This window comes from Medicago sativa, chromosome 5 (assembly GCF_051527215.1).
Source record: "Medicago sativa cultivar Bolivia chromosome 5, Bolivia_mono, whole genome shotgun sequence".
Lineage (NCBI taxonomy): Eukaryota > Viridiplantae > Streptophyta > Magnoliopsida > Fabales > Fabaceae > Medicago > Medicago sativa.
Window position 1 is genome coordinate 64,999,969 of NC_140753.1, and position 67,201 is coordinate 65,067,169.

The window sequence follows — 67,201 nt, forward strand, 5'->3', positions numbered from 1 at the left end:
TAAGGAAACAAAAGCCTTAGAGATGATCAATTTCAGATTGCAGAAGCTTCAAACAAAACCAAGTTGTTTTCTTGTATGCTTTGCAATGGTGCAAGTTTTGCTGAGCCTTAGATCTGTATTTATAGATCTGTATTTATAGAGCCGTTGGCTCAAATAGCTTCTCCATATGCATCAAAAGTTGCTGGAAAAGTAGGATAAAGCTTGATTCAAATCTGCCTTGGATATTGTGCTGGAGAGAGGGGGTAGTGGATCTGCAATTTCAGGCCCATGCTTCCAGGAAATCTTCTTGATTCAGTTCAGAGAATATGTTATCTCTGATGCAAGATCTCCTTTTGCTACCTTTTTCTTCTTTCCACCAACTACACTGTTCATGGCTGGAAGCATGTGCAGGAGTGAACATTCTGACCATCAGAATGTTTCATTTGTTCTTACTTTAGGATGATTTGTAAGACTACTTTTGATGTAATCAATCCTAATAGTAGATACACGACTGAAGTGAAGTGAATGCAACATCTAGGATAATATTCTCATTGGAATAATCCTAGTACTTTAATGTTCATAGTCTTAGATGAACATTAAAGACCTTTTTGACATAGTTCCTTGTCCATGCCTTTATTGTTGATAGATCCATGCAGATGTACTTTTTTGGACCTTTTATTCATGTCAAGTGTGCTTGCATGTTCTTCACGTTCTTGATGATTCTGGGTTTGGTTATGAACAACCTTCTAAACTATCATCAGAATGTTCTGATCAACTCGCTGATCAACATTCTGAACAACATTCTGAACTAACTTTCTGAACTCAGAGTTAGTTCATGAATGCAAATGTTCTTTGATTTCTTGTATCTAGGTATGTTTTAACTTTGTTTGTGTCTTGGTTAATTACTCAAGAACGCACAAATACCAAGAACTATCAAATTCCATTAATCCTTTAATCACCATAGATGTCTTTAATGATTTTTTGATCCAAAGTCAAAATCATTGTCTGCATAAGATATGTTCATGTCACATCTGTTCTTGCATGTTCTTGGTGTGGACATTGATTTATGGTTTTGCTCTAATGAACCTTCTGAGAAACCTTCTGAACAACCTTCTGAACTCCTTCTGGGTTCAAACATATGAACTTCAGAATGTTTCTTCTGGGTTCCTTCCTTTTTGATGGTTGTACTCTGTGCTGAACATTCTGATGTTCTTCAACACTTTGAACCTTAAGAAGGTTGTTTATTTATTTCCTTCAAGAACTACTTGAAGCATATAAATGAGAGATCATTTGTTTTGACAAACAAGATGATTCTTTCTTTGAAGTCCAAAAGAATATTTCTTTGCATCTAGTTCATCATTGCATGCAACTGATGACTTTAAATATTCTTGTTTATCCATGAAGTAATCCTTTATTATTTCTGGATATATTCAGGGTTAATGTTCATGATGATTATGAACTCCATTCATATGAACATTCTGATCTCTGTTCAAATGAACATTCTGAACTCAGAACTTCTTATCTTCAGAAGCTTTGGAAGTGTGATACTTTGAGGAGGTTCTGAGAATCTTCCTAACTTGTATGCATATTTCCTTTTATCTTCTTTACCCATGATGGATCTTCAAATCATATAACATAAAACTCAATGTGATTTTTGTCACATAACTTCAAGCACATTCTTGTGCAGCTTGTGATGTAAGTTCTTCCAGCATGATTCAAGTTCTTCCATTATGATACTTGAGCTATGAATCTTCATGGAGATATGATCTTGTTGTTTCAACTGATGGTATACTCATTCTTTCATTGTTGAGTAGATTATGATGCCACTTATGTGATTCCTGTTCCTTTAACAAAAACTCAAGTGCAACCATCAGTAGATCACCATTCATAAAACTTATTATTTATTCCACGAGGTTTGTTATCATTAAAACATTCATCAAAAAGATTTTTGCTTCAACAATTCTAATTCTATATCATTTTTTGCCTTTGCCTCCACTTTTTCTTTGGCTTCTGTTCTTGATTACTCTTATGGCTCATCAACGAATAATGTTCTTCCACATCTCTAATGTAACCAGCATCTGAGACTTTGCTTCTCCTCAAATTTCAAAGTTGTCTGCTCTAGGCCAATCGTTGCAGACTCGCAGCACCCCAATTCATCCTTCCACAACACTTCAAACTGTATCAGAAATTTTTGCACCATATACTCTCTCTATCTCTCTCTCTCTCTCTCTCTCACCCTCCCTCTCTCTCTCTCTCTCTCTCTCTCTCTCTCTCTCTCCTCTCCCTCCCCCCCCCTCTCAAATGACAAGATACTTCTCATTCTCGACCCTCTTTTTATATATAGGTAACATACCTTATTTATTTAATCATCCAAGCCCCCAACTACGAACTAAGTAGTTTGAACTCCCTCAACTATCAAACCTTTCAAAACCTTACTAAAAGACAAACTAGGAATCTACTAAAGCATAAGTATATAAGCAACAAAGTTTCTATTGAAAGAGATCCACCTCTTCAGGACTACCCTCACGTAATCCTAATCCTAAAGCTGATGCCAAAGCAAAGTGCGGTGACTTTTCTCCATTTGTACAGTTTTTGACATTGAAATTTTCATGGAACTGCATGTGTTACACACAAGGAATCAAACAAGATATAACAAGTGATACAACTTGAATTGAAGCCATCCAAGACTGCCCAGTAAATGAAACAACATATAATAGTTAAATTATCATTTGGAAAGCCCAAATTTATCAAACGATTTCAGAAACAATATGAAAGAAAGAAGATTAAAAATTGAGCTATTGATTATCACAAAAATACGGATGTTAGGAAAACAGCGGAATGATGAAAACATGATATGACACATAAAAGTAAGGCAATGCTGATTTTTTTTATTTTAGTCACACTAAAAATTTTCTTCAACTTTTGATCTTTTAAAATGTTTTTCGTTCACACCTTTGTTGTCTGCTTTTAAGAGTCTGCTCATGTATATCATTCAAATATTATAAAAGTTTTTTCAGTAAAATTTAGAATTTTTAACAAATCATGAATTCCTGAGCCATTTAACAAAAGATGAATTAAAATCTAATTCAAATATTATAAAAGTCTCTAATTGATGACATTTATTAAAATGTTAAGGCTTTTCAAAAGTGATGATGTGGTTTTGCCGGATGAGATGATGATGTAGGGGCCTCATTCGCCACTTTCGGCTGATTTGAGGTTTTGGTACTTTTAATTAGGGGGGACTTAAAATCTAAATGATGATATGTATGTAATCTAATTCTAATGATTCAATAATTTACCATTAGGATTACTTGTTGAATTTGATGTTATACCGAAAATGCTTGATAGCATATGAACGTGTTTAATTTTTATTTTTATTTTTGAATCGGCAAATATTATTAAGCTCGGAAAGCGCAAGACACACAAAACCGGCAAGAGGAGGAAAAAGAGTACAAAGGCCAAAAAACAAGGGGCCCCTCAACACCAATAGACTCAATAAAAAAACCCCTACAAGTCCTACTTCCGAAAAAGAAGAGGAAAAAACAGCAAAAGCAACCAAAATGCACAAAAGAGACATGCGCAACCAAACACCAATCACGAAGCCAGGAAGCAAAACCCCACCGCACACTAAGCTGCACCAGCCAACAAACCTGTAGCCCCACAGCAGGAAAAAACTGTCTGCAACTGAATAGAGAGAAGACCTGCCGCACCACAACTCAGCAGGAACACAACAGCCACTGTTGTTTTTGGATTTCCAAACTGTTGAATTTGGATTTCCAAATTCTATTATCTACCGAAGTTGTTACTAGGTTGAGTCACGACCAGGTCGCTCTCTTTAAGACGTTTCGTGGCACTACCCAAAATTGTGCAAGGTAGACTATCAACCACGCCGCCTCCAGGATAAAACAAGCCCAGCTACAACTGTGCGGTTAACTACTGCACCGTAGAAAACCGTTCGAGAATTACACCTTCAAATATGGTACTAAGACCACTCTTTAATACTGAAACCACTTTAATATGGTATTATTACCATTCTATTATGGTGCTAAGACCACTCAAATATGGTGTTTCCACCATTCTAACTTTTAAGTTCTCTAAACTATCAATATGGTACTATGACCACTCAAATATGGTGTTACCACCATTTCTCCTCAAATAGAAAAATATTTAAATAATTTATATACTGTTAAGATCATTCATAATTCCGACGGGACATTATTATTACGAAAGGGACTATGATCTTAATAGTACTCTTTATTCCGAATGGACATATATTATCGAAAGGGACTATGAACTTAAGACCACTCTTAATTCCGAAGGAACATTAAACCGAAAAAGGGACTATGGTCTTAAGAACATTCTTAAAATATGGTTCAATCGATTGATCAAAGCCACTCGATACGGTACATAACCGCTCTATTTGAAACCGAAAGGGACAGAAAGGAGTAGAAGCGGAAGAAACTTGTTAACACAAGTCGGAGGGAGAAGAGAAGAAAAGAATTCCCGACAACTCAATGAAATTCTTTTCGGTGTGTGGAATGCACTATGTGAGTTCTCTATTTATAGGGAAAATTCACAACTAATAAGTGAGAAACTTTGGGAACAAGTAATATGAGAAACTTTGGGAACAAGTAACATATTACTTTGCGATTAAGTAATTCACATATTAGATCTAGTACAAAAATATATTAATTGAGTACTAAAATATATTAAATTTAGTACAAAAATATATCATATTATGTACCAAAATATTTTAGCAAAACTTGGGGACTAAGAAAGCATTTTCTAATAATGATTAAATTAATTATTTAATTTATCATTTCCAAATAATAAAATATATATCAATATATATTTTTTTCTCTAGTGCTTATGTACCCCCATTAATTAGAGGTACACCCCCACTATATAAACACTACTAATGTGTGTGTTCTATCCGATGTGGGACTTCCACTTTTTTCAATTCACACAACACTAGTTCTACCCAACATGGGAATTTGTGTTTAGTCTTTTTAACTCAATTTCCACACATGTTCCAACAGCCACCACTGCTTGCAACCGAAGAAAACAAGGGCAGCACCTCCACTCCTCTTATCTTCTACACAAACAACTTTTTGGATTCCAAATCCACTCATAGAGCAAACAAGTCGACATCTTTGATCTCGCTAAACTCCACCTCCAGGATATAACTTTTATCTCCTCAACTATATCATCCATTCTAATCTCAACATTATTAAAAATGGTGTTATTTCTTGCTTTCCAAATCGCCCAAATGGATGTGTGCCAAATTAATCTCATTCCCCTTCTAACCTCTTTCTGATGAGTTGCCACTCCATTCCAACATTCCCAAAGTGAAACACAAAGAAGATGATTTGTCGACTTCCAAGTCATTGTTGTAGATGTAGCCAAATCTTCAAGTCTTCCGGCAATGCACAAGAAGATGATTTGTCGACTCAACCATCTCATTGCAAAAAACACAAAGCAAGTCTATGTTATTTGGAATAGCATTCCGCCGAACTAAATTCAATCTCGTTGGAATCCGATTAAGCAAAGCTTTCCAGAGAGAGCCACCATTTTTGACGGCGCCGCACACTTCCACACTTGAGTAAACACCCGCGTCTCTTCTCCCGACACCTCATCAAGAGCCGTTAGAGCCTCTAATTTCTTATAAATTGATCTTACCGAAAACATCCCGTTCTCCTCTATCTTCCAACACCACTCATCCACCCCTTGGGACAACTCCACACTGTGTTTAATTATTGTTGTATAATAACAATCGGATTTTATTTTGGAATAAGTGTGCATCTCTCTTAAAGTCATGATTATATATTCAATTCATTATTGGACCCAAATGTGGTATGGCTAAACAACGTTGAATACCCCTTAAGGTGTGAGATAATCTATCTATCTATCTATATATCTATATATCTTTGAATTTGAAACTTGAACTATTCTTATGCAAGAGTTTTGATGATGTGGCATGTCTAAATGAGCTCTAATTTTTCATTTTCTATTGATACTTTGTCACCCTCTTTTAACTATTACTCTAATAATTCATTCATTATTTAACCCCACTAAATCAATTTAATGTTTAGTGAATAGGCCTATTATGAGAGATTGTATATGCAGGATGATACCCTCCACTAATTCAATGTTTTTCTATTCATTTTACAACAGTTTCAAACTACCCAGTAGCTGAAATATTTTTCTTGAAATCAATCGGTTACATTGTCATTCTATTAATTTTTCCTAAAAAAACAAAAAAAACTCTATGCAACATTTCTTACGGGAGCAATTTATTTGTATATTTATGACACTATATTATCATGCTATCAAAGAGAGAATTCCCTCTCCAAGTTATGCATCTTCTCCCTCACATTCTTTTTTTATTTTCAGTTATGAAAATTCTATTGAACCATAACTGTTCTTGCATAGTGAATTGCTTTAGTTGCGGATATTGAATCATCACTCTCAAAAACTATCCCTGATTTTTTCATCATCATTTTCTCTAAGAAACTATGATACCTCTTCAATTTTATCTTATGGTTCACCCCATCCACCATCACCACTTTTGTTACTCTTCAATCTCTTGATTATTCATTGATTTCTAATCTATGATCATTTTCGCTTTTCTCTTTTTTTGGTGAGGTGGTTCTCCCTTTTCCTTCCTTTCTTTTTATTTTTGTTCTTGGTATCTTTGTAATCTAAGTTTGCATAGTTCTTATGCAAGTATTGTGCATATGTGACACCTCTAAAAAGCTTTCTCACACTATTAACAACTTGACACTATATCTTAAATTCTTAGTCCATTAATATCCATATTGTTGTTGTTCAACTTCGTAACAACCCCACCATACTAATTATTGTTATCAAAATTAACTATTTAATTTTTCATATCATCAATATTATAATATAAATCATTTTGGTTTTCTCATATTTGTCTAAGTCATCAGGTAAAATATGACAGATTACTCATGAATATCTATAGAAATATACTTATGTGTGTGTCAAAATAACAACGCATCTCTAATATGCAATATACTTGGATTTCATGAGAATGGTAGAAACAAAATCTAAGTCAGACATAAAGATTTTGAAGTTGTCATATAAAAAGAATATTGATGTAACAAAATCTAAACATGGTTGGTATAGTAGAGTTTATATACCGGCATCAATGATTGTCGAACAATTTTATCTAATATAAAATACTACTTACACATAACAAAGTTCATTCAAAAAGCTCTTTGAACATTTAATCTATTTTGCTTATTGAAAAAGTTTGGATGTTGATGTCATATATTTACTTTTACATTTTACTTATTTCAAACTTTAATTTTAACTAACTCTTTTATTTGACAATGACAAAAGTTTAAAAATGTTTCAATTGTAATTTTATTTAAAATAAAATGATTCATTGGAGCTACCGAAATGGTCATTTCCATTAAATTTATAAAAAAATCCATTGAAACCCGTGCAACGCACGGGTTAAATACCTAGTTTCATTTATTATATCAAAATTGCAAACTAGTCATCAAATGTCTTTTTATTTAACCATTTTGATCCTTGAAGTGTCTTTTGATAATTACTTTAATACTCAAATGAGTTTTTTTGTTTGTATATTTTATCCATAAAATTACAAGTAAAAAGACACTTATGAATTATGTCCAATTTTGATACAACGCCTCCCACGTTAAGAGACAAAATGGTTGTTTACTCATGCCGTACCTATACCATCAATGATTTGAAGTGAGTTGATTACTTTTTGTTTCCATGTGATGTGAAGCTTTTTATTACTTCATGATCCGTTAATTCAATTTAACGATCCCTACTTAAGTGATAAGGAGAGGATGATATTATGCTTATGACGAAGGGTGTATGTTTTACTCATCACATATGATGGCTGTTATTTTTTAATAAAACTATGTTTCAATTTTTACGAAGTTGTTGTGCATTGACTGTGATGACATTTTGCATGATAATAATGATAATAATAATAATAATAATAATAATAATAATAATAATAATAATAATAATAATAATAAGGGTTAAATATGTTTTTAGTTCTTATAAATATATCAACTTTTTCGTTTGTCCGTTTTAATCGAACTGTTTTAGTCTTTCTAAAAAATTTCTTCAACTTTTTTCGTTTTAGTCTTTCTAAAAAATTTCTTCAATTTTTAGTCCCTATCGACGAACTATGTCCTAATATTATTATTTATGCAGGGATAATTATGTAGAATTTGGTGTTTACTTTTTTAGGATTAATAATTTATTAACATTCTTTTTCATGAGATTTATGTGGAAAACTTGTAAGCCGAATTAGGACGTACATGTTCATGATAATAGTTGTGCTCCCATGATATACTTCAACCAAGTCGCTCTTTCTTTAGGCATGTGACTACTGACTAAATGGGAATTGAGGAGGAGGGAGGAGAGCTGGTGTGGGAAGTGGAGGGAAATGGTCCTGCTTCCTCCTAGGCAAGGACGAATCTGGACTTTCAATACTAGTGTGACAATTTTTTTTTGTCAAATAATTAAATAATATTAAATTTAATAAAAAGTTATATTAAAAATAGTTGTAGAAATTCTTAAAAAAAAAGTTGTAGCAACCAAAATTATAAAGAAAATAATATATTTTTCACTTATTGAAAATGAACTAAAATTATATCATTACTAATTATCCTAAGAACATCTCTTTCTATTCTTTCCATATAGGTTATAAGAGATGTCAAATGTTCTAGCAGGATACCCGTGCATACGAACGGGTGAGCGCATTGAGCTCTTTTTTTGGAAGCAAGTCGCAATTGCATAGAAATTATAAGAAAAAAGCCTATGTATTGATATATGAATAAAAATATAGACATATGTACAAATTGTACAAAAAATTATTTTCGTATTAACTATGAATAAAAATATAGACATGTGGTCCCGTGAGCATATCTCAGTTGGTAGGACAATGCATTATTATATGCAGGGGCCGGGATTCGAACCCCGGACACCCCACTTATTCACCTTATAAGGTGAATTCTAGTCACTAGGCTACCTGACCAAAATAAATAAATAAATATAAGGGTTAATTAAGTTTTTAGGCCCTATAAATATTCACAGTTTTGTTTTTAATCCCTACAAAATAAAATCACACTTTTTAGTCCCTGTGACATTTTTCTTAAGCATTTAAGGGACTAAAAATGCTGATGGAAAAATTTATAGGGACTAAAAATGTTGTTTGAAAATTTTATAGGGACTAAAAATGTTGATGAAAAATTTTATAGGGACTAAAAAGTGTGATTTTATTTTGTAGGGACTAAAAACAAAATTCTGAATATTTATAGGGACCATTTACTTAATTAACCCAAAATATAAATATGTGTATAAATTAAAAAAAATTCGCTCCCTGTATTAATATACAAGTTAAAATATAAACACATATTAATATAGACACGTGTATAAATTACAAAAACAATATGTCCTCGTATTAATATATGAGTAAAAATATAGATAAATGTATAAACATAAAAAAAAAATTTAACATCTATATTAATATATGAGTAAAAATATACAGTGAATCGATAAAAAAATATTATAAAAAAAAAAAATAAATTGGACCTGAACTGGCGTGGCACTTGCCACACCATATGCCTTCTTCAGGTCCGTCCCTGCTCCTAGGTCATAACTAGTATAAATATAGGAGTCAGGCTCCTCCAAAATATCTTCACACTCACAAATGAGAAAACACTCCGACCCTTGTTAAGCAAATTGTTGGTTGGGTAGATTCTATTGTGCTTACCACTAGTACAATTGAATGGATATTAAACAAGGATGATGATGGAAAATGTGACCGAAATCATAGGAGATGAGTATGCTTTCGAACAAAAGAAAAATATAAATAGGAATTAAGAAATTTCGATTATAACACACTCTACATTTATGTCAGAAAATCAATGATAGGGATTTGTTTGACTGTTGGTGGTTAATGTTCATGATTCCATCAGCCAAAAGGGAAGTTGGAATTCGATCAGGACCGTTAGATCCCCACTTTGAAAGGGTCGTTGATTAATGGACCATTTGATGTACCACGTTACAATATGGTACATAGGAGCATTTTAATGAAAGCCCTCGAGCGTGACGAGACATATCGCCACGACGACCGAATCAAAAGAGAGCAGACTGGCCGCATGTATAAGGCTTATGGTGAAATTAGTTTCCAAAATAGACTTGGCTCATTGAGGACAAGCCCGAAAAAAGAAAGAAAAAAGAAAGAGAGTCTTGTTTGGACTTGAGGTGGAGTTGAAAATTAAGAAATCGATCTCACATACGAGGGAACAAGAAAACCTTTAATTAATGGAAAGTTTGAGTCCATTTGTTGAAGCTTTAAAATTTGTGCCTCCAACACCCTAACACAAACTAACTCTCATTATATTTCTACACTCCAATTGAACTTGTGCGATAATGATAATCCAACAGTTAATCTCCAAAAATTTAAAAGAAAATAAATCAAGTCGTTAAGCACACAAAAATTAGGAGAAGCATAAAAATAACCTAAGTACCGAAGAACATGTTCAATAGTCCACATGCCTGATTTTGGCAGCAGTATTATCCTAGATTTATCCATAGAAAATATTACAACCCTAGATTATGAAAGAAAGCAATATTTTCGATATTATGAAAGAAAGCAATATTTTCGACATCCATAGAAAATCATATAACCCTAGATTTATCCTTCCAAGAAGTTTCTTGATAAGAATGATTGAGAAAAAGATCAAGTTAGCTTTGAAATTTTTGAGCTTGCAAACTATCTGAGATGCCATAAGAATACAATTGTTCCTGAGTTCTCTAAACCGATAAAGCTGCATCCACTTGCATGTGAACATCTCCACGAAAAATCTTTTATTCCAAGTCTCACATTTTACTTAAGATACAATTACATAGGAAACCCAAACCCAATATTAGGCACACTTCGATAATATCCGGAGTTCTGGATGATTAAACAACATTTTAAAATAAAATTAGTCAGTTTCAATGCCTTCTTATAAAGCACTTTGTATTAGTTGAAGAAAAATTCTTTGACAAAGAACTTGTAAAAACATTTTAGCTGAACCTTTAGCTTTAAAATGATTTCAAGTCTTTTCTTAGAACTTTTATTAGTGATCTTTGTTAAAGTGAATATATGTGTAATTTTGTTGGTGTGGTACTAGGATTACATGCATTCTTATATGCCTTATTTTTAATTCCATATGCAAAGAGTTTCATAGAGTTACCGTGTAGGTATTTGATTGCAAGTATGCAACCGATGCCAATGCCTACCACACATGTAGCAGAAGTCATAACCACACCTGAAAAAGAAAAAGCATCGAGTCGTTATAAATAATTTTTCATACATAATAGAATTAATTAAACCTAAAATTAGTGAAATTAATTATTAGGGATAAGCTAGAGAAAGTATGATATCATATAACAATACAATACAACCTGCAGCGCACACTCATACATCCACCAGCTTTCTGGACATGCATAGAGCATGTTGGACATCTCTGCCACCTTTTTCTTTTAGCCAACTCCAAAAAATTCTTATCCAACTTGTTTTCACGCTTGGACTTCTGAAATTGCCGACAATTCATATCTGCGTGCCATGGAACTTTACATTGTGCACAAAATAACCTATGACAAGAAGGGCATTCATAACTTGTAACAGCGCATGCCGTGTCATTCACCATCAAAAGAGAACAATTCTCATAAGGACAGTAAATTTTTTCCTTCAAAGCAATAGAAGACTCACAGTTTGCAGATTCCCAATCAACAATTATTTTTTTAGGTAAAATGGATTGCAAATGTTCTGGTTTCAGTTCAACAGAACATTCTGGATCAGGACAATTCAATTTCACCGCTTTTTCTTTTATTTGATTCTTCACATACTTGGATATGCATTTAACACAAAAGGGATGATTGCATGAACCATTTGAAAACATATTAGAGTCTGTTACAGAATCAAAACATATACCACAAAATACTTTCGAGAATTGACCTTGTTCGATAACTGTCTTTGTTTTCCTCTTCATAAAAAAAAGTGTCTTTATTTTGTTTTTATTTTTTTCTGGTTTAATCTGTATCTTTTTGTTGTTCCTTCCAGTTGCTTTCTTATTCTCCTTGTCTTCATCGTCAAGGTATTGGGAAAGAGAGTTTCTCTTCACTGTGTTTTGAGATCCATTTGCTGAAAGAGGTTGACGTTGACGATTAGTGGTTGCTTTCATAGGCTTCTTCTTTTCATCAACATGGTCTTCTGCAAGAGATTGTCTCTTCACTGGAATCTTCTTTCCATTTGTTGTAAGGGAAATCGAAGGAAACACGTGAGGACTGCGTTTGATTTTCAACATGAATTTGTGTGGAGGCTTCTTCTTTATATCAGCATAGTCTTCTGCAAGAGATTCTCTCTTCATTGAGATATGTGTTCCATTTGCTGAAAGAGAAATAGTTGACATGGTGGGAGGTCACGTTAGGGTTTTTTCTTCAGGAACTGCGTTAGGTTTTCAGTTGTGCTGGGTATTGTTGTTTCTTTTATAGGGTTACTAGGTAAACTAACATTATTTTATATTAAAGTTATAAATATAATTATAAATTTCCCTAAAAAAAATATATAAATTGAATTTAACATAAAAAAGGTTATCATAGTAATTTTGTTTAGTTGTTGAAATAACTATATATTGTATATAAGGATTAAAATATTTGGGTTTGAAAGTATAAAGTATATACGTAGCATAAAATATTCTTATTGTTAAACTTTTTTTTGTTTTTTTTACAAGTCTTATTGTTAAACTTATTGTGTTTAATTTAACAATAAAATTCTGTCAACCTGTGGTATATTAATATTTGCAACAAAAATATATTATACTATCATAAAAAACTAAAATATTTGTAATTTTTTTATAAATTAGTTGTATGTTGTTTAAACAGTATTTGGAGAAGGTATCCCGCGAACGACAACCGATGTTAGCATTTTATTGGGTGTATGTGCTACTGTTTTTTTTTTTTGGGTGTATGCGCTACTTGACTGCTGATTGTTTTATATTTTTTTAAAAATTTAGTGGTCTAATGTAACTATATTTTAAGGGTAATAGTGGACTATTCTAACTATTTTTAAATGATCTACTAAATTTATTAATTATGAGTCATCATCAATTTGTTTTTTGAAGAAAGTCATCGTCAATTTATAAGCAACCAAATAATAAAGAATTTAAACCCAATATTTTATTTTCTTTTAGAAAAACAATTATTCATTTATAAAATATATCCAATAATAACAAAGATTTTTGTCAAAAAAAAGTTACAAATATTCGTTTATTTTTTTATAAATCATATATAATAACAAATATTAATTTATAAAATAGATCTAATAGAAACAAAGATTCATTTACAAAATATGTATCTGTATCTGTATTATATATAAAGAAAATTACCTCTTTCAGCATTTTTAGGTTGACTTTTTCCTTTCAAAAAATACCCTCAATTTTCAATACAAATAACACATGTATCAAATATATAAGAATAAATTTAAATATTAAAACAAATGTAACAAACACGAAATGAATCTATGTATATGTTTGGTTTTTTTTTCCTTTACAAAAAGTGTAACAAAATAGATGATTATATTTATACTTACTTTTTCATTATTTCAATTATACCCTTAAACAACATTTTCTATAATATAGATTGTTGTTGGTGTCATTAAAAAAAAGAATTTAGATTATATTTTTTTGTTTTTTTTTAAGGAAGATTATATATTTTTTTTGTTATAGTGTTGATGTCATTGAAATAAATAATAATGGTTAGTTTGATTTGTTATAACTTTTATTTTGACAAATGATTTGTTATAACTTGAAAGCAACAAACATTTATGTTTTTAGTTTTAATTAAAATCAAAATTTCATTAAAAAAACAACGTTCATAATTTTTAAACGTTAACACAATAAAAAGAGCAGAAAGACAGACACATTTTTGCGCTAGTAACTAAATAAAATAAAATAAAACTAAATAATAATCAGATTTCCTTTGCAAAAAGCCACAAAAAAATTACAAATTTAACAAAACCAACTATTCATTTATAAATTATATCTAATAGCTGAATTAAAAGCAATGAAAGACATCATAAGACGTCAAAACATCCCAACTAGGTTGACACCCCAAGACCACCTCCATCCTCTGCCTCAACGCTCATAAAATTTTATTAATAAAAAAAAAATTGTACAAGAAGGGGACCAAACATGAACCCGCAAAATATATCTAATAGTAACAACAATTTTTTATTTTCAAAAAAAAAGTAACAACAATTTTTTTTTTTTTAAAAAGTCACAAAGATTCATTTATTTTTTATGAATCATGTCTAATATGTCAAAACGAATATTCAATTATAAAATATCTAAGAAAAACAAAGATTCATTTGTAAAATAAGTACAACTAAATAAATTTTTTAAATAATAATCAGATTTCTTATGGAAAAAGCCAAAAATAATAATAATAAATCTAATAAAACCAATAGGTAATAATATTTGAAGCTACATGTTGGAATCTCCCATAAATATTTTAATTTTTTATTTTAGTCCTACTAAGAAATCTCTTCAACTTTTAGTCCTTTAATATTTTTTTTCGTCCACACTTTTGTTATCTGTTTTCAAGTCAGATCATGTATTCCATTCAAATATTATAAAAGTCTCTCTTTGTAAAAATTAGAATTTTTTAGCAAAAACATAAATTAAATATTGTTCTGGACCGGTCAAAAGGACTCTTGGCCCATTAACTTAGGCCCAACATCTTTCAAAGCCCAAACTTCACGTTTGGCATTATTGCTCGCAACATACCCCCTCTCCTGGAGGGGGGTGGACGAAGCAAAGAGACCGGTTCAAACGAACCCCAACGTCTCTTTGCACATTCTTCACGTTCCCGCAATAAACTCTCTGGCGGTTACACTTCCTACGATTTCGTAACCGCTGGAGCCAGGTGTGCCTCCTCAACGGCTTTGCAGCCCTCCACCTCTATAAATAGGGGACTCACTGCAGTCCACAAGGTAGAACTCTTCTTCCCTCTAAAACCCTCACTCTCTGATCTCTACTGACTTGAGCGTCGGAGTGCCTGCAGGTACACACCCCCCATCCGCTCCAAGAAGCATTCTGACGTATTCCACCACCGTCACAACCATCTCATTCAAAGCACCGACAGTCACCTTCTGATCAGGTACGATCAGTGGCGCCGTCTGTGGGAAAATATAAGCTCCCCCGTTTTTATAATCCTAAAAACCAAAGCTTTCCATAAAATACCATGGCTGCCAACGGTGCCAAATCCCAGTTACGAAGTGAAGTGCGCATTCCTCAACGGGATGGCATGACATCTTCTCCGTCATCTGTGGATACACCCAGGGAGGAACCAACTCAAATAGTTCCTCTCCAGCAAAGGCCTTTGTAATAAATTAGAGATAATCAGTCCTACATATCCTTCATACTCAATCAGAAATTTAGGGATTGTAATAAATTAGGTCAGGTGCCTTACAGAGACAAACTGACCCCACCTCTGAATTTCTGATCTTGCCCGCGTCTCTTTTAGACTTTGGCCTTGAATATGTGCCACTGCTACTTGTTTAACCTCTGTCATGTGAGCAGTGTCGCCAATGGAACCTGCAACACAACTATGCAGTTCAAGTGGAAAAAATTTAACATCCCCAATTTTGTTGTCGCTGGGTGTGACAATCCCCTCAGTGGAAAACCAAATTCTGGTAGCGTATGTCCCTTCCAGACCGTTTCTGGTTCTTCCATTTTTGAAGCCTTCAACAATATCATCCACATGATGCCCATTGACACTTCAGTTGTCTCCTAGAAAAGGGGTTCCCCTACCCCTTCACCCTGACATCATGAACTATGGTAAACACTTATGTTCCTCGCTCTACTTCTCTGATTTCATTTTCTCTTGGTTTCTCCTCATTTACGGGTTAATCAACATCTTTCTCCTTCATTTTGTTATCCATTTTACTTTCTTCCCTAATGTCATGTACCAAGTCTTCAATCTTCATTGTTCTTCCAAATTTCATGATTCCACATATACTAAAAAAACCTCTTCGCTCTCGTGCTTTGAGACTGCTAGTTCTGATTTCTTGCTCTCGTCTTGAAATGGCCCATATTCTTGAAGTGGATAAAATAGTCACAAGAAAGGGGGGGTTTGAATTGTGACCCTTTAAAAATTAACCTGCACCTGTAAAAGTGATTCTCAAGTAGTTTACTTGGAATGGTTAAGTTAGTGACAGACTTCAGAACGTTCTGATGTCTGAGTGCAGAAACAGATTAACAAGTTAAATGCGTATGTGTGTGTTTGTGTTTGCAATAAATAAAGAGTATAAGGAAGAGAGAATAAACACACAGAGATTTATAGTAGTTCACCCAATGTGGGCTAGTCTACTCCTCACAGTTTACGTGAGATTTTTCCACTATGATGCTTGAGATAACCTCTCAAATCCTGCACCTTACAATCTGTGTTCACCTGAACACTTTCAGCTCTGTATTCTCTAAGCCTCAGCAGGCTTGCACCTTGTTGCTAAGTTAACCACTTAGACTTTTACAACCTTTGCTCAAACTAACACTTTAGTACCCCTAAAGCTAGATGAGACTTTGTTACAATTTGTATGAAGTTTTGAATGTTTGTGAATCAAACAGACAAGAAGAAAAGAGGAAGGAAAAAAAGTTATCTGTGAAGAAGATAACAGAGAGGGAGAAAGAAAATTGATTTACACTATAAAGAAGGTAAGAAGAAAGCCTTCAGTGATGATCAATTGAAGTTTGCAAAAGCTTCAAACAAACTTTTTTGTTTTCTTGTATGCTTTGCAATTTGTGTGGAGTTTGAATGTTTGAGAATCAAACAGAGGAGGGGGAAGAGAAAGTTATCTTGGCACGAGATAACAGAGAGTATTGATGTGCACTAAGGAAACAAAATCCTTAGAGATGATCAATTTCAGATTGCAGAAGCTTCAAACAAAACCAAGTTGTTTTCTTGTATGCTTTGCAATGGTGCAAGTTTTGCTGAGCCTTAGATCTGTATTTATAGATCTGTATTTATAGAGCCGTTGGCTCAAATAGCTTCTCCATATGCATCAAAAGTTGCTGGAAAAGTAGGATAAAGCTTGATTCAAATCTGCCTTAGATATTGTGCTGGAGAGAGAGGGTAGTGGATCTGCAATTTCAGGCCCATGCTTCCAGGAAATCTTCTTGATTCAGTTCAGAGAATATGTTATCTCTGATGCAAGATCTCCTTTTGCTACCTTTTTCTTCTTTCCACCAACTACACTGTTCATGGCTGGAAGCATGTGCAGGAGTGAACATTCTGACCATCAGAATGTTTCATTTGTTCTTACTTTAGGATGATTTGTAAGACTAGGATACACGACTGAAGTGCAGTGAATGCAACATCTAGTAGTAGATACACGACTGAAGTAGATACACGACTGAAGTGCAGTGAATGCAACATCTAGGATAATATTCTCATTGGAATAATCCTAGTACTTTAATGTTCATAGTCTTAGATGAACATTAAAGACCTTTTTGACATAGTTCCTTGTCCATGCCTTTATTGTTGATAGATCCATGCAGATGTACTTTTTTGGACCTTTTATTCATGTCAAGTGTGCTTGCATGTTCTTCACGTTCTTGATGATTCTGGGTTTGGTTATGAACAACCTTCTAAACTATCATCAGAATGTTCTGATCAACTCGCTGATCAACATTCTGAACAACATTCTGAACTAACTTTCTGAACTCAGAGTTAGTTCATGAATGCAAATGTTCTTTGATTTCTTGTATCTAGGTATGTTTTAACTTTGTTTGTGTCTTGGTTAATTACACAAGAACGCACAAATACCAAGAACTATCAAATTCCATTAATCCTTTAATCACCATAGATGTCTTTAATGATTTTTTGATCCAAAGTCAAAATCATTGTCTGCATAAGATATGTTCATGTCACATCTGTTCTTGCATGTTCTTGGTGTGGACATTGATTTATGGTTTTGCTCTAATGAACCTTCTGAGAAACCTTCTGAACAACCTTCTGAACTCCTTCTGGATTCAAACATATGAACTTCAGAATGTTTCTTCTGGGTTCCTTCCTTTTTGATGGTTGTACTCTGTGCTGAACATTCTGATGTTCTTCAACACTTTGAACCTTAAGAAGGTTGTTTATTTATTTCCTTCAAGAACTACTTGAAGCATATAAATGAGAGATCATTTGTTTTGACAAACAAGATGATTCTTTCTTTGAAGTCCAAAAGAATATTTCTTTGCATCTAGTTCATCATTGCATGCAACTGATGACTTTAAATATTCTTGTTTATCCATGAAGTAATCCTTTATTATTTCTGGATATATTCAGGGTTAATGTTCATGATGATTATGAACTCCATTCATATGAACATTCTGATCTCTGTTCAAATGAACATTCTGAACTCAGAACTTCTTATCTTCAGAAGCTTTGGAAGTGTGATACTTTGAGGAGGTTCTGAGAATCTTCCTAACTTGTATGCATATTTCCTTTTATCTTCTTTACCCATGATGGATCTTCAAATCATATAACATAAAACTCAATGTGATTTTTGTCACATAACTTCAAGCACATTCTTGTGCAGCTTGTGATGTAAGTTCTTCCAACATGATTCAAGTTCTTCCATTATGATACTTGAGCTATGAATCTTCATGGAGATATGATCTTGTTGTTTCAACTGATGGTATACTCATTCTTTCATTGTTGAGTAGATTATGATGCACTTATCAATGTGGGTGGCTTCTAGCTTATCCACTTATGTGATTCCTGTTCTTTTAACAAAAACTCAAGTGCAACCATCAGTAGATCACCATTCATAAAACTTATTATTTATTCCACGAGGTTTGTTATCATTAAAACACTCATCAAAAAGATTTTTGCTTCAACAATTCTAATTCTATATCATTTTTTGCCTTTGCCTCCACTTTTTCTTTGGCTTCTGTTCTTGATTACTCTTATGGCTCATCAACGAATAATGTTCTTCCACATCTCTAATGTAACCAGCATCTGAGGCTTTGCTTCTCCTCAAATTTCAAAGTTGTCTGCTCTAGGCCAATCGTTGCAGACTCGCAGCACCCCAATTCATCCTTCCACAACACTTCAAACTGTATCAGAAATTTTTGCACCATATACTCTCTCTATCTCTCTCTCTCACTCTCCCTCTCTCTCTCTCTCTCTCTCTCTCTCTCTCTCTCTCCCTCTCCCTCCCCCCCCTCTCAAATGACAAGATACTTCTCATTCTCGACCCTCTTTTTATATATAGGTAACATACCTTATTTATTTAATCATCCAAGCCCCCAACTACGAACTAAGTAGTTTGAACTCCCTCAACTATCAAACCTTTCAAAACCTTACTAAAAGACAAACTAGGAATCTACTAAAGCATAAGTATATAAGCAACAAAGTTTCTATTGAAAGAGATCCACCTCTTCAGGACTACCCTCACGTAATCCTAATCCTAAAGCTGATGCCAAAGCAAAGTGCGGTGACTTTTCTCCATTTGTACAGTTTTTGACATTGAAATTTTCATGGAACTGCATGTGTTACACACAAGGAATCAAACAAGATATAACAAGTGATACAACTTGAATTGAAGCCATCCAAGACTGCCCAGTAAATGAAACAACATATAATAGTTAAATTATCATTTGGAAAGCCCAAATTTATCAAACGATTTCAGAAACAATATGAAAGAAAGAAGATTAAAAATTGAGCTATTGATTATCACAAAAATACGGATGTTAGGAAAACAGCGGAATGATGAAAACATGATATGACACATAAAAGTAAGGCAATGCTGATTTTTTTTATTTTAGTCACACTAAAAATTTTCTTCAACTTTTGATCTTTTAAAATGTTTTTCGTTCACACCTTTGTTGTCTGCTTTTAAGAGTCTGCTCATGTATATCATTCAAATATTATAAAAGTTTTTTCAGTAAAATTTAGAATTTTTAACAAAACATGAATTCCTGAGCCATTTAACAAAAGATGAATTAAAATCTAATTCAAATATTATAAAAGTCTCTAATTGATGACATTTATTAAAATGTTAAGGCTTTTCAAAAGTGATGATGTGGTTTTGCCGGATGAGATGATGATGTAGGGGCCTCATTCGCCACTTTCGGCTGATTTGAGGTTTTGGTACTTTTAATTAGGGGGGACTTAAAATCTAAATGATGATATGTATGTAATCTAATTCTAATGATTCAATAATTTACCATTAGGATTACTTGTTGAATTTGATGTTATACCGAAAATGCTTGATAGCATATGAACGTGTTTAATTTTTATTTTTATTTTTGAATCGGCAAATATTATTAAGCTCGGAAAGCGCAAGACATACAAAACCGGCAAGAGGAGGAAAAAGAGTACAAAGGCCAAAAAACAAGGGGCCCCTCAACACCAATAGACTCAATAAAAAAACCCTACAAGTCCTACTTCCGAAAAAAGAAGAGGAAAAAACAGCAAAAGCAACCAAAATGCACAAAAGAGACATGCGCAACCAAACACCAATCACGAAGCCAGGAAGCAAAACCCCACCGCACACTAAGCTGCACCAGCCAACAAACCTGTAGCCCCACAGCAGGAAAAAACCGCCTGCAACTAAATAGAGAGAAGACCTGCCGCACCACAACTCAGCAGGAACACAACAGCCACTGTTGTTTTTGGATTTCCAAACTGTTGAATTTGGATTTCCAAATTCTATTATCTACCGAAGTTGTTACTAGGTTGAGTCACGACCAGGTCACTCTCTTTAAGACGTTTCGTGGCACTACCCAAAATTGTGCAAGGTAGACTATCAACCACGCCGCCTCCAGGATAAAACAAGCCCAGCTACAACTGTGCGGTTAACTACTGCACCGTAGAAAACCGTTCGAGAATTACACCTTCAAATATGGTACTAAGACCACTCTTTAATACTGAAACCACTTTAATATGGTATTATTACCATTCTATTATGGTGCTAAGACCACTCAAATATGGTGTTTCCACCATTCTAACTTTTAAGTTCTCTAAACTATCAATATGGTACTATGACCACTCAAATATGGTGTTACCACCATTTCTCCTCAAATAGAAAAATATTTAAATAATTTATATACTGTTAAGATCATTCATAATTCCGACGGGACATTATTATTACGAAAGGGACTATGATCTTAATAGTACTCTTTATTCCGAATGGACATATATTATCGAAAGGGACTATGAACTTAAGACCACTCTTAATTCCGAAGGAACATTAAACCGAAAAAGGGACTATGGTCTTAAGAACATTCTTAAAATATGGTTCAATCGATTGATCAAAGCCACTCGATACGGTACATAACCGCTCTATTTGAAACCGAAAGGGACAGAAAGGAGTAGAAGCAGAAGAAACTTGTTAACACAAGTCGGAGGGAGAAGAGAAGAAAAGAATTCCCGACAACTCAATGAAATTCTTTTCGGTGTGTGGAATGCACTATGTGAGTTCTCTATTTATAGGGAAAATTCACAACTAATAAGTGAGAAACTTTGGGAACAAGTAATATGAGAAACTTTGGGAACAAGTAACATATTACTTTGCGATTAAGTAATTCACATATTAGATCTAGTACAAAAATATCTTAATTATGTACTAAAATATATTAAATTTTGTACAAAAATATATCATATTATGTACCAAAATATTTTAGCAAAACTTGGGGACTAAGAAAGCACTTTCTAATAATGATTAAATTAATTATTTAATTTATCATTTCCAAATAATAAAATATATATCAATATATATTTTTTTCTCTAGTGCTTATGTACCCCCATTAATTAGAGGTACACCCCCACTATATAAACACTACTAATGTGTGTGTTCTATCCGATGTGGGACTTCCACTTTTTTCAATTCACACAACACTAGTTCTACCCAACATGGGAATTTGTGTTTAGTCTTTTTAACTCAATTTCCACACATGTTCCAACAATCCCCCACTTGAATTAAAAAAATGGTTTCAGAAATAACGTAAAAAACGTCTCCATAAGATTTGCTAGTAAACAAAGGTGTCGCTTACAACTTGAACCTTTGCATAGCGAGTAAAATTCTGATTAACAAGAGTTGCTTACAGCATTGAACTCTATCTCAGACATAGAACCCACACACAAACCTTTTCATAAGGTGTATTTTAAAAGCCAGTGCGTTTATGGCCTTGCACGTGTATCCCGATTTTAACGAACTCTCTAGGTATTCTGCCCCGAATCCCATAGGAACCGGCCCTTAGTTCCACATTCGTATAGGTGAGTCTATCAAGAGTACTCCTGTAGCTATGTACTCCGCTCCAAATAGAGTATAGATCTCATTAAGAGTTTCTATTATCTCATCCTTCTATCGCTGCAGGAATCATGCTTTCTTACTTTTATCATAGCATGTTCTATCACTTGTGACTTGTTATTACCCATTGAACCTATTTCTTGGGATCTCCAGTCATGTAGGTCGGGTTACCATCACTTGTGACCTTTGGGCATAAGTCCCATCCTATTGGATGTGTTTAGGACTTTCTTTGTAGTAATTCCTTTCGTCAAAGGATTGACTAATTCTTTATCAGTACGTACATGATCTACTTTAACCATTCCTTTTGGGAGTAGCTAGCTCTCTATTTCTCTATGTGTTCGTGCCTTAATAATCGCCTCTTACCATTGTGGTAACGATTCTCAAATTTGTAATAGCTGCAGACTATCACAATAAATTAACACTTCTGGAAACGGTTTTATCCACTAAGGGATTTCAACTAGCAAGCATCTTGTCAACTTGCTTCTCCACTAGTTTTCTCTAGTGTTCTCATCTCAGATTCATTCCATAGTGGACTGAGTCAATATTATTTGTTTTAACAAACAACTCCTCTAGTGATGCTCAATGTGCAAACACTAGTCGCTAAATATTCATCTGAAAGATGTTCTATTTTATATCTTGTACCATTTAATATGATACTTATCATTTGTATCTTGTACTATTCAAGTACAATAGGATACTTCTCATAATGTAATCCTCGAGTAATAGTCTTCTTAAGGCACCTCATGACTCTTTCTATAGCATGGCAATGCTTCTCATCCGTCTACAAGTAAACTTGCACAACAATTTCACGACATCGGCAATGTCGAGTCTAATACATTCAGTGGCATACCTAAGTACTGCCAATGATGCTCACATATTCTGTTTGTCTAACTCCATCTCAAGTGTTCTTACACTTGATCATAATATATGATTGCAAGTTTACGGTGAAATAATTACATTTCCTTAAGATCTTCTCAACTTTGTGAGATTTATCAAAAAAGTTCTCTTTTCTGATCTAGTAATCTTGAAACCAAGAATTACTTCAACTTTGTCTAGGTCTTTCTTATCAATGTTGTTGATAAACAATGATTTCACATAATTCATAACATGAATCTTTAAATCAAATATGAGCAAGTTGTCTTCATAGAGACATATGATCGTGCAAATATTATTTGTCACTTTCATTCACTTTATACTCATTCGATAGCATTAGAATGCCAAATTTTTCATGTCATTCTCCTTAGGAGTTTATTATAGACCTCAGAAAGAATTATCTAACTTACAGACTTTGTTTTCTTGTCCATGAATCACAAAACTTTTAGGTTGTTTAATATAGATTTATTCTTCTAGTTCACCATAAAAAGAGGCAACTTTCACATCCATTTCGAGTACTATCGAGTTATGAACGGCGGCTAAAGGGACTAGTACTCTTATGGATATGATTTTCGTGACTTGTGAATGAATGTCGAATAAGTCTATATTTTTCTCTTTGTCTAAAACCTTTGACTACAAGGAGAGCCTTGTATTCATCAATCGTACCATCAGGTTTTAGTTCCTTTTTTCCAAAATCCAAATATAACCGATTGGTTTTGCAACTATGAGACAAGTCAACCAAGTGTCATGTTTTGTTAGACTCTAGAAAATTCATTTCATCGTTTATTGCTTTTGCCATAATTCAGCATCCAAAGAGGATATAACTTCTTTAAGGCTTAATGAATCTTCTTCCAATGTATAAACCATAAGGTCCATACTCTTTAGCTATTTTAGCTTTCTTACCTCCTTGAGGTTCTATAACATCTCGTATGATGTTTTCATAACTATTTCTAATTACATGAATGTGATTAGATATAGTGCCCCCACTAGTTCTTAATTTTTAAAGGGAATTTATTTTGCCCCCACTAATGTCGTGCTCCCATTAGAGCCCCCACTAGTGCCCCCACTATTCTTTAGTTAAAGGGGTAAACATTTACATAGAAATCGACATCTTTTAAATTCTATGATCACTTTAACATTTAGGTCATAAAACCTATATGTTTCGTTATTTATCGCATACCCGATGAATACACATTCATAGGCTCTACTAGTGAGTTCAACTCTCTTGGGTGCGAAATCTGAACTTATGTCAGATATTCCCAAGTTCAAAGATAAGACAAGTTGGATTGTCTTTTCTTCAAAAAATTCTTAATTAGAATTTTTCTTCATAGACTTGGGTACTCCATTCAATATAAATTTCAATTTTTGTTATAAAAATTGAACATATCAAGCGTATCAATTTTATTTTTCCAACATTGACAGTCATCAATAAATATGATAAAAACATCATTTTATCATTTCTAATTTATGTGTCATCAAATTCACACATATCATAATTTATTATGTTTAGAGATTCATGTTCTCTAAATTCTAATTTATATGAACTTTTGGTTCATATATCTTGACTGCAATAAATAAAATTGTCTAATTATATAACGTTGGAATTAAGTCCAAGTTACTCGAGTTTAATATTAAACGCTTGTTCACATGTCAAATATTAAAATCACACAACTAACAAAATAGAAGGAGAATTTTAATTTTTAACATACCATCAAAGTGCAGTCTTTTCCCACAAGAATGCATGGTACACAAGTCTCTTTTAAGTCTGAGTCAACTCAGTCTTATTCAATAGAAATCTGAAATTCAGATTCTTTCTTATTTTTATACAAAATATTTGGAATAAATTTCTCAAATAATTTGTTTCAAAAGAAAATTGATCCCTTCTTTGATTTATCAATGTTATCATTATCAATTTTGGTTACTTTTTGTAACAAATAGAACCAAATTATTTTCTTTTCAACTCCAAACATTTCTTATGTTTCGTAACAAACTAAACTTGTTTGGTTCTGTAACAAATAATTAGTTTTGTAACAAATTATTGTTTCACTATATGGCTCTGATTTCGAAACCATATTTCAAACAAATTCAACGTATTTGAATTTTTAGTGTTGCTATTTAAAACAACAATCACTTCATCGTTTCACTCAAAAGATGTATTTCTATAGCTTGATTTACCCTGAATATATTTAGAGACAACTTAACCTTAATAAGTAACTACTTCGGTAAACATAGTAGATCGAAACGTTTTAAAAGTGTTGTTTTTGGATTTCCAAACTGTTGAATTTGGATTTCCAAATTCTATTATCTACCGAAGTTGTTACTAGGTTGAGTCACGACCAGGTCGCTCTCTTTAAGACGTTTCGTGGCACTACCCAAAATTGTGCAAGGTAGACTATCAACCACGCCGCCTCCAGGATAAAACAAGCCCAGCTACAACTGTGTGGTTAACTACTGCACCGTAGAAAACCGTTTGAGAATTACACCTTCAAATATGGTACTAAGACCACTCTTTAATACTGAAACCACTTTAATATGGTATTATTACCATTCTATTATGGTGCTAAGACCACTCAAATATGGTGTTTCCACCATTCTAACTTTTAAGTTCTCTAAACTATCAATATGGTACTATGACCACTCAAATATGGTGTTACCACCATTTCTCCTCAAATAGAAAAATATTTAAATAATTTATATACTGTTAAGATCATTCATAATTCCGACGGGACATTATTATTACGAAAGGGACTATGATCTTAATAGTACTCTTTATTCTGAATGGACATATATTATCGAAAGGGACTATGAACTTAAGACCACTCTTAATTCCGAAGGAACATTAAACCGAAAAAGGGACTATGGTCTTAAGAACATTCTTAAAATATGGTTCAATCGATTGATCAAAGCCACTCGATACGGTACATAACCGCTCTATTTGAAACCGAAAGGGACAGAAAGGAGTAGAAGCAGAAGAAACTTGTTAACACAAGTCGGAGGGAGAAGAGAAGAAAAGAATTCCCGACAACTCAATGAAATTCTTTTCGGTGTGTGGAATGCACTATGTGAGTTCTCTATTTATAGGGAAAATTCACAACTAATAAGTGAGAAACTTTGGGAACAAGTAATATGAGAAACTTTGGGAACAAGTAACATATTACTTTGCGATTAAGTAATTCACATATTAGATCTAGTACAAAAATATCTTAATTGAGTACTAAAATATATTAAATTTAGTACAAAAATATATCATATTATGTACCAAAATATTTTAGCAAAACTTGGGGACTAAGAAAGCACTTTCTAATAATGATTAAATTAATTATTTAATTTATCATTTCCAAATAATAAAATATATATCAATATATATTTTTTTCTCTAGTGCTTATGTACCCCCATTAATTAGAGGTACACCCCCACTATATAAACACTACTAATGTGTGTGTTCTATCCGATGTGGGACTTCCACTTTTTTCAATTCACACAACACTAGTTCTACCCAACATGGGAATTTGTGTTTAGTCTTTTTAACTCAATTTCCACACATGTTCCAACAGCCACCACTGCTTGCAACCGAAGAAAACAAGGGCAGCACCTCCACTCCTCTTATCTTCTACACAAACAACTTTTTGGATTCCAAATCCACTCATAGAGCAAACAAGTCGACATCTTTGATCTCGCTAAACTCCACCTCCAGGATAGAACTTTTATCTCCTCAACTATATCATCCATTCTAATCTCAACATTATTAAAAATGGTGTTATTTCTTGCTTTCCAAATCGCCCAAATGGATGTGTGCCAAATTAATCTCATTCCCCTTCTAACCTCTTTCTGATGAGTTGCCACTCCATTCCAACATTCCCAAAGTGAAACACAAAGAAGATGATTTGTCGACTTCCAAGTCATTGTTGTAGATGTAGCCAAATCTTCAAGTCTTCCGGCAATGCACAAGAAGATGATTTGTCGACTCAACCATCTCATTGCAAAAAACACAAATCAAGTCTATGTTATTTGGAATAGCATTCCGCCGAACTAAATTCAATCTTGTTGGAATCCGATTAAGCAAAGCTTTCCAGAGAGAGCCACCACTTTTGACGGCGCCGCACACTTCCACACTTGAGTAAACACCCGCGTCTCTTCTCCCGACACCTCATCAAGAGCCGTTAGAGCCTCTAATTTCTTATAAATTGATCTTACCAAAAACATCCTGTTCTCCTCTATCTTCCAACACCACTCATCCACCCCTTGGGACAACTCCACACTGTGTTTAATTATTGTTGTATAATAACAATCGGATTTTATTTTGGAATAATTGTGCATCTCTCTTAAAGTCATGATTATATATTCAATTCATTATTGGACCCAAATGTGGTATGGCTAAACAACGTTCAATACCCCTTAAGGTGTGAGATAATCTATCTATCTATATATCTATATATCTTTGAATTTGAAACTTGAACTATTCTTATGCAAGAGTTTTGATGATGTGGCATGTCTAAATGAGCTCTAATTTTTCATTTTCTATTGATACTTTGTCACCCTCTTTTAACTATTACTCTAATAATTCATTCATTATTTAACCCCACTAAATCAATTTAATGTTTAGTGAATAGGCCTATTATGAGAGATTGTATATGCAGGATGATACCCTCCACTAATTCAATGTTTTTCTATTCATTTTACAACAGTTTCAAACTACCCAGTAGCTGAAATATTTTTCTTGAAATCAATCGGTTACATTGTCATTCTATTAATTTTTCCTAAAAAAACAAAAAAACTCTATGCAACATTTCTTACGGGAACAATTTATTTGTATATTTATGACACTATATTATCATGCTATCAAAGAGAGAATTCCCTCTCCAAGTTATGCATCTTCTCCCTCACATTCTTTTTTTATTTTCAGTTATGAAAATTCTATTGAACCATAACTGTTCTTGCATAGTGAATTGCTTTAGTTGCGGATATTGAATCATCACTCTAAAAAACTATCCCTGATTTTTTCATCATCATTTTCTCTAAGAAACTATGATACCTCTTCAATTTTATCTTATGGTTCACCCCATCCACCATCACCACTTTTGTTACTCTTCAATCTCTTGATTATTCATTGATTTCTAATCTATGATCATTTTCGCTTTTCTCTTTTTTTGGTGAGGTGGTTCTCCCTTTTCCTTCCTTTCTTTTTATTTTTGTTCTTGGTATCTTTGTAATCTAAGTTTGCATAGTTCTTATGCAAGTATTGTGCATATGTGACACCTCTAAAAAGCTTTCTCACACTATTAACAACTTGACTCTATATCTTAAATTCTTAGTCCATTAATATCCATATTGTTGTTGTTCAACTTCGTAACAACCCCACCATACTAATTATTGTTATCAAAATTAACTATTTAATTTTTCATATCATCAATATTATAATATAAATCATTTTGGTTTTCTCATATTTGTCTAAGTCATCAGGCAAAATATGACAGATTACTCATGAATATCTATAGAAATATACTTATGTGTGTGTCAAAATAACAACGCATCTCTAATATGCAATATACTTGGATTTCATGAGAATGATAGAAACAAAATCTAAGTCAGACATAAAGATTTTGAAGTTGTCATATAAAAAGAATATTGATGTAACAAAATCTAAACATGGTTGGTATAGTAGAGTTTATATACCGGCATCAATGATTGTCGAACAATTTTATCTAATATAAAATACTACTTACACATAACAAAGTTCATTCAAAAAGCTCTTTGAACATTTAATCTATTTTGCTTATTGAAAAAGTTTGGATGTTGATGTCATATATTTACTTTTACATTTTACTTATTTGAAACTTTAATTTTAACTAACTCTTTTATTTGACAATGACAAAAGTTTAAAAATGTTTCAATTTTAATTTTATTTAAAATAAAATGATTCATTGGAGCTACCGAAATGGTCATTTCCATTAAATTTATAAAAAAATCCATTGAAACCCGTGCAACGCACGGGTTAAATACCTAGTTTCATTTATTATATCAAAATTGCAAACTAGTCATCAAATGTGTAACATCCCAGACTGCTTTTAGGATTGCCGACTAACCCCACAAACCAACACGAGTCTTTTCAGCATGCTTTGTCCTCACTCACATGCTTACCGGGAAACTTCCCGGTAGGTCACCCATCCTAGTACTACTCCAAGCCAAGCACGCTTAACTGTGAAGTTCTTATGGAATGGGCTACCGAAAAGAAGATGCATCTTGTTGATATGGGTAGTACCTAACAATTCTTATAAGCCTTCCTTTAACCATGTAGTCCCATACCTACACGGCCTCCGAATCCCTCTCATTCCGATGTGATTCGGTTCCTCTTATTAACGTGGGGTCATCCTTACGGATAGTGCCCGTTCCAACTGGCGGGAACCTTTCGTATCCAAATGGCGGGATATCGAAAGCCACGTTGTGGGTGTTACATGCCCACCAGCTTCCGCCTGGTTCGTCCCCGAACCACACCGTACTGGGAGAGGTCTGCTCTGATACCATTTTATAACATCCCAGACTGCTTTTAGGATTGCCGACTAACCCCACAAACCAACACGAGTCTTTTCAGCATGCTTTGTCTTCACTCACATGCTTACCGGGAAACTTCCCGGTAGGTCACCCATCCTAGTACTACTCCAAGCCAAGCACGCTTAACTGTGGAGTTCTTATGGAATGGGCTACCGAAAAGAAGATGCATCTTGTTGATATGGGTAGTACCTAACAATTCTTATAAGCCTTCCTTTAACCATGTAGTCCCATACCTACACGGCCTCCGGATCCATCTCATTCCGATGTGATTCGGTTCCTCTTATTAACGTGGGGTCATTCTTACGGATAGTGCCCGTTCCAACTGGCGGGAACCTTTCGTATCCAACTGACGGGATATCGAAAGCCACGTTGTGGGTGTTACAAAATGTCTTTTTATTTAACCATTTTGATCCTTGAAGTGTCTTTTGATAATTACTTTAATACTCAAATGAGTTTTTTTGTTTGTATATTTTATCCATAAAATTACAAGTAAAAAGACACTTATGAATTATGTCCAATTTTGATACAACGCCTCCCACGTTAAGAGACAAAATGGTTGTTTACTCATGCCGTACCTATACCATCAATGATTTGAAGTGAGTTGATTACTTTTTGTTTCCATGTGATGTGAAGCTTTTTATTACTTCATGATCCGTTAATTCAATTTAACGATCCCTACTTAAGTGATAAGGAGAGGATGATATTATGCTTATGACGAAGGGTGTATGTTTTACTCATCACATATGATGGCTGTTATTTTTTAATAAAACTATGTTTCAATTTTTACGAAGTCGTTGTGCATTGACTGTGATGACATTTTGCATGATAATAATGATAATAATAATAATAATAATAATAATAATAATAATAATAATAATAATAATAATAATAATAATAATAATAATAATAATAATAATAATAATAATAAGGGTTAAATATGTTTTTAGTTCTTATAAATATATCAACTTTTTCGTTTGTCCGTTTTAATCGAACTGTTTTAGTCTTTCTAAAAAATTTCTTCAACTTTTTTCATTTTAGTCTTTCTAAAAAATTTCTTCAATTTTTAGTCCCTATCGACGAACTATGTCCTAATATTATTATTTATGCAGGGATAATTATGTAGAATTTGGTGTTTACTTTTTTAGGATTAATAATTTATTAACATTCTTTTTCATGAGATTTATGTGGAAAACTTGTAAGCCGAATTAGGACGTACATGTTCATGATAATAGTTGTGCTACCATGATATACTTCAACCAAGTCGCTCTTTCTTTAGGCATGTGACTACTGACTAAATGGGAATTGAGGAGGAGGGAGGAGAGCTGGTGTGGGAAGTGGAGGGAAATGGTCCTGCTTCCTCCTAGGCAAGGACGAATCTGGACTTTCAATACTAGTGTGAAAATTTTTTTTTGTCAAATAATTAAATAATATTAAATTTAATAAAAAGTTATATTAAAAATAGTTGTAGAAATTCTTAAAAAAAAAGTTGTAGCAACCAAAATTATAAAGAAAATAATATATTTTTCACTTATTGAAAATGAACTAAAATTATATCATTACTAATTATCCTAAGAACATCTCTTTCTATTCTTTCCATATAGGTTATAAGAGATGTCAAATGTTCTAGCAGGATACCCGTGCATACGAACGGGTGAGCGCATTGAGCTCTTTTTTTGGAAGCAAGTCGCAATTGCATAGAAATTATAAGAAAAAAATCTATGTATTGATATATGAATAAAAATATAGACATATGTACAAATTGTACAAAAAATTATTTTCGTATTAACTATGAATAAAAATAGACATGTGGTCCCGTGAGCATAGCTCAGTTGATAGGACAATGCATTATTATATGCAGGGGCCGGGGTTCGAACCCCGGACACCCCACTTATTCACCTTATAAGGTGAATTCTAGTCACTAGGCTACCTGACCAAAGATTAATTAAGTTTTTAGGCCCTATAAATATTCACAGTTTTGTTTTTAGTCCCTACAAAATAAAATCAAACTTTTTAGTCCCTGTGACATTTTTCTTAAGCATTTAAGGGACTAAAAATGCTGATGGAAAAATTTATAGGGACTAAAAATGTTGTTTGAAAATTTTATAGGGACTAAAAATGTTGATGAAAAATTTTATAGGGACTAAAAAGTGTGATTTTATTTTGTAGGGACTAAAAACAAAATTCTGAATATTTATAGGGAACATTTACTTAATTAACCCTAAATATAAATTTGTGTATAAATTAAAAAAAATTCGCTCCCTGTATTAATATACAAGTTAAAATATAAACACATATTAATATAGACACGTGTATAAATTACAAAAACAATATGTCCTCGTATTAATATATGAGTAAAAATATAGATAAATGTATAAACATAAAAAAAAATTTAAACATCTATATTAATATATGAGTAAAAATATACAGTGAATCGATAAAAAAATATTATAAAAAAAAAATAAATTGGACCTGAACTGGCGTGGCACTTGCCACACCATGCCTTCTTCAGGTCCGTCCCTGCTCCTAGGTCATAACTAGTATAAATATAGGAGTCAGGCTCCTCCAAAATATCTTCACACTCACAAATGAGAAAACACTCCGACCCTTGTTAAGCAAATTGTTGGTTGGGTAGATTCTATTGTGCTTACCACTAGTACAATTGAATGGATATTAAACAAGGATGATGATGGAAAATGTGACCGAAATCATAGGAGATGAGTATGCTTTCGAACAAAAGAAAAATATAAATAGGAATTAAGAAATTTCGATTATAACACACTCTACATTTATGTCAGAAAATCAATGATAGGGATTTGTTTGACTGTTGGTGGTTAATGTTCATGATTCCATCAGCCAAAAGGGAAGTTGGAATTCAATCAGGACCGTTAGATCCCCACTTTGAAAGGGTCGTTGATTAATGGACCATTTGATGTACCACGTTACAATATGGTACATAGGAGCATTTTAATGAAAGCCCTCGAGCGTGACGAGACATATCGCCACGACGACCGAATCAAAAGAGAGCAGACTGGCCGCATGTATAAGGCTTATGGTGAAATTAGTTTCCAAAATAGACTTGGCTCATTGAGGACAAGCCCGAAAAAAGAAAGAAAAAAGAAAGAGAGTCATGTTTGGACTTGAGGTGGAGTTGAAAATTAAGAAATCGATCTCACATACGAGGGAACAAGAAAACCTTTAATTAATGGAAAGTTTGAGTCCATTTGTTGAAGCTTTAAAATTTGTGCCTCCAACACCCTAACACAAACTAACTCTCATTATATTTCTACACTCCAATTGAACTTGTGCGATAATGATAATCCAACAGTTAATCTCCAAAATTTAAAAGAAAATAAATCAAGTCGTTAAGCACACAAAAATTAGGAGAAGCATAAAAATAACCTAAGTACCGAAGAACATGTTCAATAGTCCACATGCCTGATTTTGGCAGCAGTATTATCCTAGATTTATCCATAGAAAATATTACAACCCTAGATTATGAAAGAAAGCAATATTTTCGATATTATGAAAGAAAGCAATATTTTCGACATCCATAGAAAATCATATAACCCTAGATTTATCCTTCCAAGAAGTTTCTTGATAAGAATGATTGAGAAAAAGATCAAGTTAGCTTTGAAATTTTTGAGCTTGCAAACTATCTGAGATGCCATAAGAATACAATTGTTCCTGAGTTCTCTAAACCGATAAAGCTGCATCCACTTGCATGTGAACATCTCCACGAAAAATCTTTTATTCCAAGTCTCACATTTTACTTAAGATACAATTACATAGGAAACCCAAACCCAATATTAGGCACACTTCGATAATATCCGGAGTTCTGGATGATTAAACAACATTTTAAAATAAAATTAGTCAGTTTCAATGCCTTCTTATAAAGCACTTTGTATTAGTTGAAGAAAAATTCTTTGACAAAGAACTTGTAAAAACATTTTAGCTGAACCTTTAGCTTTAAAATGATTTCAAGTCTTTTCTTAGAACTTTTATTAGTGATCTTTGTTAAAGTGAATATATGTGTAATTTTGTTGGTGTGGTACTAGGATTACATGCATTCTTATATGCCTTATTTTTAATTCCATATGCAAAGAGTTTCATAGAGTTACCGTGTAGGTATTTGATTGCAAGTATGCAACCGATGCCAATGCCTACCACACATGTAGCAGAAGTCATAACCACACCTGAAGAAGAAAAAGCATCGAGTCGTTATAAATAATTTTTCATACATAATAGAATTAATTAAACCTAAAATTAGTGAAATTAATTATTAGGGATAAGCTAGAGAAAGTATGATATCATATAACAATACAATACAACCTGCAGCGCACACTCATACATCCACCAGCTTTCTGGACATGCATAGAGCATGTTGGACATCTCTGCCACCTTTTTCTTTTAGCCAACTCCAAAAAATTCTTATCCAACTTGTTTTCACGCTTGGACTTCTGAAATTGCCGACAATTCATATCTGCGTGCCATGGAACTTTACATTGTGCACAAAATAACCTATGACAAGAAGGGCATTCATAACTTGTAACAGTGCATGCCGTGTCATTCACCATCAAAAGAGAACAATTCTCATAAGGACAGTAAATTTTTTCCTTCAAAGCAATAGAAGACTCACAGTTTGCAGATTCCCAATCAACAATGATTTTTTTAGGTAAAATGGATTGCAAATGTTCTGGTTTCAGTTCAACAGAACATTCTGGATCAGGACAATTCAATTTCACCGCTTTTTCTTTTATTTGATTCTTCACATACTTGGATATGCATTTAACACAAAAGGGATGATTGCATGAACCATTTGAAAACATATTAGAGTCTGTTACAGAATCAAAACATATACCACAAAATACTTTCGAGAATTGACCTTGTTCGATAACTGTCTTTGTTTTCCTCTTCATAAAAAAAAGTGTCTTTATTTTGTTTTTATTTTTTTCTGGTTTAATCTGTATCTTTTTGTTGTTCCTTCCAGTTGCTTTCTTATTCTCCTTGTCTTCATCGTCAAGGTATTGGGAAAGAGAGTTTCTCTTCACTGTGTTTTGAGATCCATTTGCTGAAAGAGGTTGACGTTGACGATTAGTGGTTGCTTTCATAGGCTTCTTCTTTTCATCAACATGGTCTTCTGCAAGAGATTGTCTCTTCACTGGAATCTTCTTTCCATTTGTTGTAAGGGAAATCGAAGGAAACACGTGAGGACTGCGTTTGATTTTCAACATGAATTTGTGTGGAGGCTTCTTCTTTATATCAGCATAGTCTTCTGCAAGAGATTCTCTCTTCATTGAGATATGTGTTCCATTTGCTGAAAGAGAAATAGTTGACATGGTGGGAGGTCACGTTAGGGTTTTTTCTTCAGGAACTGCGTTAGGTTTTCAGTTGTGCTGGGTATTGTTGTTTCTTTTATAGGGTTACTAGGTAAACTAACATTATTTTATATTAAAGTTATAAATATAATTATAAATTTCCCTAAAAAAAATATATAAATTGAATTTAACATAAAAAAGGTTATCATAGTAATTTTGTTTAGTTGTTGAAATAACTATATATTGTATATAAGGATTAAAATATTTGGGTTTGAAAGTATAAAGTATATACGTAGCATAAAATATTCTTATTGTTAAACTTTTTTTTGTTTTTTTTTACAAGTCTTATTGTTAAACTTATTGTGTTTAATTTAACAATAAAATTCTGTCAACCTGTGGTATATTAATATTTGCAACAAAAATATATTATACTATCATAAAAAACTAAAATATTTGTAATTTTTTTATAAATTAGTTGTATGTTGTTTAAACAGTATTTGGAGAAGGTATCCCGCGAACGACAACCGATGTTAGCATTTTATTGGGTGTATGTGCTACTGTTTTTTTTTTTGGGTGTATGCGCTACTTGACTGCTGATTGTTTTATATTTTTTTAAAAATTTAGTGGTCTAATGTAACTATATTTTAAGGGTAATAGTGGACTATTCTAACTATTTTTAAATGATCTACTAAATTTATTAATTATGAGTCATCATCAATTTGTTTTTTGAAGAAAGTCATCGTCAATTTATAAGCAACCAAATAATAAAGAATTTAAACCCAATATTTTATTTTCTTTTAGAAAAACAATTATTCATTTATAAAATATATCCAATAATAACAAAGATTTTTGTCAAAAAAAAGTTACAAATATTCGTTTATTTTTTTATAAATCGTATATAATAAAAACAAATATTAATTTATAAAATAGATCTAATAGAAACAAAGATTCATTTACAAAATATGTATCTGTATCTGTATTATATATAAAGAAAATTACCCCTTTCAGCATTTTTAGGTTGACTTTTTCCTTTCAAAAAATACCCTCAATTTTCAATACAAATAACACATGTATCAAATATATAAGAATAAATTTAAATATTAAAAAAAATGTAACAAACACGAAATGAATCTATGTATATGTTTGGTTTTTTCCTTTACAAAAAGTGTAACAAAATAGATGATTATATTTATACTTACTTTTTCATTATTTCAATTATACCCTTAAACAACATTTTCTATAATATAGATTGTTGTTGGTGTCATTAAAAAAAAGAATTTAGATTATATTTTTTTGTTTTTTTTAAGGAAGATTATATATTTTTTTTGTTATAGTGTTGATGTCATTGAAATAAATAATAATGGTTAGTTTGATTTGTTATAACTTTTATTTTGACAAATGATTTGTTATAACTTGAAAGCAACAAACATTTATGTTTTTAGTTTTAATTAAAATCAAAATTTCATTAAAAAAACAACGTTCATAATTTTTAAACGTTAACACAATAAAAAGAGCAGAAAGACAGACACATTTTTGCACTAGTAACTAAATAAAATAAAATAAAACTAAATAATAATCAGATTTCCTTTGCAAAAAGCCACAAAAAAATTATAAATTTAATAAAACCAACTATTCATTTATAAATTATATCTAATAGCTGAATTAAAAGCAATGAAAGACATCATAAGACGTCAAAACATCCCAACTAGGTTGACACCCCAAGACCACCTCCATCCTCTGCCTCAACGCTCATAAAATTTTATTAATAAAAAAAAATTTGTACAAGAAGGGGACCAAACATGAACCCGCAAAATATATCTAATAGTAACAACAATTTTTTATTTTCAAAAAAAAAAAGTAACAACAATATTTTTTTTTTTTTAAAAAGTCACAAAGATTCATTTATTTTTTATGAATCATGTCTAATATGTCAAAACGAATATTCAATTATAAAATATCTAACAAAAACAAAGATTCATTTGTAAAATAAGTACAACTAAATAAAATTTTTAAATAATAATCAGATTTCTTATGGAAAAAGCCAAAAATAATAATAATAAATCTAATAAAACCAATAGGTAATAATATTTGAAGCTACATGTTGGAACCTCCCATAAATATTTTATTTTTTTATTTTAGTCCTACTAAGAAATCTCTTCAACTTTTAGTCCTTTAATATTTTTTTTCGTCCACACTTTTGTTATCTGTTTTCAAGTCAGATCATGTATTCCATTCAAATATTATAAAAGTCTCTCTTTGTAAAAATTAGAATTTTTTAGCAAAAACATGAATTAAATATTGTTCTGGACCGGTCAAAAGGACTCTTGGCCCATTAGCTTAGGCCCAACATCTTTCAAAGCCCAAACTCCACGTTTGGCATTATTGCTCGCAACATACCCCCTCTCCTGGAGGGGGGTGCACGAAGCAAAGAGACCGGTTCAAACGAACCCCAACGTCTCTTTGCACATTCTTCACGTTCCCGCAATAAACTCTCTGGCGGTTACACTTCCTACGATTTCGTAACCGCTGGAGCCAGGAGTGCCTCCTCAACGGCTTTGCAGCCTTCCACCTCTATAAATAGGGGACTCATTGCAATCCCCAAGGTAGAACTCTTCTTTCCTCTAAAACCCTCACTCTCTGATCTCTACTGACTTGAGCGTCGGAGTGCCTGCAGGTACACACCCCCCATCCGCTCCAAGAAGCATTCTGACGTATTCCACCACCGTCACAACCACCTCATTCAAAGCACCGACAGTCACCTTCTGATCAGGTACGATCAGTGGCGCCGTCTATGGGAAAATATAAGCTCCCCCATTTTTATAATCCTAAAAACCAAAGCTTTCCATAAAATACCATGGCTGCCAACGGTGCCAAATCCCAGTTACGAAGTGAAGTGCGCATTCCTCAACGGGATGGCATGACATCTTCTCCGTCACCTGTGGATACACCCAGGGAGGAACCAACTAAAATAGTTCCTCTCCAGCAAAGGCCTTTGTAATAAATTAGAGATAATCAGTCCTACATATCCTTCATACTCAATCAGAAATTTAGGGACTGTAATAAATTAGGTCAGGTGCCTTATAGAGACAAACTGACCCCAGCTCTGAATTTCTGATCTTGCCCGCGTCTCTTTTACACTTTGGCCTTGAATATGTGACACTGCTACTTGTTTAACCTCTGTCATGTGAGCAGTGTCGCCAATGGAACCTGCAACACAACTATGCAGTTCAAGTGGAAAAAATTTAACATCCCCAGTTTTGTTGTCGCTGGGTGTGACAATCCCCTCAGTGGAAAACCAAATTATGGTGGCGTATGTCCCTTCCAGACCGTTTCTGGTTCTTCCATTTTTGAAGCCTTCAAGAACATCATCCACATGTTGCCCATTGACACTTCAGTTGTCTCCTAGAAAAGGGGTTCCCCTACCCCTTCACCCTGACATCATGAACTATGGTAAACACTTATGTTCCTCGCTCTGCTTCTCTGATTTCTTTTTCTCTTGGTTTCTCCTCATTTACGGGTTAATCAACATCTTTCTCCTTCATTTTGTTATCCATTTGACTTTCTTCCCTAATGTCATGTACCAAGTCTTCAATCTTCATTGTTCTTCCAAATTTCATGATTCCACATATACTAAAAAAACCTCTTCGCTCTCGTGCTTTGAGACTGCTAGTTCTGATTTCTTGCTCTCGTCTTGAAATGGCCCATATTCTAATTCTATATCATTTTTTGCCTGTGCCTCCACTTTTTCTTTGGCTTCTGTTCTTGATTACTCTTATGGCTCATCAACGAATAATGTTCTTCCACATCTCTAATGTAACCAGCATCTGAGGCTTTGCTTCTCCTCAAATTTCAAAGCTGACTGCTCTAGGCCGATCGTTGCAGACTCGCAGCACCCCAATTCATCCTTCCACAACACTTCAAACTGTATTAGAAATTTTTGCACCATATACTCTCTCTATCTCTCTCTCTCTCTCACCCTCCCTCTCTCTCTCTCTCTCTCCCCCTCTCCCTCTCCCTCCCCCCCCCCCTCTCTCTCAAATGACAAGATACTTCTCATTATCGACCCTCTTTTTATATATAGGTAACATACCTTATTTGTTTGACAACCAAACAAGAATCAATCATGTATTGAAGGATTATGAAGCAGAGGTTGAGTTTTGTTTTGATCATGAGATGATACATAAATTAGTATCAGCATCAAGGTTCCACATCTAGGGAGTAAAGTGTGTCTAATTAAGTTATGGAAGATTTTAGGGACATCTTTAAGATTTGTGGAATCATGATCAGGTTTGGTGTATTCTAGGATAGGTTGTGGTTCATGTTTAGGTGATGACAAATGATAGCTTCTTAGAGGTGTGCAAGTAAATGAAGTTTTGGTTTTTTTTTTTTTTTGACTTGAACTCATTTTAAATTGTTCCATTGTTCTAGAACAACTCAGCACCATCTTGAGAAGTTTCAGAATCTCCACATATTTCTTGAACATAATTTGTAAATGAATCAAGTTTTTCCTAGAAATTTAGAAGACATTCCTGCATCACAAATTGGTAAAGCTCTTGGTACCCGTATTACTTTGGGTCCTTGGAGGTTAGTGTTTCTCTTCTTGAGAGATTCTTTCTTATGACCACATTCGGAATTAAGATGATCAGATTTGTTGAAACAAGAAAACTATATTTTACCAATCTCAACCTTTTGAGCTCATTCTAATTTAGGATAAAATGTCTTTTTGAAATGAGGATTTTTCTCAAAAAAAAAAAACATGCAGGTTCATAATGTTGAATTCTTTTTCAAAATGAACATTTTTCATTTACCTTCTCACTTTTGTTTGTGATAGGTTATGAATCCTAAACCAGCTTTTTGAAAGGTCTTAACAGACTTTAGAAAGTTGAATATGTCATTTTTCAAAGTTTTACTTTCCTTTTCAAATAACATCTTGTTTCAAAAATTCAGACTTTTCTAAATCTTACAAATTTTTGATCATTGAGAATCTTATGTTTCTCAAATATTTAAAAATGATAGTACTACAATTTTTGAATGGTTTTAAGATATATATCATTCAGGATTAGTAGTTTCACATTTTCTTTCTTTATACAAGAAAAGTTATTATTTTAAAAGTTCATACTTTTAAGATAAAATGCATGAGTCAAATGAGATATTATTAAACACTTTATATAAAAGATAAGGATTAGAATTTCTTACCTCTTCACTTCTTGAGTTTGTCTTTACTCATGTGTTGACTTCAAAATCATCTCTGGTTGCCATCTTTGCATCTTCTTCTTCAGAGGGCATTTAGTTTTGAAGTATCCCACATTGTTGCATATGTGACATGCACTTTGATTTGCAGGCTTTGACATCACTTCCTTCTGGATCTTTTCCTCATACACTGTTAAGTGCTCAAACCATAGAGTCGGGCTCTGATGCCAATTGAAGTGGATAAAATAGTCACAAGAAAGGGGGGGTTTGAATTGTGACCCTTTAAAAATTAACCTACACCTTTAAAAGTGATTCTCAAGTAGTTTACTTGGAATGGTTAAGTTAGTGACAGACTTCAGAACGTTCTGATGTCTGAGTGCAGAAACAGATTAACAAGTTAAATGTGTATGTGTGTGTTTGTGTTTGCAGTAAATAAAGAGTATAAGGAAGAGAGAATAAACACACAGAGATTTATAGTAGTTCACCCAATGCGGGCTAGTCTACTCCTCACAGTTTTCGTGAGATTTTTCAACTATGATGCTTGAGATAACCTCTCAAATCCTGCACCTTACAATCTGTGTTCACCTGAACACTTTCAGCTCTGTATTCTCTAAGCCTCAGCAGGCTTGCACCTTGTTGCTAAGTTAACCACTTAGACTTTTACAACCTTTGCTCAAACCAACACTTTAGTACCCCTAAAGCTAGATGAGACTTTGTTACAATTTGTATAAAGTTTTGAATGTTTGTGAATCATAATATATAGAGAAGGAAATCATTGTGCTGACAAGTTAGCAAACATGAACTGCATGATCACTCATATATATAGAGAAGGAAATCATTGTGCTGACAAGTTAGCAAACATGGGGTTAACTATTGATAGTTTTACATGGTGGTCTTCTACTCCTCATAATATTAGAGCTGACCTTGGCAGGAATAGGCTAGGTCTCCCCTTTTATAGGTTCTCTTAATTTGTATTGAGGGTTTGGTTTGGTCCCCCCTCACTTTTGTATTCCACTCTTTTTTCAATGAATTTGGGTGATGCCTTGTTAGGCTCATCAGTTTAAAAAAAAAAAAAGAATGTTTGTGAATCAAACAGACAAGAAGAAAAGAGGAAGGAAAAAAAGTTATCTGTGAAGAAGATAACAGAGAGGGAGAAAGAAAATTGATTTACACTATAAAGAAGGTAAGAAGAAAGCCTTCAGTGATGATCAATTGAAGTTTGCAAAAGCTTCAAACAAACTTTGTTGTTTTCTTGTATGCTTTGCAATTTGTATGGAGTTTGAATGTTTGAGAATCAAACAGAGGAGGGGGAAGAGAAAGTTATCTTGGCACGAGATAACAGAGAGTATTGATGTGCACTAAGGAAACAAAAGCCTTAGAGATTGATCAATTTCAGATTGCAAAAGCTTCAAACAAAACCAAGTTGTTTTCTTGTATGCTTTGCAATGGTGCAAGTTTTGCTGAGCCTTAGATATGTATTTATAGAGTCTTTGGGCTCAAATAGCCGTTGTAGGGTGTCCAATGGTGTTATGCCATGTGTTCTGGGCCCCACAAGCTTTTACTTGAAAATCTGGGTGAACATTCTGACCATCAGAATGTTGTTGCGTTCCCAGGATGAACATCAGAATGTTGATGTGTTCTTCATCAGAATGTTGGAAATTCATGATGTTCTTCATCTAGGTTCATCATGGATGAATGTTGGATGAATTTATGGGCTTGCCCAGCACGTGATGTGAGATTTGTTTGAGTTTTATCCTCCAAAAAGTAGCTTCTCCATATGCATCAAAAGTTGCTGGAAAAGTAGGATAAAGCTTGATTCAAATATGTTGGAACAAAATATGTTTAACAATGAACCTTAAGGAGTTTTGATGATAACAAGGTATTAAAAATTGTAAATTGGACTAGCTAATATTTGTTCGAGTGTACAGGACCACAGTTAAAAAGTTACATCATTAATTGGTTCTGAATGAGCAAATAAAGAGCAAAGGAAAATGAAGTTTAGGTGATTCTGAAGGCTATACGCTCCTGAAGTCAAGCTGCTCCTGAAGAAATAGCGCTTCTGAAGAATAGTGCTCCTGAAGACAAAAGGTCCAGAAGCCACATTATCAGAAGCTACATCATCAGAAGCTGCACCATCAGAAGCTGCAGTAGTTGCTTCATCAGAAGCTGCATCATCAGAAGCTGCCTCATCAGAAGTCATTTCACCAGAAGCTGAAGATCAACTAGATTTGCAAAAGATTCAAAGATTGAAGAATCTACATTGCAAAAGCTGTCTATTGGATTCGAAAACACAGCAGAAAATTAGTGGAACATTGCAACGGTCATTTCAAAGGTGTTTGAAGGCATGTGCTTGCAATTTGGACGAAAGCGTTGACATTGTACTTTGTACGAATTGTACAACCACGTTCTCCACTACTCTGTTTTGTGTCCACGCTACAAGACAAGAAAACAGCTCCAGAATACAGCTTCGCCTGCATAGATGTTCCTTTGGATAAGGAATGGATTTCAAATTGGTTCTTCATAGGACAACAACCAAATCAGGCAAAATATCATTGGTGAAAGATCAAGCTTCAACAACGACTCTTTGGTGCGCTGGCAATTTCACAATGTCTCTTTCACACCTCTATATAAAGGAGTGAAGACTTAGAGTTTTGGTAATGCAAGAACGCTGAACGAAAGACTCACAACTTTTTTACAAGTGCCAAACCTCTGCTGAAATTGTTCTGCATTCACTTAGAATTTTTGTGTCTTAAAGTCATATCTTAGAAATTCTTAAGTCCATTGAGTCTGTATCTGATTTGTATTGTGAGCACCTCTGATTGTATATCAAGTGTTCAACCTTAAACAATTTTCTGTGTAATTTTGTTTAGTTAGGAAGTCTCTTGCAATTGTGCTTGAGCAGGAAGTCTCTTGATTGTGTTCTTGAGCAAAGGAAGTCTCTAGCTTGTGTGCTTGAGCAAAGGAAGTCTCTTGCTTGTGTGCTTGAGCAATTGTAATCAGATATTACTCTTAGTGAAATCTCCTTGGAAGTGCAAGGGGGACTGGACTACTTCCGGATTGTGGAAGGAACCAGTATAATTGCTTTGTGTCGTTCTTCTTCTCTCTCTCTGTCTTATTCCGCTGCATTTAGATTCTGATCATCACTTCAGAAGCTGTCTCACTTAGCTTCTGATCAGTGTATTCATTTGTTTAGGAGAAACGAAGAATTTTTCAAAACACAATTCAACCCCCCTTCTTGTGTTTTTCTCACCTTCAATTGGTATCAGAGCCTGGGTCTGTTGTGTAACACTTAACCGTGCAACAGTCAAAGATCTGAGAAAAACATGTCTACTCCTCCTCCTAATGGTTCTGGTGATACTAGCTATAAAAATGTCTCACATGATTATAGTGATAGTAAGAAAACCAGTGTTGGAAAAGTTCCAAAGTTCAATGGAGATGCTGAAGAGTTCTCTTGGTGGAAGACCAATTTTTACAGTTACATCATGAGCCTAGATGAAGAATTATGGGATATTCTGGAAGATGGTGTTGGTGATTTAGTCCTTGATGAAGAAGGAGCTGCTGTGGATAGAAAGAAACATACTCCAGAACTGAGGAAACTCTACAAGAAGCATCATATTATCAGAGCAGCTCTTGTCACTGCCATACCCAAAGCAGAGTACATGAAGATGAGTGACAAATCCACTGCTAAAGTTATGTTTGCTTCTCTCTGTTCAAATTATGAAGGGAGCAAGAAGGTCAAAGAAGCAAAGGCTCTCCTGCTTGTACATCAGTATGAGTTATTTAAGATGAAGGATGATGAAACTATTGAGGAGATGTACTCAAGGTTTCAAACCTTAGTTTCTGGGCTACAGATTCTAAAGAAGAGCTATGTTGCTTCTGATCATGTAAGCAAGATACTCAGAAGCTTACCTGCCAGATGGAGACCAAAGGTGACTGCCATTGAGGAAGCTAAAGATTTAAACACTTTAAGTGTCGAAGATCTTGTTAGTTCTCTCAAAGTTCATGAGTTAAGTCTTAATGAACATGAGTCTACTAAGAAGAGTAAATCAATAGCTCTTCCATCCAAAGGCAAGTCATCAAAAGCTCTCAAAGTGGTTGAATCTGAAGAGGAAGAACAGTCAAGTTCAGATTCTGAACCAGATGCTGCTGAAATGGCCATGCTCTCAAACAGACTTCAATATCTGGCCAAGAAGAACAGAAAGTTTCTCTCCAGAAGGGGTAACTCAAGAAGCTCAAAGAAAGAAGATCAGAAGGGATGCTTCAACTGTAAGAAGTCGGGACACTTCATTGTTGAATGCCCTGATCTTCAAAGAGAAAAGTCAAAGGACAAGTCAAAGAGGTCTACATTCAAACCAAGCAAATTCAAGAAGCAGATTAAGCAGAGTTTAATGGCAACCTGGGATGATTTGGGTAGTGAATCTGGATCTGATAAAGAGGAAGCTGATGAAGATGCAAAGGTAGTTGTTGGGTTGGTAGCAACAGCAACTTCAGAAGCTGGATCAGATTCAGACTCAGAAGATGAAAACGAGGTATATTCCAAAATTCCCAGAGATGAACTTGTTGAGTCACTTAAAGAACTTCTTACACATTTTGAAGTAAGAACCCATGAGTTGAAGGATTTAAAAGAAAAATATGCTGATTTGGTACAACAGCAAAAATCAACTTTATTGGATCTTAAAGCTTCTGAACAAGGACTTAGGGGCTTTGACTTCATGTGTAAAACATATGAAGATCAGCTCAGGTTCTTATGTCAGAAGCTACAAGAAAAGTGTGATGAAAAACCTTTAAGTAATCATGAAATTGCTCTTGAAGATTTCATTATATCTGGCATTGACAGAAGCAAAGTAGCTTCTATGATTTATAGCATTTACAAGAACAATGGCAGAGGAATTGGTTTTCCAGAAGTGAAACTTGATAAAACCAATCTAAAGTCTTGTTGTGAATGCATCAAGGAAGGTCTGAAAACATTCTTTGTACCAGAAGGGGCTGAGTTGGAAACTGTTGTTCAATCAGAACCTGAAGCTTCTAGTTCTAAGGCTAAGATTACTTCAAAGCCAAAGAACTCTAAGTCAAAGGCTATGATCAAATCTGATTCCAAGGCTGCAAAGGTTAGGATCCTGAAAAGATCAGAACCTATTCCTCAGAGTCTGGTGAAACCAAAATCTGGGGTTCTGAAGTCTAAGTTTCAGAAGAAGACAGTTATTGCTTCTGAAGTACCAAAACCTAAGGTGATGGTTAATCAGAAGCAACCCAACTCACAGCACAAGGTACAAGAAGTGAAGAGTAAAGCCTTAAGTACTAACCTTCCAGGACCCATAGAACAATGGGTACCTAAATCTAAAAATGTCAATGATGCAGGTATGTCTAAGAGCAGTGCCAAAGCAAAGATCATGGTACCTAGACAGCGGTTGCTCAAGACACATGACAGGAGACAAGTCCATGTTCCTCAGCCTAACAATGAAAGAGGGAGGAAATGTGAAATTTGGAGGCAACCAGTCAGGCAAGATCATAGGTACAGGAACTATTGGTAATTCCTCTACCTCAATTAATAATGTATGGTTGGTAGATGGTCTTGAACATAACCTTTTGAGCATTAGTCAATTTTGTGATAATGGTTATGATGTGCTTTTTGAAAAACCCAAGTGTACAGTAATCAACAAGGAAGACAAATCCATTGTGTTCAAGGGAAAGAGAGTTGACAATGTCTATAAAATCAATTTTTCTGAACTGGCTGATCAGAAGGTGATTTGCCTACTATCAGTGAATGATAAGAAATGGATGTGGCACAGAAGGTTGGGACATGCTAACTGGAGGTTAATCTCTAAGCTTAGTAAGTTACAACTTGTGAAAGGGTTACCAGACATTGACTATCATTCAGATGCACTTTGTGGTGCATGTCAGAGAGGGAAAATTGTGAAATCATCTTTTAAATTGAGGAATCTTTTTAGGTTACTCTGAAAGGTCAAAGGCATACAGAGTGTATAATTCAGAAACACTCTGTGTTGAAGAATCTATGCACGTTAAATTTGATGACAATGAGCTTGAAGATAAAACTTAAAATCAAGATGAAAGTTTTGCAGAGATACAGGTTCCTGAAGCTATTCCAGAACCTAATCAGATAGCTGAGTCTGAAGATAGTCCAGAAGCTGAACCCACATCAGAAGCGCAAGATAAAGCTGGTTCTGATGAAGCACAAGATGGCTCACATCAAGCAGATCCTCCCAGAAACACATTCAAACACAAGTCTTCACATCCTGAGGAGCTAATCATTGGAAACAAAGATAGTCCAAGAAGAACAAGATCACATTTCAGACAAGAAGAGTCAATGATTGGACTAATCTCAATGATTGAACCTACAACAGTTGATGAAGCACTTTCAGATGATGGATGGATCCTAGCTATGCAAGAAGAGTTGAATCAATTTCAAAGAAATGATGTGTGGGATCTGGTACCCAAACCTCAGCACAAGAACATTATTGGAACAAAATGGGTATTCAAAAACAAGCTGAATGAGCAAGGTGAAGTAACAAGAAACAAAGCCAGGCTTGTTGCACAAGGGTATAGTCAACAAGAAGGCATTGATTACACTGAAACGTTTGCTCCAGTTGCAAGATTGGAAGCAATCAGGTTTCTTCTTTCCTATGCAGTTAATCATGGCATAATATTATATCAGATGGATGTCAAGAGTGCATTTCTCAATGGTGTCATAGAAGAAGAAGTGTATGTCAAGCAACCTCCTGGATTTGAGGATATTAAATATCCTGACCATGTTTTTAAACTGAAGAAATCACTATATGGCTTGAAACAAGCTCCCAGAGCTTGGTATGATAGACTGAGTAATTTCTTAATCAAGAATGATTTTAAAAGAGGACAGGTTGACACTACACTCTTCAGAAGGACCCTTGGGAAAGATATTCTTGTTGTGCAAATATATGTTGATGATATAATATTTGGTTCTACTAATGCATCTCTTTGCAAGGAATTTTCTGAGTTAATGCAGGATGAATTTGAAATGAGCATGATGGGAGAGCTGAAGTTCTTCCTGGGCATTCAAATCAATCAATGCAAAGATGGAGTCTATGTTCATCAATCAAAGTACACAAAGGAGCTTCTGAAGAAGTTCAAACTTGAAGATTGTAAAGTGATGAACACTCCAATGCATCCTACGTGCAACCTGAGCAAAGAAGATGAAGGAGCTAAAGTAGATCAGAAGCTGTATAGAGGTATGATTGGTTCTTTGTTATACCTCACTGCATCTAGGCCAGATATTTTATTCAGTGTATGCTTGTGTGCAAGATTCCAATCAGATCCTAGAGAATCTCATATGACTGCTGTCAAGAGAATCTTCAGGTATTTGAAGGGAACAACTAATCTTGGACTCCTTTATAGGAAATCCTTAGATTATAAGCTAATTGGATTCTGTGATGCTGACTATGCTGGTGATAGGATTGAAAGAAAATCAACCAGTGGCAATTGTCAATTTCTGGGTGATAATCTTATATCCTGGGCTAGCAAAAGACAAACAACTATTGCTATGTCTACAGCAGAAGCAGAATACATTTCAGCTGCAAGTTGTTGTACACAACTACTTTGGATGAAACATCAGTTGGAAGATTATCAGATAACTGCTAACAGTATTCCCATTTATTGTGATAATACTGCTGCTATTTGTTTGTCTAAAAATCCAATTTTGCATTCAAGAGCTAAGCACATTGAAATCAAACACCATTTTATCAGAGATTATGTTCAAAAAGGAATTTTAGATATACAATTCATTGATACTGAAAATCAATGGGCTGATATATTTACTAAGCCTTTAACTGTTGAAAGATTTGATTTTATAAAGAAAAATTTGAACATGCATTACGTGTCTGATTAGATGTTTGCTTGCTCCTGAATAGGATTTTAGGTTCTGAAGTTAGTTCAGAAGCAGTAGTCCATCAGAAGCTCTTTATTGAGGTTCTGAGGAAAACTCGCTTCTGATGATGACGTCAGCATCTGAAGTCCAGAAGCTGGATTTATTGCTTTCGAATAGTTGAATTAGTGGAAACGTTGGGAGTTACTTTTTAAAAGTAACTTCTGGCCCACTAACTTGGTAGTTACTCTGTGAACTTCTTACGTGGCCTGTATGTGTTGGTGTATAACTAAAAGGGCAATGATGATTTAATAGCTTTGAAAGTACTTTTCACGCGCCCCCAATTTTGTCATTAATGCTATGTTTGTTTGTCTCTTTTGAATTGCAATCGTTTTACTTTTAACACTTTGTCAATTCACACACTACTCACTCACAACAAACACATTTTGCTCTCAAACCTCTTGCGAAGTAAGCGCAAAAACCTTAGAACCCTAACTTCTCTAAATCTTCTTCAATCATCATCAAATGGCGTCATCAAGCTCGCAACGAGAAGTTTCAGTATCTTCTTCACGGATGGTCCCTGAATATGAATACAAAGGAAGAAGCATGAAATTGGAAGTATGGGAACTACAAGTTCAGATAGAGAATCCAGTGGATTTCAGTTCTCTGACTTTTCATAAGTGTTGGATTAGGGATTTCTATGAAGAGCAAGGACTCATGCATTACTTCAAAATGTTGAATGGACCAACATATGAAGCATTGGTCAGGCACTTCTGGGTTAGAGCAAAAATTTATAACAAAGCTGCATCCATAGCTGAAGAAAGTCATATGGTTCTGCTCTATCCAGAACTGGAAGGAAAATCAAGAGAAGAAATGGGTCTTGCGCCGTTTGTTGAAGATGAAATCAGATCAAGCATCTGCGGTATTCCAGTGAGAATTGCACAATGGCACATTGAGTCTGTTCTTAAGGCTGAAGCTTCTGGATATTACTCTAGAATTGATCTTTCAAGTGCTGCTGAAAAACACATTTGGAAAAAGCAAGCCAACTTGGTGATATACAATTCTGAGAAGGAGAAGAAATATGCTGAATTGAGCATGGAAACTAAGATGCTTCTGAAGATTCAGAATGAGAACCTGTTATCAGAGATTTTCTATCAAGGAGGTATCTTGGATTGTTTGAACAGAACTCAAGGCTACACAGATCAGCTGCTGGATACAAAGACTGGAGCATTCATAAATGCTCAAACTCTCAAGAATATGAAGCTGATCACCAAGGTCACCAAGCTTAAAACTGATCTAAGTGAATCTCTTGTTGTATCTGATCTTATGAAAGATTTTCCACCCATCTGCAAACAGGATCCTATTGAAGTGCAGATGAGGTACATCAAGGAACACTATGAGGCAACCAACAAGATAATCAGGTTGGATGAAGTACCTGAAGAAATGTTTGGTGGTGCAGTGCCTCTAGCAAAAGGCAGAAGGACTAAAAGGAAAATAACTGCAGAAGAATATCTGGAGGTTGAAAGGACTGTTAAGAAGGCAAGAGTTGCTTCTGACAAGCTCAAGATTGGTGGATCATCAGTACCATCAATTGAAGAAGCTATTGAAGACATGGATTCCAGGATGATCATGGATGTTGGCGTTACTCTTGATAAACCTGCAATACCAAAGAAGAAAAGGAAGCAAGCAGTAAGGAGGACCAAGAACTTTCCTCATGTTTCTAAGAAGACTGAAGCTGCTACTAATGTGTCAGAAGTTATTGAAAAAGCTATGGAGATTGCTTCTGAGCTTCAAGAGAGGGTAATAACAGAAGCATCACAACTTCTTAATATTCCTGACAAAGCTGAAGATGATCAAATGAAGTCAGCTGATTGTTCAGAACCCTCTACTACAGGTAATATTTTCACACACTCAGAACCTGTAGTACATGAGATATCCAGTGACTCTCCTTCACATTCTTCAAAATCCTCATCATCATCTTCAGATTCTGATGATGATATACCCTTAGCTCAACTTGTAAGAAAACCAGTAAAACGCCAGTCAACATCAGCCAATACCAACACAAAGCCATCTCAGTCAAACACTTATGAACCAGTTGGTCATATAATCAATGAGAAGTTGACTAAAATGGCTGTGCAGAGAGATAGAGTCATCAACAATATCTTTCGCCTTAACCCTCAACCTCTTAACATTCAACCCCTCAACATGATTATACCAGAAAATGTTGAGACAACCTCAGAGAAAGCCTCTGAGACAACTCCAGAAGCAGCTGCTTCTGATAATGTTGTTTCAGAAAACCCCCCTCAACAAAAACCTTCACCAGTAAAAGCCTTTTCACCCCCTCAATCCTCACCCCCTACAACTTCATCAACCCCACAACAACAACCAACTATTCCTGAACTATCTGTTCCTGAACAAGTCACTCCTCAAAAGACCGTTCCTGAACATTATGTTCCTGAACAACCAGTTACTAAACCCACTCCTGAACCTGAACCTGAAACTGCCGCTCCTGAACACATTGTTCCTGAGCTAACCTCTGAGGATGATCAAAATGATCATGCCTCTGATATGGTAGTTGACCCCACTCCTGACCAACCATCAACCAGCCAATCCGTAACTACAAATGACCAATCATCACCAAACCTACCAATTATTCACCTAGCCCCTCCAAAACCCTCTAAACAACCTTCACCTCCCACCATATACCTGGATTCTCAAGTTCTAAAGGATGTGTGGGAAGATATTGCTTCTGAAGTTCTCAGACTGATAGCAAGCAGAAATGATCTGGGTCATACAATAAGCTATCAGAAGCAATGGAGAAGGATCAAGGAAAGGGTCGTCAACCTAATTTCAGCGCTGCATGACTCCTGTATTGAGGCTCAAGAGCAAGCCAAGCAGAAGCTGGAAGATTGGTTGAATGGCATAGAAGAGAATACTGGAGATGTTGAAGTTCTTGGTACTTGGGTGAAGACTCCACTCAGTATCAGAGGCAAAGCACCTGATGAATTCCTGCCTAATGAACTGCATCTGAGTATTCCTTCTGAGATCCTAGAGAAGATTAATGCACCTAACCTGGCTCTAGCTCAGGGGAACAAAGTGCTGAAAGAAGAAATAGAGAGGCTGGAAACAGAGCTAATAGAGCAGAAGCTGAAGATATCAAAGTTAGAAGCTGACATGCAAGAAGCCAAGATCAGAGAAGACAACTACAGAAGAGATATGGACAAGAAGTATGCTGATGTTCAAGAGCTTCTGAAGAAGATTTTAGAGAAATAAGCCAAACCCTTAGTTGCACACCTTTAGCTTATTTTTTCTGTCTTTTTAGGTTTTTGACATTCTTTGTTCAATTCTGCTTCTAATTTAATTCTTTTTGCTTCTGATATTATAAGCTTCTGATATTTCCGTTCTTCCTGCTTCTGATTATCATTAACTGTTTATACCTTGTGTGTTATTATTTGCTTTGATAATAATGCTTGCTATGCTTGTTCATTTAATCTTTGAAGATGGTTGATATGCTTTAAAATGATTTAAATTATGCTCTGAACCTTTAATCTTATGTTTTTCTCATCTCTTCTTTTTGTTTATGTCTTTTTGCTAATGACAAAAGGGGGAGTATATGTGATAGTATTTAAAGGGTCTGAGCCCCATTAATTAATGTTTGAAAATTTTGAAAACTTCTATCTCTTTTTATCGGTGTATCAAAAAGAGGGAGTATCAAATTTCAAATAACAATTAATTGAACCATTCTTCTTATCTATAAGTCAATTCTTTCAATTATTTTTTAAGCTCTGATATTATTGTGCGAAAAATGAATTTAATTAACCTGGATAGAACTTAGGGGGAGCTTACAAACCTCACCTTAAAGACTATCAGACTCAGGGGGAGTTAGAGCTTACAAACCTCAGACTCTGAGCTTACAAACCTCAGAACCCCAAGGTCAACTTGTTAATTAGATTAACAACAATTGATCAATTTTTAAATACTATTGTTTGTCATCATCAAAAAGGGGGAGATTGTTGGAACAAAATATGTTTAACAATGAACCTTAAGGAGTTTTGATGATAACAAGGTATTAAAAATTGTAAATTGGACTAGCTAATATTTGTTCGAGTGTACAGGACCACAGTTAAAAAGTTACATCATTAATTGGTTCTGAATGAGCAAATAAAGAGCAAAGGAAAATGAAGCTTAGGTGATTCTGAAGGCTATACGCTCCTGAAGTCAAGCTGCTCCTGAAGAAATAGCGCTTCTGAAGAATAGTGCTCCTGAAGACAAAAGGTCCAGAAGCCACATTATCAGAAGCTACATCATCAGAAGCTGAAGAAGCTGCACCATCAGAAGCTGCAGTAGTTGCTTCATCAGAAGCTGCATCATCAGAAGCTGCCTCATCAGAAGTCATTTCACCAGAAGCTGAAGATCAACTAGATTTGCAAAAGATTCAAAGATTGAAGAATCTACATTGCAAAAGCTGTCTATTGGATTCGAAAACACAGCAGAAAATTAGTGGAACATTGCAACGGTCATTTCAAAGGTGTTTGAAGGCATGTGCTTGCAATTTGGACGAAAGCGTTGACATTGTACTTTGTACGAATTGTACAACCACGTTCTCCACTACTCTGTTTTGTGTCCACGCTACAAGACAAGAAAACAGCTCCAGAATACAGCTTCGCCTGCATAGATGTTCCTTTGGATAAGGAATGGATTTCAAATTGGTTCTTCATAGGACAACAACCAAATCAGGCAAAATATCATTGGTGAAAGATCAAGCTTCAACAACGACCATTTGGTGCGCTGGCAATTTCACAACGTCTCTTTCACACCTCTATATAAAGGAGTGAAGACTTAGAGTTTTGGTAATGCAAGAACGCTGAACGAAAGACTCACAACTTTTTTACAAGTGCCAAACCTCTGCTGAAATTGTTCTGCATTCACTTAGAATTTCTGTGTCTTAAAGTCATATCTTAGAAATTCTTAAGTCCATTGAGTCTGTATCTGATTTGTATTGTGAGCACCTCTGATTGTATATCAAGTGTTCAACCTTAAACAATTTTCTGTGTAATTTTGTTTAGTTAGGAAGTCTCTTGCAATTGTGCTTGAGCAGGAAGTCTCTTGATTGTGTTCTTGAGCAAAGGAAGTCTCTAGCTTGTGTGCTTGAGCAAAGGAAGTCTCTTGCTTGTGTGCTTGAGCAATTGTAATCAGATATTACTCTTAGTGAAATCTCCTTGGAAGTGCAAGGGGGACTGGACTACTTCCGGATTGTGGAAGGAACCAGTATAATTGCTTTGTGTCGTTCTTCTTCTCTCTCTCTGTCTTATTCCGCTGCATTTAGATTCTGATCATCACTTCAGAAGCTGTCTCACTTAGCTTCTGATCAGTGTATTCAGTTGTTTAGGAGAAACGAAGAATTTTTCAAAACACAATTCAACCCCCCTTCTTGTGTTTTTCTCACCTTCAAAATATGCCTTGGATATTGTGCAGGAGAGAGAGGGTAGTGGATCTACAACTTCAGGCCCATGCTTCCAGGAAATCTTCTTGATTCAGTTCAGAGAATATGTTATCTCTGATGCAAGATCTCCTTTTGCTACCTTTTTCTTCTTTCCACCAACTATACTGTTCATGGCTGGAAGCATGTGCAGGAGTGAACATTCTGACCATCAGAATGTTTCATTTGTTCTTACTTTAGGATGATTTGTAAGACTACTTTTGATGTAATCAATCCTAATAGTAGATACACGACTGAAGTGCAGTGAATGCAACATCTAGGATAATATTCTCATTGGAATAATCCTAGTACTTTAATGTTCATAGTCTTAGATGAACATTAAAGACCTTTTTGACATAGTTCCTTGTCCATGCCTTTATTGTTGATAGATCCATGCCTTTATTCATGTCAAGTGTGCTTGCATGTTCTTCACGTTCTTGATGATTATGGGTTTGGTTATGAACAACCTTCTGACCTATCATCAGAATGTTCTGATCAACTCGCTGATCAACATTCTGAACTAACTTTCTGAACTCAGAGTTAGTTCATGAATGCAAATGTTCTTTGATTTCTTGTATCTTGGTATGTTTTAACTTTGTTTGTGTCTTGGTTAATTACTCAAGAACGCACAAATACCAAGAACTATCAAATTCCATTAATCCTTTAATCACCATAGATGTCTTTAATGATTTTTTGATCCAAAGTCAAAATCATTGTCTGCATAAGATATGTTCATGTCACATCTGTTCTTGCATGTTCTTGGTGTGGACATTGATTTATGGTTTTGCTCTAATGAACCTTCTGAGAAACCTTCTGAACAACCTTCTGAACTCCTTCTGGGTTCAAACATATGAACTTCAGAATGTTTCTTCTGGGTTCCTTCCTTTTTGATGGTTGTACTCTGTGCTGAACATTCTGATGTTCTTCAACACTTTGAACCTTAAGAAGGTTGTTTATTTATTTCCTTCAAGAACTACTTGAAGCATATAAATGAGAGATCATTTGTTTTGACAAACAAGATGATTCTTTCTTTGAAGTCCAAAAGAATATTTCTTTGCATCTAGTTCATCATTGCATGCAACTGATGACTTTAAATATTCTTGTTTATCCATGAAGTAATCCTTTATTATTTCTGGATATATTCAGGGTTAATGTTCATGATGATTATGAACTCCATTCATATGAACATTCTGATCTCTGTTCAAATGAACATTCTGAACTCAGAACTTCTTATCTTCAGAAGCTTTGGAAGTGTGATACTTTGAGGAGGTTCTGAGAATCTTCCTAACTTGTATGCATATTTCCTTTTATCTTCTTTACCAATGATGGATCTTCAAATCATATAACATAAAACTCAATGTGATTTTTGTCACATAACTTCAAGCACATTCTTGTGCAGCTTGTGATGTAAGTTCTTCCAGCATGATTCAAGTTCTTCCATTATGATTCTTGAGCTATGAATCTTCATGGAGATATGATCTTGTTGTTTCAACTGATGGTATACTCATTCTTTCATTGTTGAGTAGATTATGATGCACTTATCAATGTGGGTGGCTTCTAGCTTATCCACTTATGTGATTCCTGTTCTTTTAACAAAAACTCAAGTGCAACCATCAGTAGATCACCATTCATAAAACTTATTATTTATTCCACGAGGTTTGTTATCATTAAAACATTGATCAAAAAGATTTTTGCTTCAACAATTCTAATTCTATATCATTTTTTGCCTTTGCCTCCACTTTTTCTTTGGCTTCTGTTCTTGATTACTCTTATGGCTCATCAACGAATAATGTTCTTCCACATCTCTAATGTAACCAGCATCTGAGGCTTTGCTTCTCCTCAAATTTCAAAGTTGTCTGCTCTAGGCCGATCGTTGCAGACTCGCAGCACCCCAATTCATCCTTCCACAACACTTCAAACTGTATCAGAAATTTTTGCACCATATACTCTCTCTATCTCTCTCTCTCTCTCTCTCACCCTCTCTCTCTCTCTCTCTCTCTCCCTCTCCCTCTCCCTCCCCCCCTCTCTCTCAAATGAAAAGATACTTCTCATTCTCGACCCTCTTTTTATATATAGGTAACATACCTTATTTATTTAATCATCCAAGCCCCCAACTACGAACTAAGTAGTTTGAACTCCCTCAACTATCAAACCTTTCAAAACCTTACTAAAAGACAAACTAGGAATCTACTAAAGCATAAGTATATAAGCAACAAAGTTTCTATTGAAAGAGATCTACCTCTTCAGGACTACCCTCACGTAATCCTAATCCTAAAGCTGACGCCAAAGCAAAGTGCGGTGACTTTTCTCCATTTGTACAGTTTTTGACATTGAAATTTTCATGGAACTGCATGTGTTACACACAAGGAATCAAACAAGATATAACAAGTGATACAACTTGAATTGAAGCCATCCAAGACTGCCCAGTAAATGAAACAACATATAATAGTTAAATTATCATTTGGAAAGCCCAAATTTATCAAACGATTTCAGAAACAATATGAAAGAAAGAAGATTAAAAATTGAGCTATTGATTATCACAAAAATAGGGATGTTAGGAAAACAGCGGAATGATGAAAACATGATATGACACATAAAAGTAAAGCAATGGTGATTTTTTTTTATTTTAGTCACACTAAAAATTTTCTTCAACTTTTGATCTTTTAAAATGTTTTTTGTTCACACCTTTGTTGTCTGCTTTTAAGAGTCTGGTCATGTATATCATTCAAATATTATAAAAGTTTTTACAGTAAAATTTAGAATTTTTAACAAAACATGAATTCCTGAGCCATTTAACAAAAGATGAATTAAAATCTAATTCAAATATTATAAAAGTCTCTAATTGATGACATTTATTAAAATGTTAAGGCTTTTCAAAAGTGATGATGTGGTTTTGCCGGATGAGATGATGATGTAGGGGCCTCATTCGCCACTTTCGGCTAAGAGTGCGGCTGATTTGAGGTTTTGGTACTTTTAATTAGGGGGGACTTAAAATCTAAATGATGATATGTATGTAATCTAATTCTAATGATTCAATAATTTACCATTAGGATTACTTGTTGAATTTGATGTTATACCGAAAATGCTTGATAGCATATGAACAATGTGTTTAATTTTTTTTTTTTGAATCGGCAAATATTATTAAGCTCGGAAAGCGCAAGACACACAAAACCGGCAAGAGGAGGAAAAAGAGTACAAAGGCCAAAAAACAAGGGGCCCCTCAACACCAATAGACTCAATAAAAAAAACCCCTACAAGTCCTACTTCCGAAAAAGAAGAGGAAAAAACAGCAAAAGCAACCAGAATGCACAAAAGAGAGATGCGCAACCAAACACCAATCACGAAGCCAGGAAGCAAAACCCCACCGCACACTAAGCTGCACCAGCCAACAAACCTGTAGCCCCACAGCAGGAAAAAATCGCCTGCAACTGAATAGAGAGAAGACCTGCTGCACCACAACTCAGCAGGAACACAACAGCCACCACAGCTTGCAACCGAAGAAAACAAGGGCAGCACCTCCACTCCTCTTATCTTCTACACAAACAGCTTTTTGGATTCCAAATCCACTCATAGAGCAAACGAGTCGACATCTTTGATCTCGCTAAACTCCACCTCCAGGACAGAACTTTTATCTCCTCAACTATATCATCTATTCTAATCTCAACATTATTAAAAATGGCGTTATTTCTTGCTTTCCAAATCGCCCAAATGGATGTGTGCCAAATTAATCTCATTCCCCTTCTAACCTCTTTCCGATGAGTTGCCACTCCATTCCAACATTCCCAAAGTGAAACACAAAGAAGATGATTTGTCGACTTCCAAGTCATTGTTGTAGATGTAGCCAAATCTTCAAGTCTTCCGGCAATGCACAAGAAGATGATTTGTCGACTCAACCATCTCATTGCAAAAAACACAAAGCAAGTCTATGTTATTTGGAATAGCATTCCGCCGAACTAAATTCAATCTCGTTGGAATCCGATTAAGCAAAGCTTTCCAGAGAGAGCCACCACTTTTGACGGCGCCGCACACTTCCACACTTGAGTAAACACCCGCGTCTCTTCTCCCGGCACCTCATCAAGAGCCGTTAGAGCCTCTAATTTCTTATAAATTGATCTTACCGAAAACATCCCGTTCTCCTCTATCTTCCAACACCACTCATCCACCCCTTGGGACAACTCCACACTGTGTTTAATTATTGTTGTATAATAACAATCGGATTTTATTTTGGAATAAGTGTGCATCTCTCTTAAAGTCATGATTATATATGCAATTCATTATTGGACCCAAATGTGGTATGGCTAAACAACGTTCAATACCCCTTAAGGTGTGAGATAATCTATCTATCTATATATCTATATATCTTTGAATTTGAAGCTTGAACTATTCTTATGCAAGAGTTTTGATGATGTGGCATGTCTAAATGAGCTCTAATTTTTCATTTTCTATTGATACTTTGTCACCCTCTTTTAACTATTACTAATAATTCATTCATTATTTAACCCCACTAAATCAATTTAATGTTTAGTGAATAGGCCTATTATGAGAGATTGTATATGCAGGATGATACCCTCCACTAATTCAATGTTTTTCTATTCATTTTACAACAGTTTCAAACTACCCAGTAGCTGAAATATTTTTCTTGAAATCAATCGGTTACATTGTCATTCTATTAATTTTTCCTAAAAAAACAAAAAACTCTATGCAACATTTCTTACGGGAGCAATTAATTTGTATATTTATGACACTATATTATCATTCTATCAAAGAGAGAATTCCCTCTCCAAGTTATGCATCTTCTCCCTCACATTCTTTTTTTATTTTCAGTTATGAAAATTCTATTGAACCATAACTGTTCTTGCATAGTGAATTGCTTTAGTTGCGGATATTGAATCATCACTCTCAAAAACTATCCCTGATTTTTTCATCATCATTTTCTCTAAGAAACTATTATACCTCTTCAATTTTATCTTATGGTTCACCCCATCCACCATCACCACTTTTGTTACTCTTCAATCTCTTGATTATTCATTGATTTATAATCTATGACATAATAGGGACTCAAATTACTATTAGATTAGAAAAATATTTTAGCTCAACTTTTCTTTATTGATTTTGTTTTGAAGGATACTTTGTTTATTGATATAATGTTTATTAGTTTAATTTTCTAATTTTTTTAGTTTATTTCTTAAGGTGGATGTGGCAATTTTTTCATGTCAATTAGAAGAAGAGATTGCTTCAAATAAAAAAAAATTTGGGAGAACAGGATAAAGCAGGCTTTTATTTTCACTTTTGATGCATCCAGCTCGAGAAGCCTATGAAAAACGACAGCTCATGTAGGTATATTTTTATAGCCCTAACTATTATTTGCATAAACATTTAAATTTATTGAATTTATTTTGAAGTTGTTTTATACAGTAAATTGTTTAGAGTTTAAGTAAATTATTTTTAATTAGTTTATATGAATGTAGTGCTAATTGTTATCATCTATTATATATTTATTTTCTCACTTATATTTTTGGTACAATTTATCTGTTTATCAAATTTATATAGGTTAAAGAAATATATAGGTTAAGACAATATTAGTAGAAAAATATTACAAATGACAAAATAAAATAAACAATATAATTATTTATAATGATAATATTTTATATGTAGTCAAGAAAATATTTTTATCTCTAAAAATAGTAAAAAAAAAAATGATTAAAGGTTAATGAAACTATTGGATGATACCTCTTCAATTACTCGCTCATTGTATTAGTGCAAATTTTAAGTAACTGTTTCATATTTCTTAACTATGGTCATTTAGTCACTCATTGTATTCCTTAAACAAATGAAAAGGATACAAGTGATGATAATTTTGTTCATCCTCACTTTCTTCAAGCAATTGAATGATACTTTTCAATTTTGTATTATAGTTTTTCTCTCCTCTTTTTTACTCTTCATTTATTGACTATTCATTGGTTTCTATGATATCACTCAATTTACTCAAAACATTCCTCAAAATTAACCTATAAAATGAAAAGGCTTGATATCTATCTATCTATCTATCTATCTATCTATCTACTATCTATCTATCTTTGTATAATAAACTTGAGTCACTCTAATGCTAGAATTGTACACCTCTAAAAAAAACTTGATTTCTACTCTCTTATTCTATCTATCTAAATAAATAAATAATAATGTGCAGTTAAGTTGAAGTTACATAAAGATAACTTCTCACATTATATCTAGAAAATGTAACTTCTCACCACATGATAAATATGTATAACAGAAAGTTATTTTAACCGTTGACTCTATATATGCTCCAATTTAAAGATGTTTTTTATATGCTATATTAATTCTGCATGTTCACATATAAAGCTTATAGACTAATCAAATTCTTTTTTTGTTTGGTTCTATACGTTAATCAAATTCTACATATACACTGCAACATGAAATGTCTTAGCAAAAAATAAAAATTTGAAAAGTCAGTCCTAACATTTTAAGAATATTAAAAATGATTATTATGCTACAAAAATAAATTTCATTTATAAGACCAAAAACTCTAAAAATTGACGTTTTAGTTTTTCTAATAAAGTCTTGCCTCATGTTATATATACATGATTGAAACATATACATTCATGATCATTTTCGCTTTTCTCTTTTTTTGGTGAGGTGGTTCTCCCTTTTTCTTCCTTTCTTTTTATTTTTGTTCTTGGTATCTTTGTAATCTAAGTTTGCATAGTTCTTATGCAAGTATTGTGCATATGTGACACCTCTAAAAAGCTTTCTCACACTATTAACAACTTGACTCTATATCTTAAATTCTTAGTCCATTGATATCCATATTGTTGTTGTTCAACTTCATAACAACCTCACCATACTAATTATTGTTATCAAAATTAACTATTTAATTTTTCATATCATCAATATTATAATATAAATCATTTTGGTTTTCTCATATTTGTCTAAGTCATCAGGCAAAATATGAAAGATTACTCATGAATATCTATAGCAATATACTTATGTGTGTGTCAAAATAACAACGCATCTCTTATATGCAATATACTTGGATTTCATGAGAATGATAGAAACAAAATCTAAGTCAGACATAAAGATTTTGAAGTTGTCATATAAAAAGAATATTGATGTAACAAAATCTAAACATGGTTGGTATAGTAGAGTTTATATACCGGCATCAATGATTGTCGAACAATTTTATCTAATATAAAATACTACTTACACATAACAAAGTTCATTCAAAAAGCTCTTTGAACATTTAATCTATTTTGCTTATTGAAAAAGTTTGGATGTTGTTGTCATATATTTACTTTTACATTTTACTTATTTGAAACTTTAATTTTAACTAACTCTTTTATTTGACAATGACAAAAGTTTAAAAATGTTTCAATTGTAATTTTATTTAAAATAAAAATGATTCATTGGAGCTACCGAAATGGTCATATCCATTAAATTTATAAAAAAAATCCATTGAAACCCGTGCAACGCACAGGTTAAATACCTAGTTTCATTTATTATATCAAAATTGCAAACTAGTCATCAAATGTCTTTTTATTTAACCATTTTGATCCTTGAAGTGTCTTTTGATAATTACTTTAATACTCAAATGAGTTTTTTTGTTTGTATATTTTATCCATAAAATTACAAGTAAAAAGACACTTATGAATTATGTCCAATTTTGATACAACGCCTCCCACGTTAAGAGACAAAATGGTTGTTTACTCATGCCGTACCTATACCATCAATGATTTGAAGTGAGTTGATTACTTTTTGTTTCCATGTGATGTGAAGCTTTTTATTACTTCATGATCCGTTAATTCAATTTAACGATCCCTACTTAAGTGATAAGGAGAGGATGATATTATGCTTATGACGAAAGGTGTATGTTTTACTCATCACATATGATGGCTGTTATTTTTTAATAAAACTATGTTTCAATTTTTACGAAGTCGTTGTGCATTGACTGTGATGACATTTTGCATGATAATCTATACCTATTAAATAAAGGCAAAACATGAGTTTGGTGTAGCCTTTTTTTCCATTCCCAAATTACCCTTTAACTTCCAAAATTGTGTAACTTCCGAAAGTAAAAAAAAAGTATTCCAAAGCACCAGATTTTATTTTATTTTATAAATGAATAGAAAAGGCAGCAGTTTTTTTTTTGTTTGACCGTTTTATATCATGCAAGTAAATTGTAAACCAACTATTTTCTATCCCCTGAATTAAGAAAGGAAAAGCAGTTCCTAAGGTCGGAACAATATACATGTTATTTTCTTTTGTGGAAGATGGATGGGAGACCTCTCTTTTGTTTTCTCTAATCATCTATTCTACTTTTTTTTTTTTGAAAGGATCTACTATTTTTACATGTTATTCATAAGGATCCTGTTTCTACATGTTATTCATATAAATCATCATAAATCTTTTTTAATGACGGTGTTTTTGTTTCTTTATATTTTTTAATGACGATGTTTTTGTTGGTGTAGATAGATCATACTTGCTTCAACAAAAAGAATAAGAAAGAAGAATGGTGTGGTTCATGATGGTTGAACATAATCGTATCACAATTCACAATGGAGTTGATTGAAAGACACAGTAGAGAACCCCCTAATAAAGGTTGATTGTGTTACTTTATTTAGTAAAAAAAAAAAATTATGTTAGTTTATTCACTTTGCTCTTCCCATTTACACTCCAGTTTCTTTTTTATCGAATTAAATTTATGAAATTTTTGTCATGAAAAATGCTGATAGAAAACCCAGGAAATTGGTCAAAAAATTGCTTAAATATTCAACTTCGTCATAGTCACTTAATATCTATATTAAGAGACAAATTAGCAAGTAGTTATCTAAGTATTTCTCATAAATTGAGACACGTAATGCCAGTACTTAGAAAACCTTTTAGTCCAATTCTATCTATAAATGTTCTTAATAGGGTGTGTGTGTCAAGTCCTTATAATGTGTATCGTTGGATGTAACTCTTTTCTTGCGTTTCCTTAATTCAATTTTTTCCCCATTGTGTTTGATTGCAATTAACATTCTTTTAATTATTTTGTTCACAACTTCAGTAGACATAGATTAAAAAAAATGAAGATCATGAAGACTCTAGGTGTCACCATTCTTTGTTCAAGACACACTGAAGCATAACTGGGACAAATATAGAGAATGTACAATAATAATTTAAGTTATAGAAGTCAATATATTATTGATGTGTCTATGATAGTTATTAATTAAGGGTACATATATTATTGATGCTTATTATATGTGTTATAGTCTCATTTAGTTTTCTATTATCATATGTTCAATGTGAAAAGAAAGAGAATGTATCATCGACTCCAAAAGAGTGATAGAGAGGAAGAAGAGAGAGAGTAATGGAGTAATAAAAAGAGAAGGAAAATAAGGAGACATGGTGGTTATGCTTGGGGTGCAAGATTCGTCACTAGAGAGAGGTTTGATAATTGTATTTAGACTACGCTCTTATTATGTTTTTACAATTAATTTTATTCTCCCATTTCTTCCGCAATCTAATAATTGATTCACTCCATTCTTATGTTGAATATGTCTAATATTTTGATTTCAAAGGATGTGATTTAAAAAGAAAAATTCTTACAATTGAAATGAGGATGCGTTAATTGAGTACCGATATCGTAGTTTTTTTTGCTAATGAAGAACGTCAATTATGTCATTTTTGACCAACCAAGTGCATGTTAGCATCAAAAAGAAAACTAATGAAGTGCATCAATTATGCAATTTTTAACTAATTGTTAGTGCACGAATCATTTGATACGGGAGTTTTGCATACGAATATTCACAGACGCGTGAATTGTTGCTGTTTTCACGCGCTTCAGTTTCTTTGTCACGAAAAAACAAAATAAATTATGCTGTTTTCACGCGCTTCAGTTTCTTTGTCACGAAAAAACAAAATAAATTAAATTAATAATAAAATCACTTAATAGAAATGACGCTATGAAACCCACCGTTCACAGAGATCAACGTAGTTCCGTCTTGTGGAGGTTCCAGAGTGGGGATAATTTCAAGCGGTTTTCAGTTTCAGCTTGCAGAAAATTCAATATACGGCCTTCATAACCACCCCTACTGCTGCTGGGTTTTCAATCTATGACTATTAATAAGATACTTCCCGATTATGTATTCCATGTTAACAGATGAAAATAAGAGTGAAGTGAGGATTTCATACATCAAACACAATGAGTTTCATATAGTCCACTGTCATATCTCTTTGAGCAACTAAAAGAATGTTCAAAAAACGAAGCAGATAACAATAGCTTGAGAGGATGACACTGTTTGGTTTGCATTTCTATGAAGGCTGTATTTTATTTTTGATAAAATGTTGAAGCTGCACGTGTAATCCGAATTCGTCAAAATTCGCACCGAAAAATCCCGTACCATATAGCAGTTCTCTTCATCTTTATTTGTCTTGCTTGGATTTACTAAACAATTTTGATTTATGCATTGAGAAATTGTAAGTTTCTTGAATCAAAGAAGGAAATAAGAGTATAACCAAGCTTTATAAAAGAGACACAATATAGTTTAAGTTAACCAATAGAATGTACAATGAACATGAAAATGTAGCAGATAATGGCTTAAAAATGCCAAGCAATATGGAATGGATATATGTTAGTTCAAGTATTATGACACACAATATAGAATAATGTCAAAGTACGATTAATATTTTTACACACTAAATATATTTTCATTTTTGCAGCTACTACATATTTTAAGGGTGTCTATTTGTCTATAACCCACTTTACACTTAATTTTATTTCTATAATTTGTTTAATACCTAAATAGTTAATAAACTTTATTCAAATTATACAAAAGAAACAGTCAAAAATATAGTTAAATTAGCGCAACAGCAAAGAACAAAAAGAGCAGACAGTAAAACATATTATATTTTTGTATGACACCCACACATATATTTATACATAGAAACATAGTCAATTATAAACATGCGTTAGCGCAGTAGAAAAAGCTGACAGACGGGCACGAGAGTGCCCGTCTGGACGCTAGTTGTATTATTATTATTATTATTATTATTATTATTATTATTATTATTATTATTATTATTATTATTATTATTATTATTATTACTAGCGTCCAGACGGGCACTCTCGTGCCCGTCTGTCAGCTTTTTCTACTGCGCTAACGCATGTTTATAATTGACTATGTTTCTATGTATAAATATATGTGTGGGTGTCATACAAAAATATAATATGTTTTACTGTCTGCTCTTTTTGTTCTTTGCTGTTGCGCTAATTTAACTATATTTTTGACTGTTTCTTTTGTATAATTTGAATAAAGTTTATTAACTATTTAGGTATTAAACAAATTATAGAAATAAAATTAAGTGTAAAGTGGGTTATAGACAAATAGACACCCTTAAAATATGTAGTAGCTGCAAAAATGAAAATATATTTAGTGTGTAAAAATATTAATCGTACTTTGACATTATTCTATATTGTGTGTCATAATACTTGAACTAACATATATCCATTCCATATTGCTTGGCATTTTTAAGCCATTATCTGCTACATTTTCATGTTCATTGTACATTCTATTGGTTAACTTAAACTATATTGTGTCTCTTTTATAAAGCTTGGTTATACTCTTATTTCCTTCTTTGATTCAAGAAACTTACAATTTCTCAATGCATAAATCAAAATTGTTTAGTAAATCCAAGCAAGACAAATAAAGATGAAGAGAACTGCTATATGGTACGGGATTTTTCGGTGCGAATTTTGACGAATTCGGATTACACGTGCAGCTTCAACATTTTATCAAAAATAAAATACAGCCTTCATAGAAATGCAAACCAAACAGTGTCATCCTCTCAAGCTATTGTTATCTGCTTCGTTTTTTGAACATTCTTTTAGTTGCTCAAAGAGATATGACAGTGGACTATATGAAACTCATTGTGTTTGATGTATGAAATCCTCACTTCACTCTTATTTTCATCTGTTAACATGGAATACATAATCGGGAAGTATCTTATTAATAGTCATAGATTGAAAACCCAGCAGCAGTAGGGGTGGTTATGAAGGCCGTATATTGAATTTTCTGCAAGCTGAAACTGAAAACCGCTTGAAATTATCCCCACTCTGGAACCTCCACAAGACGGAACTACGTTGATCTCTGTGAACGGTGGGTTTCATAGCGTCATTTCTATTAAGTGATTTTATTATTAATTTAATTTATTTTGTTTTTTCGTGACAAAGAAACTGAAGCGCGTGAAAACAGCATAATTTATTTTGTTTTTTTGTGACAAAGAAACTGAAGCGCGTGAAAACAGCAACAATTCACGCGTCTGTGAATATTCGTATGCAAAACTCCCGTATCAAATGATTCGTGCACTAACAATTAGTTAAAAATTGCATAATTGATGCACTTCATTAGTTTTCTTTTTGATGCTAACATGCACTTGGTTGGTCAAAAATGACATAATTGACGTTCTTCATTAGCAAAAAAAACTACGATATCGGTACTCAATTAACGCATCCTCATTTCAATTGTAAGAATTTTTCTTTTTAAATCACATCCTTTGAAATCAAAATATTAGACATATTCAACATAAGAATGGAGTGAATCAATTATTAGATTGCGGAAGAAATGGGAGAATAAAATTAATTGTAAAAACATAATAAGAGCGTAGTCTAAATACAATTATCAAACCTCTCTCTAGTGACGAATCTTGCACCCCAAGCATAACCACCATGTCTCCTTATTTTCCTTCTCTTTTTATTACTCCATTACTCTCTCTCTTCTTCCTCTCTATCACTCTTTTGGAGTCGATGATACATTCTCTTTCTTTTCACATTGAACATATGATAATAGAAAACTAAATGAGACTATAACACATATAATAAGCATCAATAATATATGTACCCTTAATTAATAACTATCATAGACACATCAATAATATATTGACTTCTATAACTTAAATTATTATTGTACATTCTCTATATTTGTCCCAGTTATGCTTCAGTGTGTCTTGAACAAAGAATGGTGACACCTAGAGTCTTCATGATCTTATTTTTTTTAATCTATGTCTACTGAAGTTGTGAACAAAATAATTAAAAGAATGTTAATTGCAATCAAACACAATGGGGAAAAAATTGAATTAAGGAAAAACGCAAGAAAAGAGTTACATCCAACGATACACATTATAAGGACTTGACACACACACCCTATTAAGAACATTTATAGATAGAATTGGACTAAAAGGTTTTCTAAGTACTGGCATTACGTGTCTCAATTTATGAGAAATACTTAGATAACTACTTGCTAATTTGTCTCTTAATATAGATATTAAGTGACTATGACGAAGTTGAATATTTAAGCAATTTTTTGACCAATTTCCTGGGTTTTCTATCAGCATTTTTCATGACAAAAATTTCATAAATTTAATTCGATAAAAAAGAAACTGGAGTGTAAATGGGAAGAGCAAAGTGAATAAACTAACATAATTTTTTTTTTTTACTAAATAAAGTAACACAATCAACCTTTATTAGGGGGTTCTCTACTGTGTCTTTCAATCAACTCCATTGTGAATTGTGATACGATTATGTTCAACCATCATGAACCACACCA

The 67,201-nt window shown here is 33.7% G+C and overlaps 2 protein-coding genes across 2 annotated transcripts; both read right to left on the reverse strand.

Moving 5' to 3' along the window:
* Positions 1 to 2,468: 2,468 nt before the first annotated feature.
* LOC146924035 (uncharacterized) lies at positions 2,469 to 12,452 on the reverse strand. Its single transcript, XM_085711816.1, has 4 exons — positions 11,446 to 12,452; positions 11,235 to 11,309; positions 3,485 to 3,629; positions 2,469 to 2,594 (listed from the first exon to the last, which is right to left on the reverse strand). Exons 1-4 carry the CDS (start codon positions 12,450 to 12,452, stop codon positions 2,469 to 2,471), a joined length of 1,353 nt encoding a protein of 450 aa, XP_085567942.1.
* Positions 12,453 to 15,253: 2,801 nt separating this feature from the next.
* Positions 15,254 to 35,100, reverse strand: LOC146924036 (E3 ubiquitin-protein ligase dbl4-like). Its single transcript, XM_085711817.1, has 4 exons — positions 34,094 to 35,100; positions 33,883 to 33,957; positions 15,511 to 15,646; positions 15,254 to 15,418 (listed from the first exon to the last, which is right to left on the reverse strand). The coding sequence occupies exons 1-4, from the start codon at positions 35,098 to 35,100 to the stop codon at positions 15,254 to 15,256; spliced, it is 1,383 nt and encodes a 460-aa protein (XP_085567943.1).
* Between the last annotated feature and the right edge of the window lie 32,101 nt (positions 35,101 to 67,201).

Bases quoted from the DNA above. Each gene is read 5' to 3' on its own strand.
- LOC146924035 (XM_085711816.1), bottom strand. From the start codon at position 12,452: ATGTCAACTATTTCTCTTTCAGCAAATGGAACACATATCTCAATGAAG. The intron at 11,310-11,445 runs GTTGTATTGTAT...TTTCTTTTTCAG, and splicing joins TGTATGAGTGTGCGCTGCAG to GTGTGGTTATGACTTCTGCT. The intron at 3,630-11,234 runs GTAACTCTATGA...GTGGGGCTACAG, and splicing joins TGCAATCAAATACCTACACG to GTTTGTTGGCTGGTGCAGCT.
- LOC146924036 (XM_085711817.1), bottom strand. From the start codon at position 35,100: ATGTCAACTATTTCTCTTTCAGCAAATGGAACACATATCTCAATGAAG. The intron at 33,958-34,093 runs GTTGTATTGTAT...TTTCTTCTTCAG, and splicing joins TGTATGAGTGTGCGCTGCAG to GTGTGGTTATGACTTCTGCT. The intron at 15,647-33,882 runs GTAACTCTATGA...TGAACTGCATAG, and splicing joins TGCAATCAAATACCTACACG to TTGTGTTGCAGGTTCCATTG.